General features: G+C 36.2%; 4 protein-coding genes across 6 annotated transcripts in view; 1 reads left to right on the forward strand and 3 right to left on the reverse strand.

The window, feature by feature from the left end:
- Positions 1-745: 745 nt before the first annotated feature.
- slc26a3.2 (solute carrier family 26 member 3, tandem duplicate 2) lies at positions 746-21,476 on the reverse strand. 3 transcript variants are annotated; one of them, XM_066666848.1, is made up of 22 exons: positions 21,349-21,469; positions 17,763-17,854; positions 16,198-16,358; positions 13,788-13,927; positions 13,275-13,385; positions 11,592-11,758; positions 11,000-11,164; positions 9,799-9,951; positions 9,479-9,561; positions 9,227-9,374; positions 8,348-8,461; positions 7,366-7,443; positions 6,740-6,835; positions 6,446-6,552; positions 5,723-5,792; positions 5,322-5,414; positions 4,493-4,588; positions 3,416-3,643; positions 3,188-3,242; positions 2,948-3,081; positions 2,766-2,828; positions 746-2,324 (listed from the first exon to the last, which is right to left on the reverse strand). In XM_066666848.1, exons 3-22 carry the CDS (start codon positions 16,323-16,325, stop codon positions 2,298-2,300), a joined length of 2,256 nt encoding a protein of 751 aa, XP_066522945.1. In that variant the 5' UTR covers positions 16,326-16,358; positions 17,763-17,854; positions 21,349-21,469; the 3' UTR covers positions 746-2,297. The 3 variants fall into 3 exon arrangements, with proteins under 3 accessions (XP_066522945.1, XP_066522947.1, XP_066522946.1); XM_066666850.1 differs by lacking the exon at positions 17,763-17,854 and having other exon boundaries at positions 21,349-21,476; XM_066666849.1 differs by lacking the exon at positions 21,349-21,469 and having other exon boundaries at positions 17,763-20,235.
- A 224-nt stretch (positions 21,477-21,700) lies between these two features.
- Positions 21,701-43,576, reverse strand: LOC136693710 (pendrin-like). The gene is made up of 21 exons (XM_066666846.1): positions 43,415-43,576; positions 37,546-37,724; positions 37,170-37,309; positions 36,981-37,091; positions 36,674-36,876; positions 35,720-35,884; positions 35,420-35,572; positions 33,837-33,919; positions 33,293-33,440; positions 32,407-32,520; positions 31,227-31,304; positions 30,979-31,074; positions 29,588-29,694; positions 27,781-27,850; positions 27,554-27,646; positions 27,317-27,412; positions 26,612-26,872; positions 25,045-25,099; positions 24,573-24,718; positions 24,109-24,192; positions 21,701-24,017 (listed from the first exon to the last, which is right to left on the reverse strand). The coding sequence occupies exons 2-21, from the start codon at positions 37,662-37,664 to the stop codon at positions 23,994-23,996; spliced, it is 2,346 nt and encodes a 781-aa protein (XP_066522943.1). The 5' UTR covers positions 37,665-37,724; positions 43,415-43,576; the 3' UTR covers positions 21,701-23,993.
- Positions 43,577-48,736: 5,160 nt separating this feature from the next.
- On the reverse strand, positions 48,737-63,186 carry LOC136693711 (pendrin-like). Its single transcript, XM_066666847.1, has 21 exons — positions 63,032-63,186; positions 61,509-61,646; positions 61,154-61,293; positions 60,948-61,058; positions 60,171-60,361; positions 58,940-59,104; positions 58,578-58,730; positions 58,365-58,447; positions 58,005-58,152; positions 57,405-57,518; positions 57,245-57,322; positions 56,138-56,233; positions 55,723-55,829; positions 55,411-55,480; positions 55,187-55,279; positions 54,978-55,073; positions 54,503-54,757; positions 53,999-54,053; positions 52,287-52,432; positions 51,701-51,784; positions 48,737-51,496 (listed from the first exon to the last, which is right to left on the reverse strand). Exons 2-21 carry the CDS (start codon positions 61,631-61,633, stop codon positions 51,473-51,475), a joined length of 2,334 nt encoding a protein of 777 aa, XP_066522944.1. The 5' UTR covers positions 61,634-61,646; positions 63,032-63,186; the 3' UTR covers positions 48,737-51,472.
- A 3,633-nt stretch (positions 63,187-66,819) lies between these two features.
- def6c (DEF6 guanine nucleotide exchange factor c) overlaps positions 66,820-72,089 on the forward strand; it is a 10,569-nt gene continuing 5,299 nt past the window's right edge. The window contains exons 1-7 of the mRNA XM_066669272.1: positions 66,820-67,172; positions 68,793-68,933; positions 69,243-69,425; positions 70,031-70,258; positions 70,642-70,788; positions 70,937-71,045; positions 71,199-71,620. Coding sequence (XP_066525369.1) covers positions 67,077-67,172; positions 68,793-68,933; positions 69,243-69,425; positions 70,031-70,258; positions 70,642-70,788; positions 70,937-71,045; positions 71,199-71,620 — 1,326 coding nt within the window. The 5' untranslated portion in view covers positions 66,820-67,076. The remainder of the gene's footprint in view (positions 67,173-68,792; positions 68,934-69,242; positions 69,426-70,030; positions 70,259-70,641; positions 70,789-70,936; positions 71,046-71,198; positions 71,621-72,089) is intronic.

Consider the following 72,089-nt stretch of genomic DNA (forward strand, 5'->3'; position numbering starts at 1 on the left):
GTTAACACTTACTGTAGTAATACTTTGAAACATCAAGGAAATCCAGGGAAATATCAGTAAGTGTAGCACAAGGCAAGAAACCACTGTTGAATGTGTGCAATCTTCAAGCGCTCATAGGGCAATACATGAGAAACTGATCCACATGAACTCCGGAGAACTTCAAAAACCCTTCATCATCTACTGTATTCCATCACTGTATCAAGAAATGCAACCTGAAACACATATATCAATTCTATGCCGAATTGCCAGTGCATTTTTAAATTCTCAATATCTGATTTGTTACACCGTCAGGTTGTAAAAAGCACTGTACAAATAAATTTGAGTTGACTTGACAGTCCCAAAGTTGATACATGGGCTCAAGTTTCAGTTTGTTTTTGTGACTATGACTATTCTATTCATACACATCTATTTCTTTGTGCCAAACACAAAAGGTAATATCTAGACTGTTATCAGTTTTTGATGTCAGGCCTCATTCCCCATGTGATATCACACCGTGGCTTCATCGATACAGTGTGCATGTACTTGACTGTTCTGTCTGCAGTACAGATTTGTCTCCTTTTGTCCATAATGAAGAGGTAACAGCGACCACAGATATTTGACTAAATACATTTTGCATCAGGCAAGAAAGGACAACATTTTCACTTACAAAACTTTTATTTTTATCAACAAATACATCAACAATTTATCCTTAGTTCCCAAATGGTATTTTTTGTCCGTTAAATAAAGGTTGAAGGGAAGTAACAATCCAGAAACTTTGTTTTCATTATATTTCCAAAAATAAAAATAATTATAATATAAACTTTCCCAGAAATGGGGTTTATTTTAAGTTATTCTTTTGTTTTGTCTTGCTTCTCTTTATTAATCATTTTATTTAGTACATTGTTACAGCAGAGAATTAAGCTCTAGTGTAAAATTAAGTAGGGAAATAAGGAAATTGTTTATCTTTAATTATTTATGGAGCTATTTTTTTTAAGTCCAGTTCATAAAAGACACACTAGTAAATGATTTAAGGTAACAGACCTTAAGTTCCCATCAAAAAAGTGATGAGAAAAACAATAAATTAATGCAGGCAAAAAACAAAATACACTGAAGGATCACTAGATTAGGAACACATGCCTTGTATGTACACTCACTGTCTATTTTATCAGCTCTACTGACCTTACAAGAGCACTTTGTCATTCTACATTTACAGATTGTAGTCCATGTGTCCATATTTTATTATCCACCTTTTAACCTGTTCTTCAATGGTCAGAATCCCCACTGGATCACCACAGAGCAGGTATGATTTGGATGATGGATAATTCTCAAAGTGAATTAATGCAGGCAAGTGCTCCTGTATGCTCAGTGGAGATTATAAAATGAGCAATGAGTGCAGACACAAGGTAGGTGATCCCAATCCACTGATTACTCTATATGTAATTTTGTCAAATTCCAGGCCTGAATTGAATTGAATTCCATTGCAAATTTAAAAGTGTATCTACATCTAAACAACCCTTCTAATTAGTAAATTTGGCAATAATTTAAAGTGTGCTCATTTTTTAAAGATTCAGTTGCACATACACAACTTGTGGAATTCCATAGAATATCTTTGGCAAGTAGTAAGGAACACTATGGAGAAGCAATATAAAAGTCTAAAATAACCAAGGCTCGGTGACAAGAGGGATATAAAAACAACAAGTCTGAGACTGTTGAGTAAAGGAACTGTGTTTTATGGAGAGATAAATCTACATTCAACACCTGAGTTAACTAATTGTCGAATATCAGTACCTGAACTCACTAAAGTATGAGGGAAAATTCTCAGAGCAAAGCATTTTTCCCCAGAGTTTCCTTATCAACTGGCAATAGATTTCCTTGTGTAATATGATCAGGCTTTCCATTTCTATGGCAGTGGCAAAAACATGACAACATTTCATAATCACATTTCATGTCCAAAAGGAAACATAATTTCAGATGGGAATGTTGAAGGTTAATTTATTATAAATAGCAATGGTTCACACAAAACACAATGAACAAACTAACACAAAACTACAAAATCTACACAAACAAACAGACACAGAGGTTTACCTATAAAAAAACAAAGCATCCACCTTTTCTTGTTCATTGATCTAGAGACAGAATAAATATGATTAATCTGATTAAACTTTTAACTACTTCTTGACTCTCTTCTTGTATGCAAACTACGCTTCTCAATTCCATTTCATATCATACATTTCAAATGTATAAATTATTAAACCAATAGAAAGAAATAACACGTAAATAATTAAGTAATTAATTTCAGTTGTTGATGTTCTTGTTATTTAAAACCTTGTCTCTGGCCTCTGGTTCTGTAATAAAAAAAGAATATTGTATTTGTCATGTCCCTGAATGATAATGTGGCATTAGGTTACATTTCTAAGCCTCAGAAACATTATTAACAGATTATCTATCCAATCGCTGCCTATATATCTAAGCTATATAATGTTTTTGAGGTAGTAACTGGATAGATTATCCAAATCTAGTGATATAGATTAGGATAAATAATTTATTGCATACTGACACAGTGAGGTATAAGTCAAAATTCAGAAATCACCATTTGTTTACATCATTTCCAATCAAAAGGGCTTGCCTGATTGCTAAATATATAATTTTATGTGATTTTGAAAAAGTATAATCTTAACTTTTCTTTTCCATATGCAAGCTAAAGATTAGCTTTAAACCAGTCTCATGACAATAAATTAAACAAAAGATTGTTGGTCTGACTTTGTGTAAACATTGAGTTCACTCACATGTATATCTCTGCTACGCAAACTGCTATTTCCATTCAGCAGATTGCCATGTTTGTTGTAGACCTATAGAGGCACAGATCAGGAAATACTTCAGTATATAAAGAAAAGAGTACATTTGAATACAGTAGTTTTAATTTTGTTGCATTGCAAACAGTTGAAACAATACAAAAATATCCTTGTACCTTTTCGCACACACTAAGAGGTGGATTCACTTCAAGGATATGGAGCATTGCATCATGGAGTGTCAGAAAGAAGATGGAGGTCCTAATTTCATCATCAAAAAACCTGCAGCTTTTCAGTTTCTCAATGATATATGCTGAAAATGACATCTCAAAGGTTAGCAGGAGACAAAGTTTACACTTTTATCACATTTGTGACCTGATTGTGGCAGGTCAGATGTCATGATAAGAATTTACACTTACGATCACAGGCCACAATGTAGACTGCAACATCAACACGGATGAACTCTTTCAGAGCCTGTAAATGATATTATGCAATATTAACAAAGCTTTTCTTGCATACTGACCATGCAGTTGAAAGGGAAATATTTAAATTAGTCAGCAGTCTAGTATGACGGTGTTATGGTATGATAGATTGCTCTGTTCTGTCCTGTTTTAATTTAACAGCATGCATTAAACCCATAGGCCTACCGTTTTAAGCCCTTTCATCGCTGATATATCGATGAAGGAGACAGCAGAGAAATCCAGCACAAGGCTGTGGATGTCCACTGGAGGAACAGTGATGTTGGCAGGAAGTTCAGATCTCCAGTTCACCTGAATGGGAAGATCTGAGAAATCTACTGGTTGATCCAGGTCTTCCATATTGCCGTCATCTTCTGAGTCCTCAGTATGAAAATAGCTTGTGTCATTTGAAGTTTTCTGTGGATAAAGTAATGGTGAATACTCAATAAAAGGCATTTTCAATCTCTCAAAAAGGGGTTTGTAACAAATTTTTAACCAATTTTAGGGCTATTATCCAAATTGGCTTATAAGTGAATCCTCTTACAGGTGTAGATGAATATTTTATTAATTTGTTGACTGCAACCTCTTACCAGTTCAGGGTCACTGTGGGTATCCAGAATCACTGAATGCAAAGATGGAACACACCCAGGAGGGGGCACCAGTCCATTGCAGGGTGACACACACTGACACATTCACTCACACACTCAGACCTATGGGCACTTTTGAGTCACCAATCCACCTACCAATGTGTGTTTTTGGACCATGGGAGGAAACTGGAACACCCAGAGGAAACTCGGGTGAACAAGGGGAGAACACAGCAAACCCCTTATGGACTGAATGTAACATTAGTAATCTTGCCCAGTATTTCTTACTGGTGTAGTATAGTGTTTATATGCCCTTTGCCACATGAAAAGCAGCTATATAAAGTTAACTGCTAAACAGGAATTGTAATATTTCATGCCATGCCTGAAGTCAAAGCAGGAACATTTTGAATGTAAGGGCCAAAGGACATGAGAATGCCAAATTCATTTCACCATTCTGTGAAATGGAAAATTAATCTCTTTTTGTAAATATCACTTCTGAAGCTCAGTGGAACCCAACACAGAAATGGGAACATGTTTTTAGTAAAACCTTCTGACCTGCCAGTCTATTTAGGCATTGAAATTTAATGTTAAATAAGCATGACCGATAAGAGGAATTTGCCTGAGAGACACAAGGTTCAAGTTCAGAGGGCAATACCCTGCTTTCGCTGTTTGCTAGACTTACTGTGGTGAAAGGCAATTCCCCATTCTTTATGAGTTTCCTAATTTTCCTCAAGGCTTTGTTTCTTTTCCTCAGGATTCTTAAAGGATTGAAACCCACCTGCAAAAAAAAAAGTGTTAATAGCAACTGGCATTTCAGTTGAAAAAGAAGCAACCATCAAGGGCTGTCCATTAACTTTTTCAGCATGTATTGCATATCTGGGAAAGCTGCAAGTGTTGTAGCATAAATCTTAAAACTAATCCCAGCTAATGGAAAAGTTAAGGTTGGTGTTAGGTATGACATTATATACTGTGCATCAGTTAAAGAGAAGAGGCACACATAAACCCAGTCTGACAGGAACAGGCAAAGCTCACTGTTTGTATTATTTTAACTTACACAATGTATTTATATATACACAAAATAATTTATTGTTACAAACATATTGTTAAATGCATTAGTCATTAATTAATTCATTAAATTTTTATCCAGTCCATGGTTATACAATGCCTTTTGTGCTTTTTTTTAAAATCATGCTTTGCACATATTCCCTCTTGCACAATGTTTGAATTTTTTGAGTGTTTTTTATTTTTTGTTTTCCTGGTTTCTTAGTCTGTAGCACTCTGGCAAGTTCAGATCTTGTTGGTTAGTTTTTGTTTCTTGCTGTCATATTATATTACAGTTCTTATGTGTGCACAATTGAATGTCGCTATTCACAATGGATGCTCCTACAGTCTATGGAAAAAATGTAGTATTTCTATATGTTATTAACTTTTGCCTTTAATAAAAAAAAAACCTGAAAGAAGGTATTTTTGAGTGTGTGAGAGTTTTCTTAAGGTGGATAAACATTACTTACAGCATCAATCAGTTTTCCTCTGAAGAAATCAATATTTGCAAAGAAGATTGGTGATGGCATTCTGAATATCTTCACTCCTTCTGGTTCATATAGCTGTATAAAGTTTAGAATAAGAAAATAGAATGCAGTTTCCTTACATAGATAAGAGAACACATATTTCTCAAAAAAATAAATCTATTTGTGTTTATACAATTTTCAGCTTAAATTCATGTATCTATGACATTCATATTAATAATGTCAAAAGTTTATTTACAAGTAATGGAGATTTCAGGCTGTGGAGAACACTGAAATGATATTGAGTATTATAAGGAACTATTTTGTGACTGACACACCTTTTCAGGTTTAAGGGGAGTTTTTGTTGCCTTACAAAACCGAAAACACTTTAATAATTATTAACTCACATTGATGTAGTCTTTGCGGTCTCTGTAAATGTCTGTGCCAGTGAAGTTTGCCAGGACAGAGCAACGTGGGCTGGGGAACAGAGGACATCTCTTTTAAGAACTGAACCAAAATCACATTTACAGGTATGTCAGTATTAAGGGGGGCATATTACACATCGTGTTTTTTATTCTATAACTCCTAAGACCACTTTTTCTCCCCAGTTTAGTCATTGCCAATCCCACCTCTAATTATGACTCTCTAAATGCACAGTGTTTCCGAGGTTTAATGGTGAGGGCTAGCACATGTTCTCCAAGAAGTGAAACCAGCCTCTGCATATTTTCAACCGTTCTTTATAAACTGCAGTGTCACTAAAGATGTCAACATGCTTTAAGGAGAACAGTAACTGTCCTATGTTTTTTTAATTTAGCTAATAGATACCCATGCTATTGTCTTGCTGCATGATAGAGGGAGAAAAAGTCAAGATAGCTGTGCTCTCCTGGACCCACATCCTTGGTCAACTCATAACAGGTGTAAACAGTACCACAAAAGTGTCTGTTTTTAAATTTTATTTTATTTTTTTTCATTTTACAGTCTCTTTAAACCTGAAACCAGCAGAAGTATAATATACTTGCTGAAATGTAATGAGTACTTTGCTAGTTATGTTTAAAAACTTTACATTTACACAGATAAAACTATTCACACTTTCATTCTCATTCTTGGAAATGCATTTTATTTATACTTACAACTGAGTGCGGAAGACAACGACTATAAGCTCAACTCCAAGTCCCACAGCCAGACCCAGATCCAGCCCCAGGAAAATGGAGGCCACACAGGTCAATATCCAGACAAACTGTATGGGGAGAATGGGCAGATATTTCTAACAACATTTCCTTCCAGTACAGTGCTATGAATCATATATTTATTATTCACTGTTAACAGTTCTGTCATTAAGGAAATTGTAAATAGGTAAGTGTTTGATTAGCCACTTTTGTTAGGTGTGTGCTGACATGAGGAAGAAAACATGAAGTGACTCTTACACAGTCAGGTCGATCCTTCCTCCACAGGTATGGTACTTCACACACCTGCATCAGCATCCCCTTCAGATTCACTATTACCACTGCACCTAGCACTGACTGTAAATACAGTACACACTACAGATTTACAATGAGCATATTTTACATAATAATAATAATAATGTACATAATTTACATAATGCTTAATGACGAATGCTATATTTTCTACTTCAAAAAAAAAAACTCTTTTAAACACAGGCTCAGTCTATGCATCTACATCTCAGACTATGCAGAAGTGGCCTAAGTTCATATTTTGGTCTGTGGAAGGAAACTTGGGCACTCAGTTGGAGAACACATTATATTTTATACTTTTTATATAATACAAAAAAGTAAATCTGACAAAAGTCAGACCAATCACTAAGCAGAGCAGATGCTGTCTCTGAGGTTATTGTAAAGTAATGCTATGTACTTTTCTGAATAATGTACATGACTAGAAAGCAAAAACACTTAGTTTGAAAATAATAAGATACAAATTCATTTATATGATGTTATTATACTTGGAAGTAAGTGTAATTAGCCTCGGTAAATACAAACCAATATTTCAGCCAAGTCTCTAAGGCACAGTAAAGTAGTAAATGTTTGAACCTCACCTTCGGCAGAGGCTCTAACAAGAAGCCTATGGCCAAGGTCACCGCCAGGACAATAATGGCAGACAGAGCACCTGCAATCTGGAAAATTACAGCACTTTAATTCAACTCTTTCATCTGGTTACGTTTTTATAGGGTATGATATAAAAAGGGTTCAAGGAGGGATTGTGAAACAAAGAATGTGCAAAATGCACATCATTTAACTTTGTTTGTTAACTTTGTCTTTTTGAAGTAGGCCACCCACTTTTTATAGGCGGTTATTGACACGCATGATTTGTATCACTTGAACACTAGAGGGCAATGATTGTGTGTTTGTAAAACTATTTATTTATTTATTTATTTTTAAACAGGGCACTCAATGGGCATTTTATGCCACAGAACATCCATCTTAGTTCCCAAAGAACCTAGTTGTACAAATGAATACTCTTTTAAAGATGTAAACTTTCACATACTTTAGTGTTCTTTATAAACTGAGTTCTTCTTTAAATTATGTTTTGGTTGTTAAAAATGCAAAATGTTATTCATACTGTCATAACTATAAGTTAAATGTTACTTTGGGTAGTTAGAGTATCAAAGTAGTTAGAGTAAGGCAGGGGTTCAAATTTTTTGGGTTTAACAGTCAGTCAATTGTGAATGTATTGACAACCCAAATTTTTTACCTTACTGTTTATTTTTGTATTTCAGATTAACGTTTAGGACTATTTCAACACTGATACATTTTATTGCACAATAATGAATTGTGTTACAATGAATTAAAACTTTGAAAAATGTAATTTCCTTCACAACCCCAAAGGGCAATATAGAGATTTCATGTGAGCATCCTAAATGTAGTTTGAGAACATCTGTTCATGTAAAGAGCAGGATCTTTATTTATATACGGTACTTTCTTTTTAAAATAATAATGCAGTGTTCTTTAATAATGTACTCACATTCACAGAACGTAGCAGTATGTGAAGTTATATTTATTCTTTATGAAGGATTTTACCTGTGTTTTCCCCCCTGTGCTCTCTTGTACTGCGCTCCTGGACAGAGCTGTGCTGGCTGCCAGTGATTTGAAGGCTCCACCAAAAATGTTACTTGCCCCAAAAGCTATGAGCTCCTGTGGAGACATATTTATGCAATAACATTTATTTCTATGGAGATGGAAAATTATAATTTTATCTGCAGATTTTCTGCAGATTTTCATAAAATGTATTGTAAAGTATTTACATATGGTCATTTTGGCAATACAATAATGTGAAAACAGATTTAGCTGTATCCTAAGTGGAGTACTGGTCTCCATTTTTCAAAACATAATGGAAAAAGAAAATACTAAACTAATGGAGGTAGCCAGGGATTTCCAGGTGTAAGTTCCACTATGCAGGTGTACTTATACATAAACAATAGAAACAAATGAGAATCAAGTTTTAATTATGCTATGTAACTGCTATGGGGATGGGATTTTAAACACAAGTGACAAGATAAGATGATGTTTTGATGTTTCGTTTCAATCATCTGTACTATTTCTACATGACCTATACTCTGTAGGGCCCTGGCAAGGAATGTTTGCTCCTAGAGCTCTGATTTAGACTGTCTGCAGTAGCAACACTCTTAGTCACTTCATTATGCCAAATGCTGTCACATAAGGGTTGTGACATTTCAACAATGTTGCACTCATAATCGAATATTTGCAGCTTAGTTTCCATCAAATGCCTTCATTTAATAAACAAAGATAAATAGACCCTATCTGATGTATGAGAACCTTTATTTACACCAACTGTATTACAATAAATATTTGTTTTTCACTACATATAAACTGTAATAAATATGTCAGACAGAGAGCTTCATTTTGGAAGGAAACTCTTCATGAGGCAGACGAGCTCACCTGGTTTCCATCAATAACATAGTCATGTTTGACAGCATAGACTTTGGCAACTGCGAATGCAACAGCAAAGCCCACTATTGCAATAGGAAAAGCATCCATGGCTGTCTCCTGAAAGATCTGAAGATTGGGAGCGACTGGAGCCTCAAATCTAATGAAAAGGGAAGATATGGTTATTTTATTCATCTTTAGTCATTGCATATACAGTATACTGATGACATGAGGGTGTCATACTTTTAGGATCGTCTGACTTACGTATTTGGTATTTTTCCTACAACGTCCACATTGTGATTCTCCTTAAAATTGAATGCGTAGGAAACTCCACATGCTATGATTGTCTGTGAGACAAATATTAAGGCAGAGAGTCATCCAGTGGGTTTTGTTAGGCATAAAGGTGTATTAGACAGCAGTGATGAAGTGAAATAATTTTCCAAGTGAAAATAATAAACCTCCTATCATTCATTAAGCAGGTGTTCTATCACTGATTTATTCAGAATGCAGAATCCATCGATTATAAATCAGCAGCAGACAATTACAGAGGTTTGGATGTGTAACACTTCACCACCCACACTCACCATGATCACTTCTATGGGGATGGGAACTGGAAGCTTAGATCTGAATCTCTCATTGAGCTCCTTCACAATGAACACCACCACCATCACCACAATAGCGGTGACAAGGTCATGAAGGTTTGTCGAGGAGATCTGGGAAAAGACCCTCTGTAGAATCTAAAAGTTAAAACAATGAAGAATGTGGTGTTACAATATTAGCACTGCCATTTTGACGCAAACATCATCTGATTTTGCTGCTTTAGTGCTGAACCAAGATAAGATAACTGCAATTTGTCATGACCTCCATTGTGTTTATACGAGATAGTGAGAGATAAAAAAGAAACGAGCTCAGATACAAGGAAGATCCTAAATCTACAATTAAATTTATGGCATTTGGCAGACATATTTATATAGAGACTTATCCGTTTTAATCATGTTACAGAGGTAGTGCACCACTGGCGTGTTACTCGATGACTTCTATTAGTTTTGTGTGATATTTCTGCTCAAGCTGGAAATGGAATCCTATTACAAAGTAGACACACAAAAGAACACTAAGAAGGGCTAGGAAGCAAAATAGTTCAGCAACACTGTAATCATAAAACTAGAAGGCAGTGTCAGAGATGCTATATATCACTTTGGTTAAGACTGAGGATTTAAATTCTGAGATATGATGCATTCTGCGGCACGGTGGCGCAACAGGTAGTGTCGCAGTCACACAGCTCCTGGGACCTGGAGGTTGTGGGTTCGATTCCCACTCCGGTTGAATGTCTGTGAGGAGTGTGGTGTGTTGTCCGCGTGGGTTTCCTCCGGGTGCTCCGATTTCCTCCCACAGTCCAAAAACACACATTGGTAGGTGGATTGGCGACTCAAAAAGTGTCCGAATGTGTGTGTGTGTCTGCGTTGCCCTGTGAAGGACTGGTGCCCCCTCCAGGGTGTATTCCCGCCTTGCGCCCAATGATTCCAGGTAGGCTCTGGACCCACCGCGACCCTGAATTGGATAAGCGGTTACAGATAATGAATGAATGAATGATATGATGCATTCCTTGTAAATATCTGCTTATTTAAATCATATAAATATATTATTTACGGATATTTATAGCTGTAATTGTTTTAAACCTGCAAAATTTGAGAATACTTTTATTCAATTAGCTTCAACCAAACTACTTTTATATAAAAAAATAGTAATTTCAAACTTTTAGTGGAAGTGTAGCTAAATTAAACTTACATTAATAATGGCGAATGGGCCAGTAAAGCCTGGGACCTGAAGCCCCAACACAAATTTGAGCTGTGAGACCAGGATGTGGACTGCAGCGGCGGTGGTGAATCCAGACACTAAAGTATCAGACAGGTAAATAGCTATGAAGCCTACCTGCAGCAGCCCCATAGCCAGCTAAGAGAGACAACAGAGTTAACACAGTAAGTTGAGCAAAATGTAATATAAACAGAAAATTGTGGTATCACTGAATGTAAATTTAGGACATTTTATCTAAACACACTGAGTCCATTACATACAATGCAAATTTTATCCTGAAAATTTATTTATTTATTTAATAAATAATGTGGATCATTTCAGCTTTTTTTTAAAAAAATGCACCAAATAATGCCATTTTCTTTAGCTAACATCACTGAAAACAAACAAAAATGCCTAAAAATAATCTGAAAAATTTTATAGCATTTTTACTCATAATCTAATAAAAACATTATTGTGAATAGATTTTTCCCCTTTTATTCATTTATTTATTTATTTATTTATTTATTTATTATTATCATATATATTTTTCAGTGTATTGTTTGTTCAGTTTATGTAATGTGCACACCTGGAAAATGCCCACAAGGAAGGTCAGAGAGGCAGACACTATGGCTCTTTGCTCACCAATAGTCAGCCCCTCGAAGCCTGTGATGTTTACCGGCGGAATGAGACCTTCATCAGGGACCAGTCGGGTCACTACTGATCCTACCATCAGACTCAGAACAGGGAAAGCTCCTGGAGTAGATTCAAGCAGAAGACAGCAGCAATAAACCCTTTACAATCCACTGTATTACTAATTAGTACTACTATGCAACTAATATGTAATATGTATTTATGAGAAATTATACTACATGATACTAAAGTTATCAGCATTTATTCTCTTATTTTTATAACCACATCCTTATGACCACCTCCCTGTTTCTATAGTCACTTTCTATCAGACACAGCAATGTCTCTACGGTTGTTAAACTGTGTCCACTCACTGTCCACTCTGTTAAACACACCTACCTTATTGGTCCAATGTGTAAATTTAAAATCTGGGACAGTAGCTCATCTGTTGCTGCACAGTTTGTGTTGATGATCCTCTGTGTTAATTGTCTTCATCAGTGGTCACAGGATGCTTTTGGCTCAAAAATTTTGGTAGGTGAACTATTTTTAGTCCAGTGACATTGAGGGGTTTTAAAACTCCAGCAGCACTGCTGTGTCTGATCCCTTTGTACCACAACAACACACTACAACCAGGTCAATATCACTGCGGTGCTGAGAATGATCCACTTTTGATGCTTTATGTTGGTCTTGTTGGGGTCCTGCCCACAGAAGAACAGGATGAAAGGGAGCAAACAACAGAGCAACAGATGGACTAGTGTCCGTCTGCAAAACTACACAAGTGCTGTTTGGTCAGTGGAGCTGAGAAAATAGATTGAGTGTAGAAAACCAGGTGGCCATAATGATATGACTGATTTGTGTATGTCCAAAATGTTTTAAGTAACCTTTCTTAATAGTGAATTCTGCATTAGGGTGAATAAATAAATAAATAAACAAACAAACAAATAAATAAATAAATAAATGCTGAAACCCCCCCCCCCCCCCCCCCCCCACACACACACACACCCAAGGCTTCTGAGAAAAGTTTAGGCTGTATCTACAGTAAAGGCTGACAAACTACCAATTCATATGTTGAATGAGCACGTGCCCACAAACTTTTGTCCACGCAAGTAACTAAGCTTTGGAATGTTAAACGATTCCTTTTAAAAATGTATTTATTGATTTGTTTGTTCATTCATTAATTCATGCATTAATTTATTCACTTAATGTATTAGACTCAACTATGAATTGAGTAACAAAAAATCTCTCCATGTACAGTAATGTCAGAACAATCGTTTTTGCCTGCTGAGTTTATCTAGAGTTGTCATTGAATGGCCCTTGGCTCAGCCTGAATTTGAATCATTGGGTGTACCTTTTGTTTTGCAAGCAGTCTTTTTATTGCTTGCTAATTATTATGTTGTTGTTGTATTAGGCAAATCTTATCTGTAGGTTGTATAATTACTGCCACAACAGCAACTCTGAGATATCAGTCTACAACATCAAAGTGGCCATATTGTATATGTGTATACATCCAGGCCATTAAATGTCACTATAGTGGTTGTGTAATAATATGAGGGACAGTTATTGGAGAGAATAACTTATTCACATGGATATTTAGAAATCCTCTTTAGCACATTGATATTGTGAAAAGGAGCTTGTAACTCACCCACAGATATGTGTCGAGATGTGCCCAGGAAAAAGTAAATGATCACAGGGAAAAATGCTGCATATAATCCATACCAGGCAGGGAGAGATGCTAGCAAACTGTACGCTAACCCTGCCACAACAAACAACAAAGCATGTCAAATTCTTTGTCTTAAAATATCTTAACATGACTTTCACAGAAATCTGATCAAAATAACCTCCTTCTGGCTGGTTGTTGAGTCTACAAAATCTTGACACTTTAATCTAATCTGAGTAGCAATTAAGTGCAGCCCATAAAGATGCAGGCCTACTATCAGATTTCACTTTGAAATGTAATATTTATTGATATAAATGTAAACTTTTTAAGTCGTAATAAAGTGTTCAACATTTTGTTAAGTTTCTGTGGAATTCATGTTGAATCCACTTCCACTTTAAACGTACTGATTTCTTTATATATATATATATATATATATATATATATATATAAAACACCAGTCAGTTTAATGTTTTGTGAATTTTAGATTTTTTGTTTTACCTTGTAGTATTGCCACTAGTCCAGTGCTGATTCCAGACACGATATCACCTAACAGCCATTCTTTAATTCTGTATATTTTCATCCAGCTGATGAAGGGTAGTAGAGACAGGGCTGCATTCTTTACACGTTTAGAATCACTCCTGTATCACACACACAAAAATATACAGAAATACACTGAATATCAAAACTGCAGTCAGTATTCTTATAATCAACCTGTAAAACTGACTGTTCCTATTACACATTTAAATTTATTGTCAAGATAAAACACAATTTATTTAAAGAAGCCACCAGTCTTTTTCAACAATTATTCATCTTCTTGTTAAGCAACAGGCTATATACAGATGCATAGCAGCCTAGATCCAGTATCAGATGTTCAGAATAGTTCATTCATCTTTGTGTAAGAGCTTCTTCTTGATCATGGCCTGTAATCTGGATATTGATTTTGTTCTTAATCTACTTAAAATGGCCTCCTCTATGTGGGGGACACACAGCAGAGAAAGCAATAAATGTGCAGGGCAGGGTGCCTCAAAACCAGGGCTGTGAAAAACTAATGCATCTAATCTAATGCATCAAGTTGAGCTACCCTCATCAGCTAACAAGACACTGCAAATTACCCTTGCTAGCTAATCCACCTAGGTGAGCTAACCCTGCTGTCTAACACATCAAGGAGAGTTAGCCCTTAGTAATGCCTGAAGATGAGCTAACTCCTCTACTACGTTCCATGCTGTGTTGAGCCAGCTAGCAGTGGAAAATGTCCAAGAGCAGTGGAGCATGATCTGTTTAATGGGAACAAATTGTCCACCATCCCTCCAGGCATGGTGGCATTTTCTTCGTTCTGCCAACATGCATGACAGAAATGATGTGGTACAATGTATAACAATGGTTTCTCCACACCTTACTCCTGTACTGGCTACACAAAGCTGTAAGTTTGTGGTTTGGAGGTTTTAGGTTGTTCTGGTCCTCTGAATGTGGTATTATCAGTAGCTTATCACTTGAACACAATCAGGAGAGTGTTGTTTTTTACCAACACTCATCTCTCCCTCTTTGGCAAGATGGAGATTTTAACTGCCTATAGAATATTTTTGCAACCACCCTACTGTGTGCTTACTGTGTGCAGAGCTAGAATATGGAAAAATTACCAGGTGAATACAGGGTCCCTGCTTTCCAGGGTGCTCACTCCCCAAAATATACTAAATATACTTGTACTGAAAAAAAAAACAGTTTAATATGTACACATTCAGAAAGTACCTAAGGTTTGGCTACAGGCAAGAGGCTTATGAATGGAGTGAGAGTTGGATGTTCTATTATCTCTCCAGCTTTAAACATCGATATGAATTGCACCCAGAATTATTTTGTTCCCAGCCAGGAAATAGTCCACTTAGGGCTAAAGATAAACTGTTCTCTGCTAAACTCTAGGATATGAATTCTGAACTTAAAAAAATATCATTATTGTACCACAGAAAATGCTCTGTTTGATTCAGGACCTGTCTGTATCTTCTGGGCTTAACAGTTTGCTCTTTGTCAGTAGTTTATTTTGCCAGTTAAGGTTGGCCATGTGCTTGTGCCTTTTGTACCGCACTTGTCCTATCAGTGTGAGGCAGCAAATAAATAAATCACTTTTTATTGCCGGCAGTGTGTCTAGTCATCCAGCCTACCTGCCAAACATAAAATGTGAAGTGGGTGCACTCTCCCCCTGTTGCCCAAGCCGACACGTGAACTTGTCCTTTGTTGATCAGTCAGATCTTGAGAGATACAGCAGAATTGCTGTAAATGTGTTCACCTCAAGTGCAAACACAAACCACATACTGATCTTCTCACTAATGGACAGTGACGCATTGAGGGGTCTGTTAGTTGGCACATTGCCAGGCATGGTACCACTGTTGTACCTATGTTCAGCCACACAGGATGCTCAGGTAATAAGTAAGCATATTTCATTGTACTGGAACTGTATTTTAATATTAGTAAGTATATTTCAAACAAATTATTGTTTTTTTGTACTAAATATAAGTGTATATAATGTAATAAATACAAGTACATTTATACAGTAGTACCTCAGTGTAATTAATATAAATAAACTACATTGCACTAATATTTAAATTAATCTTTGTTGTATTCAGATTAAGTATGCCACCCCAAAAATATACCAAAATGTTTTATTAGTGCATTACTTAATAGTGATCTTTGAATGCTTTAAATATAACTTAAATGTATTTGCATGTATTTTGTATATACATAAACTACACACTTAAAAATGTAAAAATAATCTTTAAATGTCCTTTAGTAAATGAAAAGGTACTATACAGAATCCTGAACACCTAAATGACACTTTCATATTACTGAGATCACTGGAAATGGGGTGTAGCTAGTTCTATAAAGAACCACCTTCTTTACTAAAGAACCCTTGACTTACATGAAAAATTGTATGACATGATCCAGTGTAGATTTGTGTCTTCGATGCACTTTCTCATGCACTTCTAAGAAACCGTCCTCTGAATACAGTGGTCTGCTGACTATATACTTGTCTGCCGAAGTTGCCATTATTGGGTCTTGTCTTTTAAATCCTTTGCAGACCTGTATTGGAAAAGTACATATATTACTGGACAGCCATAGAACACAACTGCTTATAAAGTCTGTACTTTTGAACTGTACAGAGCTGTCATAATTTTTTATTCAGAATGATAATTAATCAGCAATTAAAAAATCACAATTGTTAACCAAGACTTTCAAAATGCAAAATAGTATCTGTACACCCTTCAAAAAAAAACAATCTTTGGAAAATGATATGTTTATAATAAAACCCTGAAAACCTAAAAATAAGTTTGTGTAATATATAGCCTTCCATATTTTCCATTCGATCTACTTATTAAATTTGTGTAGTTGTGATCATCATAGTCCTGTTCTGATTTTTTTGTCTATAGGCTTCATCCAAACATCAGTTTAACATAAATATATTGGCTAAGGTGCTGTAAGCTGAAAAGGTGGATATCTATATAAGCATATGTTGTTTTTGTGTGTGTGTGTGTGTGTGTGTGTGATATTGCAAAATTGCCCACTCTTGTAGCTTAGCTTCCATATATGAACATGTAAGTATTTTAAGTTTTAACAATTTTAGGTAGGTTTTCAATTTAAGATTTATATAATAATTATATTTAGTATATACACTATTAGTTTATTGACACCTGTTTCTCCAGACTTTTCTCTGCATTAAGTGTATCAACAAGGAGGTCATTTGCGGGAATAACAGCTTCTCCTCTTTTGGAAAAGTTTACACTAGTTTGTGAAACTTTTCTGTGTGCATTTGATGGCATTCACTCACAAGAGTAATAGAGAGGGCAGGGACTGATATTGGATGATTATTTCTGGATCTCCAACGACATTCTAAAGAGTCCCAAAAGACACTGGATGGAGCCCCATCAACAAGATAATAATGTTTAATATTTAACACTTGGCTCTGATGGTGGTTATTGTAGGCTCATGTGTGTCCGGTCCCATTCATCTAGTTTTATGATTTCTATTGAGATACACACAAGCTCCACACTAGGTGCAATTTAAAGTGCTGGAGTTTACCATAATTATGAATCATATCATATTGGCACTGCTAAAGAATTGTGGTAACATAAGCTCTACTTAATGGTACTGATTTAAAATGTGTACAGTAAAGGCCTGCCCATTTAAACCTGGAATCTTTTGAACAGGACAGTTCAATAAACTGGCAGAACAACAAAGGTATGGTCCTGTTCTGGTGCAGTTTAATAACATTATGCACATTCTGCTGTAAATTTAATCTGTCCAGTCTCTCACAAAGAGAGCAGGATTAAACCCAACTGACCACACCAACCAAGTCTCTCATCTACTGTTGAACACTGTAACTGTAATATATACATTGTTCTATAAATGCACACCTTTCTGGTGATTTCTTTTTAATGAAAGTATTTTTTTAATATTTTGATTAATAAATATGCATATATTTCCTACCTGGAATTCAGGAATTCTTGTGAATTGTAGTTATCTATTAGGGTTTCAGATCCCCCGTAATACTGTTGTCTCTTCTTCTTTACGGCTTCATCCTGAGAGGAAGTGCTAAGGTTATATGTGATCTTTAAGAATATTTCCACCCATAAATCTCATAGCAGGCCTGTAATTATTAACAACAGGACCAATACCTGCTTTATGGGCTCCATCTCCTTGACCATTGTTCTTCCAGATAAAACCCCTGATAATGGGCCAAGCATGACTTGCTGACTTAAACACAGCCTTTTATTGAGGCTAATCATGCTCAGAATAATTAAAGCCACCTTGAACATAATATAGTTTAATGTTACCACACTATAGTATGTATTGCAAATTAAGTGTTAGTTATTAGAGATATTAAAGGGATATTTGAATAGTTGTTTCAAAGACATATGTTCAGTTGTCAGGATTTAAACAAATCATCCAGAGTGGTTTAATATGAAATATTGTATTGAATAGAAATGTATTGACTTAAAGTCCTGCACAATATTAACCACAGGAGGATGTCATATGAAAAATGTGACAATACAAATATTAAATGACTATCTCAAATGATCAATGGACCTCTTCATATACATGAGTTTTTATCAACTCTGCAGTGCGTGTATATATCAGAGACAGCGAGGAAGCCTAATGCAGAGACCCTGAGAAAAGTTTCATCATGTGGTGTGAGAAGGAACAATCTACTCCACAATGTCTCTAAGGTCAAGGAGATGGTGGACTTCAGAAGGTAGGGGATCACAACCCGACTAACTGACATCATAGGTCAGAATGTTGAGCTGGTAGACATTTTCAAAATATCCAGGTGTTTTCCTCGACAAAAAATTGACTGGAAGATCAACATAGATGCTGTGTGGAGAAATGGGATGAGCTTTGTTAAAAAAGCACAAGTCCTTTAATGTGTTCAGCAAGATGCTGGCGAAATGAGAACTCAGCTGCTGAGGACATTACTGAGGACCAACTGCACAGTAGCTCCAAAGAAAGAGCCCCACAGGGTCATTAAGGTCACCCAGCGGATAGCCAGCTGTCCTCTCCCTTCACTAGACGAACTGCACAGTTCTTGTTGTCTCAGGAAAGTAAAGAAAATTCTTCAGGATCCATCACACCCAGGACATGAATGCCTTCCTTCTGGCAGATATTTCAGATCCATAAACACTAAAACTAACAGATAAAGGAACAGTTTCTATCCTTCAGCCACCACTATGCTGAATGCTGCTAAGTGGTCAGTTTAACCTAGTGCGCCTTCATGTTTGCAATACAATACACTTTCATGTTTACAATACAGCAAAACTAAGGGACAAGTTCAAAATATGTAAATGTATATACATGAATGAAAAACAGTGTTTTGATGTTACGAACTGTTTTGGTATATGATTTTTTTATTATTATTATTCTTTTTTTTTTAAACACACACACACACACACACATGTATATAGATTTTGGGGTTTTGTGAGGGGTCCTGACCACTGAAGTACTGGGTGAAATGGGACAAACAAAGTATGCAAGGGGGGCTACAGTCTGTTATTGTAGAATTACAAAGTGCTCCTGTATTGTCAGTTGAGTTGAGAGAATGGACAGTGAGTATAGCAAGGAGGTGGTAATAATTTTATGACTGACTGGTGTTACTAGTTGACACAATTGACCAGCACTGGAAAATAGCTCAATTACAGTGGCATAAAATTACCATTAATGGAACGTAGTGAAATGCCTGTAGGTGTTTCTTATTCTTTGTTGTTCTGGTAAATTCTGTAAAGACTTGTTTGGGTCAGTTCTTGATTTTAAATGTGCAGAGGAAAAAAAAAAAGATTTCCTCATTGATTTATCATGTCAAATGTTTGTTAAGTTATACACAATGCAGTGTATTAATAATGTTGTAATATTTGGCCAGTAGTCTTATCTGTTGTCAGTATGAAATTTAACCACATAACTTTATATTAGGATTACTTACGCTAGTAATTTTTATGGCTGGCTGTTTGGTATGTGGTTTGGGTTGTAAATGTAACTTGAGGTATTAAAGGCACTGTAATTACTCTGACCCGTATGAAGCCTGCTTCAGGCTGAAATACTTATTAGGTTTCTTTTTATCTTTCTTATTATTGGAATGAGGTATTCTTTCAATGGAAATTATAGTCCCAGTGTAGATTTATTCCTATTTTGAGCAACAAGCAGTTTTAAAAGGTGTACTGTTAACCAAGAATCACGTTTTTATTTCACAATCAATGGTTTTAATCTCATTTTCCTCAATAAGCTGTCCACACTCTACACTTCATATTCTGTATATATTTATAATAGAGTATTTCAAAATTTTTCTTTATCAAAAGGTTAATTATACTGCCACTTATTATTCAGCTATAAATATAAGTAAACTTTTGCACAGTTACATAATAGCTTAATAAAAATATATGGTGTCGGAAGAGACCTCTGATATCATTCCAGATGTGAACAAATGGACAAATAACAAATGGACAAAAAGAGTTAAGGGTGTAAGAATATATTCAACAAAAATGTGATTAGCACTTGTTCAGAAATTGTTGAGACAATTCTAATTCAGTATGCTACATTACTGAAGGTAAAAAAAAATATTTAATATTGGGCCACTAATATTACAACGTTGTCTAAGATTTTTAAAACATTTTTTTATAGATCCTATGAACCCAAAAGTTGCCTTTAGATTGTGTAAAAAACTACAAAATTAGTGGAATATGACAGAATCTCCTTACATAATCTTAAAAAAGCAATAAGATAAAACAAGATAAAACACAGATAAAATCAAAAGAGAATCAAGAAGCTAGTTAAATCAATACAGTTAACCATGTTGAAGCTTAATGGAAGATACACTGGCCAAATATTTTCAGAATTAATATATTCTTATCAATCCTACAAAGCTCATTTTAACCTTAGGGAATTTTACTGCTCACTACTTTGTTTCATAACAGAAATTTTCATTTGTAAATATGAGTGATTACAATTATGATTTTTGTGTTCATGCAAAATTTTAAATTACACTCATTATTACACACATCTAGTTTACATAACTTACATAACGTCTTTATATGATTCCTCGTATGTTTAATTATTTTACTTTTTACTCAAATTAATGTAATTCCCATGGATTGCCTGGATATTTTCAATATTAGTCAGACTATAACTGCTGCACTATAACATTTATCATTAAACAAGATAATCTGATAAAATCTTGTACACAGTGTGCTTACAGAGCTTAGCAATGTGCTCCATAATTAGAGCAATAATAATCATAATCATACCAAGGCCACAGCCCTCTGGTTAGTTTACACAGACACACCCTCACACTTTCAGTTGTTTATACAGCTTTCATGTGAATCATATATGATTAATAATAAAATTAGACTAAAGATGAATGTTATATATTCAATTACTGATTTGAAAAAATAACTTACTTTTTTCCTTTGAGAAATTATATTTTGGTCCAAGGTTAAATAGTTTTAAGCATATTAAACACTCTACATATATTAAATCATATGTAAATTTTAAGTCATATGGTGCACAAATAACAGAACAAAAAACTTACCTCTAATGCAGGTTCAGGCAGTGAAGTTAGACAGAGTGCATGTAAAAGTTTTGGGAGTATAAGGTAAGTAGGTGGGTGTGTGTACGTGTGTGTGTACGTTTGTGTGTGTGTGTGTGTGTACGTTTGTGTGTGTGTGTGTGTGTGTGTGTGTGTGTGTGTGTGTGAGTGTGTGTGTCTTTGGGTGTGTGTGTGTGTGTGTCTTTGTGTGTGTGAGTGAGAGAGAGAGAGAGAGAGAGAGAGAGAGAGAGAGAGAGAGAGAGAGAGTGTATGTTTACTTGTGTGATTAATGCTTTTAGCTACAGTTACTGAATGTGAAAAGAGGAATGCACAAAGGAGACCTTCAGAGTAACTAACAGAAAAATTTCAACAAAAGGCATGTGTTTTATTAAAACATCATTTGGATAAATGTTTAAACAACCATGTCCCTCCTCTGTGGCTATAACAGATTACACTTGTAATAAAATAAATCAGACCATTTGTTTGTTAAAAAAAATGTCTGGCATTTTTTGTGAACAAATGTAAGGAAAGGTTACAATATAAAATGTTAAAATAATTCAGCTATTTTTATTTTGGAAACTATGCAAAGACAAAGTACATTAAATTAGAAGCTTACTTATTTGTAAGTGAGCCAAACTCTGGTGTTAAGGTTTTCTGGCAGACTTTGGAAACACCAGTGCAAAACAGATAAGACTAGAATGGGTGGTTTAATACACAATGATTCTTTGTAGCTAACATGATAAGATTGAATGACAAACGATACAGATTTAAACCAAACAAGCCCTATTTTAATCCTACTTATGCCACACATTTGATACTATGATTATCAGTGATAGTCTGTTTCTTTCAGTAACATCCTTCATTGTTTTGGTACACTTAGTTCAACGTGTCCTTTTAAGCTTTAAGTTTAAGTTTAAGCTGGGTAAATTGTATAATACTGATTGTTTCAGACATTAACAGGGTGATAAATAGATGAACATACCATAGGAGTGAAATTTGTGTTATATAAAAATCAAAGTCCAAAATTTTGGATTTAAAAACAGTAATGTCTGAGAAACTGAGAAGTAGCTGTCAAACTACTCATAAAATGTACAGATGGTGTTGCTATGGCAATATGAGAAAATGACAAGAAGTATATTCTTAATCTTAATCTTAACCTACTTAATCTTGCTGCACTACAAATACCAAGTTATGTTTGACCATGCATTAGATTGTGTGAAAAACCAGCTGAAGTTGGAGTACCTAAATAGCATGGCAGAAATGTAATTGTGCTAGCTATAGAACTGCAGGGAAACAGCAAATTCTGCATCTATCAAAATAGAAAATAGCAGAGTAGAAGTTTGTTAAGATCCGTTCTTCTATTTTTGGGGATCATTTTAAAATAAACTGCAAGAGGTGTGAGCATTACCAAATCAGTCCAGGTCCTAAACTAACAGAACACAATGAATTCAAACACAGAGTAGAGAATTAGTAACTCCATGTGAATGGCTAGAAAGTAGAAGTGAGCAAACTTTACTGAGGTACATGTAACTGAGTAAATGCAACTAGTCACTACCCACCTCAGCTAAATACACATTAGGCAAAAAGTACTGAACAAAGAACTGATATTCATATGTATTGCAGTCCTTTATAACCCAGGTTGACCATATATTTTCGAGAACATCATTAAAATGTAAAATAAGATTACTTTGAGTGCAATACTGTCATAGATTTATCATGGCATGTGCACATAAACTTCCACAGTCACGTTATATAAAATATTACTTTATGTTATGAACATATAAAATCAATAGAACATGAGCAAATTAATATACACATGTAATGCCAAACTTTTGTGAACATTGGCTCATCTAACATTTCATCTGAAATAAAAGTAGGTTATAATAAAATATAATAAAACTGAGTTTATTCCCCAGTTGCAGAATTGCCATTTTCCATTCTCTTTACATGATTAAATTTAGGTGCTGGAAAATTTAGTGATCCTAAAAAGTTATTGGATGCTGCTACATCACTCATGAGTATGCAGTTTCAATGCTTCACTCTTCTAGCTGGCACTTGAATCTGAGTCCCATTTTATTCCATGTGTTTTATGGAGATTGTACATACTGTGTGCATATAATTAAATGTTTGTTTCCACAATGGGTACACTTATTAAGAACATCTATAAACCTTTGGATTTATTTTATATGCATGCAGGGCAAAGACAAATGCCCTAGTTACTACTCTTTGATTATTCAAGGTTCTCAGCCCTTCTCTCCTTTCTGGGAGGGTATGACAGAGTTTGACACTGAAGGAAACAGACTGTTTACATGCAGATTCTCTGTCTCTTCTAGAGATGGATGTGCCTTGAGTTTTTACTTTGAGATTTTCTTATATTTTGCAGCTCAAAAAGGTTTGTAATGCACAACAAAAAGTGAGAAAAATCAGTGGATAACTGTTAAACTATTGCAGTATGTTAGTGAGTATATATGTTTAATGGTGTTGTATTTTAATTCTATTTTCAATCTCTGAAGAAGGAAATGATACTCCACCCAGAACTAAATATTTTCTCTCCATAGATAATTTATATCCTCTAAGGCATTTTGTTATTATCCAGAAAAGTTTACTTGAAGTCAGTGAGTCCAACAATCAGTGTGATTTGCTCCGGTTCAGTTTGAGAGTCCGTGAATGGCCTTAAAACAATGTTGAAATGCTTTAGTTAATATTTACCATCTGCAACACTGATGTAATTCATTGATATATTACTAATTGCAGAGAACTCACCAAGTGCTGGTTGTCATAGGTCTCTATCCGGTCTTCATTGTCAGTAAAAGGAAGTGGCTGTTTGTTAACCTGCATCTGTGAAATCTAGATATATGTAACAGTACTGAGTGAGGAAATCACTTTCAAGTACTACACACTAACTCTTGCTAGTATTTAGCTTAAAAGAATTATCCTAGATGTCTGATCATTGTGTTATGAGAAAAAAAACTACTTATGAGATTATCTTAATTGAATATAGAAGCTGAGGAGCTTGCAAAATGAGCTTAAATGAAGCCGGTCTTGTAACCCCAGTTAAAAGGTTTTTGCTGTAATATCATATTCCCTATTTTACTCCATGCCAACATTAAATGAATGATAGGAATATATCATTTATATTATAAATGCATACTGTGAACCTTGACTCATATCATGTGTTGCAAGGCTGGATTCAAGTCAATAAGTTAATTATTTTAATTTCAACCTGCCTTATCTACCATGGTGTCAGATACGTTCCCATTAGAAGATTCCAGCTTGATGAAGAGAATTGCATCATGGACTGTAAGGAAGAGCAAGTCTCTGGTCACTACGTCATCAAAGAAACACAGGGCTTCCATCCTCTTCACAGTTTCATCTGGAACAACAGTAGATGTTCAGATATTTAGAACATTTCAGGATAGGTGGCACACTTAGAGTCAAAGTCAAAGACATTCTGTTATAATGATGACAATGTAAAATATGTTATACTGTTTAGAGTTTAGTATATTTCTGACTTTTTGTTATATTGTTAAATATGTGTCAGTAATGGAAAACAATGATGCACTATTCAAACATAACACTAACAGAAATTCAGAACTGTTTAGAAATACTGTAAACTGACTGTATTACAACAATGTAGTAAGAAATCCAAAGGGAATGTTTCCTCCTTAACTATAGTAGAAGCGCTGACATGAAACATACCGTCACAGCCTGCAATCAAGACACTGACTCCGATGCGTATAAATTCCTTTATGACCTGTGAAGGACAAAGGCATGACAAATCACTGACTAATACGAAACTATGAGAAGGCTATCAGTAAACACACAATGTTCTTAATAAATGTAACATTTGTAATCTGAAAAAGACTACACTAAACCAGTTACACAGTGTAGCATTGTCTGTCACTCAAAAAAAAGCCTTTGTACTGATACATATAAAATTGTATTTACTTGGCCATGTGGTAGGGGTGCCAAGGTAGGGAGGGGTTGGTAGATGTAAACAATCACCCCCACTCTTTTTACTTTTCTATATTAGAGTTCTGTGTTATTGCTAACAATGAAAATAAATAAATAACTGATAAAAAAATTTACTTGATCGATTAACAAAGTTAATATCGATGTTGTTTACTTGCAGAATGTGACAATAATTAAAATTGAAATCACCATGTTAATTTTAGAATACCTTTATTCTGGAATAGTCTGAAACAAATATAATTATCTTCTCCTATAACATTTGGAGATATTCATTCATTCATTCATTATCTGTAACCGCTTATCCAGTTCAGGGTCATGGTGGGTCCAGAGCCTACCTGGAATCATTGGGCGCAAGGCGAAGAGTACACCCTGGAGGGGGCATCAGTCCTTCACAGGGCAACACAGACATACAGATACACATTCACACCTACAGACACTTTAGAGTCACCAATCCACCTACCAATGTGTGTTTTTGGACTGTGGGAGGAAACCAGAGCAACCGGAGGAAACCCACACGGACACGGGGAGAACACACCAACTCCTCACAGACAGTCACCCGGAGCAGGAATCTAACCCACAACCTCCAGGCCCCTGGAGCTGTGTGACTGCGACACTACCTGCTGCACCACCGTGCCACACATTTGGAGATATGATTTTTTAAAATAACAATAACATAGCTGTAACAAATGACTAATGCAAGGATGAGACTTCATAATATTTTTGTTTTTCATGCTGATCACTACGTCACATTAGCGCTATATAATTTATGCCATGTCTTGGTTGGGAGACTGGCAACATTACATGTTCGCATTCTCCTCGCAGTTTCATCTGGGACAGCAGTAATCATCATTCACATCCTAGCGTGAGTTCAGAGGTCATTGGGGAGGTGTGTCAAGAAACTGTCAATCCCTCCTCTTTACATATATGTTTACATATGTGCACCAGACAGCGAGCTATCCTCCTACTGGTAGTTGTCTAGGAACATACTGTAGGACATGTCAGACTAGGCAAAAAGATTAAAAAAAAAACTCACTTGCTAGACTTTTTGTCAGGGTGTCACGGGGAGTCCCAGTTCCCAGTTTATGTCAAACTACACAACCATTCCTCGTCTCAGACGCTTATATTTATGGTTCCTATATTGAAGTTATCAGATACTGCAAATTTAGGTTATTGGGCTACATTCGTATAGAGTGATCCTGGCATAACAAAGCTAGTGGGTTATATTAGGTTATATATTATGAGCAATTGGCTTTCTATTCAACTGGCCCAGAACTGAGTCAGAATTGAGACCTACCAGTCTGAGAGATTTTGCTGACATCACATCCAAGAAGGAGACAGCAGAAAAATCCAATACCAAGCTGTGGATGTTGACTTTAGGAACTGTCACACTGACAGGCAGAGATGATGTCCAGTCCACCTGCACCTCCACTTCAATGTCCTGTCGAGACCTACTCTCCACATCCTGCTGAGCTTCATCTTCCACTTGCTCAGGGTCACGCTCACTCTCAAAGGCCTCATTGTCTACACCCAGAGGGGCTACTGGCACCAAACCATTCTGCAGCAGACATCAGTCACTTATATCGTAAGGTAAGGTTACACAAGATTTAACTTCTTATCAAATGAAAAACACAGTATACTTTATACACCTTATCATATATTACATTGCTATAAATAAACAAGGGCAAACTTTGTGTGACACCAGGCACAAATTCAGCTGCTTGCTTTTCCATACTGCTATGGTTCACTTAAATTTTCTAAGTAAAAGAAAAAACTATTTATTTTTCATTTTCTACACTGCATGAAATAAAAATGTCAGAACAAACTCAAAACAATACCCAAAAATATCAGGTGTCACATCTGTAACAATTTACCTAATTGTCAACGAGAGTTTGTGCATTAATTATTCAATTAAGCAGATATTTTTTTATTTAGTGTAGGTTAGTGGAGTTCCCAAATAGAAAACGTACTATCCATATCTCTGTATGTAAATGCTATGTACCTCAGTGATCTTTAGCCTCCCCTTTTTTATTAGTTTGTGAATCTTTTTTAGTGCTTTATTCCTTTTCTTGAACACCCGTACAGCATCAAATCCAACCTGTTTGGTGTAATTGCATGATAACAAATAAAAGAAACATAACAGTCAAATGTAAAAACTTGCAAATCAGCATTTGAAAATAGATGTCTCTATGAAACAAACAAAACTAGTTAAAATATTATTAGCACAAAATCAACTCACAGTATCTCTTAACTGCTCTTTGAAGTAATCAATGTTGGCAAAATAGATAGGAGAGTTACATTTGAAAATCTTTATTCCAGGGATCTCATTTATCTGAAAGGGAAACGGTAATTTGTAAAGGTTAAAATAGGTTGTAAAAACAGTGTATGATTTGTAACAATAACAATTCACTTAATTAATTAAAATTAAAAATGAATTAAAATAAATGAATGTACAAAGTTGCTTACATTTTTGTAATCTTTTATATTCCTGTAAATATCTGTGCCAGGTATATTTCCAATTGTTGAACAGGAAGGACTAGATGAAATAAAAAGCAATTAGTAATAACGTAAATAAAGAAAGTAAATAAAGCATTCCATCTTCAGTTACCTCTAAGGGACATCAAAAGTTTTTAATTTTCTGTGTTGATACCTTCCGAATAACAACTGCAAAATTGCTATTGCAAATCTGATAGCAGCAGTCGATTTCTGTGTAAAGTCTGGTCTTCTTTGATATGCTGCATGACCAACTTTCCATTGCATACAATTTCAGACACTCCTAAATTGGACCATACCATTTTGCATCACACCTGCCTGCCTTTGATCACATTCTCATTAAGGTTGCCATTGTGCAGCCGGAAAAGGCACTGTGTGTTAATGTAAATTATTAAGTATCTGAATTAAATTGTGTGAATGGCATATAAATGAATGCCAACATAAGTTCCTAGTTTTTGCCTGAATTTGCAGTTTAGCTACCTGATGTTAGTCTGCCCTTTCATTTCCTGTGTTGGCTTGGCAATTTATTAGCAATATAAAATGTCACATATTATCTACTAATACTGTGCTCAGTGATGAGCAGTAAGACAATGTAGAGATGCATTTTGACACCAGTATAGAGTTTATCATTTCAGTTTATTAGTCTTTGGTGTGACTGTGACTGTGATGACACAGTTAGTCTTGTCTTTTATAATAAGCACAGCTCTTTGTTTCCACTCAGGAACTCAGGGATTTATCTGGTTGTTTAGTGTATAGAACTATATTAACTGATGTGTGCTGAAGGCTGAATAATTTAATAATTGACATTAGTTCAAATGTCTGATTACTTTCTTGAGCTTAGATTAGATTTCATTCACAGTGTCCAAAACACAAAGTCAAAATGGATCATAAGACTTCACCGAAGAACGCACCTGTGTTGTACGGCTTTACTTTTATGTCCTGGGGAAAAAGTTGACACCCCTAATTTTCACTAACTAACTCACACTGTGGTTTACATTAAACATATTTACAACACCCATTTCCAGATAAGTTAGGACACTGACAAAAAATGCAATAAAACTTAAAATCTGTTTTCATTCTCTTGATTTGTTTTCACTGAAAAAGCACAAAGAATTGCAGTTTTTTCACTGAACAACTGAATTTTATTTCGTAAATATAAACAAATTTATTAAATGCCTGTGTTTTTACACAAAATGGATGTATTTTCTATACTAACAATGAAAGGGACCTTCTAGATTGTTATCAGCAATTGATGCCAAAGCCAAAATCTCTCATAGTATGAAGAGGTGCAAGAAGCAAGAAGGAAAAAAAATTCATTTGCAAAACTTTAACGATTAGTATCCTCATTTGCCAAATGATTAAAAAGGGCAGTTAAAAGGAAGGATGTTGTAATACAGTGGTAAACATGCCTCTTTCCTGACTTTTTTGGAGTGTGTTGCAGGCATCAAATAATAAATGTGTTTATATTTGCAAAATACAACCAAGTTGTTAAGTGAAAATATTGGAAATCTTTTCTTTGTAATTTTGTCAGTTAAATAAAGCTTTAAGAGAACAAGTCACAGACACTATTTGCATACTATAAAATGTCCCAGCACTTCTGGAAATGGGGTTTATATGCATGTTTTCATGAAGTTCAAAAATACATAAAAAATGCATATATGATTATAAATGCATTTATGAAACATAACATAACAGTGCATAACATTACAGTGATGACTGGGATGTTAGCTCTTCCCCTGCATTAATTTAAAGTAAAAAGTATCCAGAAAAAGTTACTTACAACTGTGACCTTACCACAACAGTTCCCAATTCAAAAACTACGCCTGTCAGCAAACCCACGTCCAGCCCCAAAACTATGCAGGAAATGCATGTAAACACCCAAATGAACTGTGTGAAAGAGAAATGAAAGATTTTGTGTATTCATTTTACATTTTTCCTTCCACTTATTTTTTTACAGTATGAAATTCTTTGCAGTATGAGTAGTAACATAAACTTACTTAAACTACAGACCACTAAACTGGGTTGAAAGTAAAATAAAAACTTTAGTAGGAATATTGTAGTGCAATGTTCTAAATATATAATAAATTGGGACATCTGTAAAATGCAATTTAAACAAGAATGTGTGATTCTCTGAAACATTTATTAAACTGACAATAGCACATAGAATATATTTCCAATATTTTCATGGAACAACTTGATTGATCATAAATATGAACAACTTTAAAAATGTATGCCTGCAAAATACACTTCAAAAGAGTTGGGACAGAGGCATGTTTACTGCTGTGTTACATCACCTTCCCCTTTAATAACACTGTTTAATTATCTGGGAACTGAGGATACTGAATGATTTGCCCATTCTACCCTTAATGGCAGCATTTATCAGTCTAAAAACCCAATATTTGCAACACATATACATCCACTGTCTTTTGGACCAAATAATCTTGGACCCAGAAAACTCATTAGAGTCTCCTTATTAAATTTATGTGTGATTTTCTCCTGGGTAATAATGTTTTAGTTGCATTTCCTGATGCAGTGGTACACTCTATAAAGTGATCAAAGTTTTCTGAAGTAGTCCCAAGCCCACATGTTTACGTGGCTATATTTCTCACTGTAGCCTGACAATTTCTTAACTGAGGATATGCAGCTCATGTTCATTCAACACTGGTGTCCAGTCTTACCCTATATGTACTAGTATGTCTCAAGATTTTCTGAATCATTTCACAATTATTAAGTACTGTAGATGATAAAATTCTTTACAATCTTGCACTGAAAATATTTCAGCTTGAACTGCTTGAAAAATATCTCTTGATGTTTAGTGTCAAGTGATGAGCAACATCCTATTTTTGATTTCAAAAACTGAGCATTTGGTGAACGCTCCTTTTATAAATTTTATGTTTACCTGCTTTAAGTGTAATGTTTCAAAACTTTTCAGAAATTTTCACTTATTTTACCCATGTCCCAACTTAGACTTTTTTAATAGAGTGTGTGATTCAATCAAAAAAATTCAAAAGTTTTTATTGCATTTTACATTTATTACATGTCTCAACTTTCCTGAAAAAGGGTATTGTACATTATATATTATTTATTGACACTTATGATACTTTAAGCAATTTTCATAATGTTCTGTCTCTGTGTTCTGTGCCATGTGTTTGCCATATCTGTAACACTCACACAGTCTGTCCTGCTCTGCCTCCATAGTATAGGCACGTCACAGACTTGCATGAACATGCCTTTCAGGTTGGAAATTACAATGCCAGCCAGCACTGACTAAAAGGCAGAAATTATTTAGGTTAACTTTATATTTAATATATGTTTTAGACAAGACCAAATAGATATTGTATATAGTTTCTGTTTTCAATGGCTTTTCATCTTCATACATGCATTCATACATCTGCCTTTCTCTATTCCCTAATACATACCTTTTGTAGGGGCTGGAGTAGAGGTCCAACAGCCACAATCACAATCAGTACCATCAGAGCTGATATTAACCCTGCCACCTACACAGAAGTTTAAGCAAATATTATGCAATCCATGTGTACTCTCTGAATCCATTTTCCGTTTTCATGTGGAACTGCAGCCCATACTCACTGGTACCACTATATATTTTGTGTGTTAATGTGTCTCTGATCTCCACATTCTTTTAGTGGGTTGTGTGTGTATTTCCAAAATAAAAATAATGCATTTTGACGTGTAAGTTTGCAAATTTGTCTTGAGCGGAATGTGTGGTCTGGAGCAAGTCAAACTGTGCAAGGCCAATCTGATGTAATACAATTAAAGAATTAGGCATTAACATTTGCACTGTAGGACACAGCTTCAGGGTTGTATGTTTGAACCGAGTCACTGTCTGTGAGGAGTTTGGCACATTCTCTCTATGTCTGGGTGGATTTCCTATGGGTGCTCCTATTTCCTCCCACAGTCCAAAAATAAATAAATAAATACAAACACTGGCTGATAGGGGGATTGCCTGTCCAAATGTGTTGATAGATGTGAATGTGTGAATGAATGTATTTATGTGTGATGCCCTGTGATGTACTGGTGCCCTGAACATGATGAAGAATTAATTATGTTCCATAATAAAAACAGTAACAGTTAAAAAAATATGCTTATAGTCTAACAAAAGAAAAGAAAAAAGAAATGAATGTTATGTGATGTGCATACTATGCAGCATTAGCCCAAGCAGTTCCTTGACGTAAAAAGTACTGCAACCATTAAGAATTTCAAGACAAATGGATAACTGAAAAAGGATAATACTGATTGTAGCTTTTCAAACACTTATTGGCACTACTAATTTATGAGTAGCCTCAAACTCCTCTTTGTTCTGGTAAACCCAGGAAACAGAGTGGAAGTTAGAGCTCTGGAAAAAGAATGAATGCCTATTTCGCACAAGTCTGAAAATTAGATTATAGTCTAGATTTCTATTTGTCTTATTTTTGTGTAACAGTATATACAAACAGGCAGGATTTTTTTGCCTTGGTGTTTTGTAGGATTTTGGAATCATGCATGCATTGTCAAAGAACATGATCCCCTATATCAAAACTCATCTGACCCCTGTACTGTCCTATATTGCTATATACTGTATGTGTGTATGGGTATTTGTACCTGAGTCTTCCCTCCGGTGCTCTCTTGTATTGCTGTGCGTGAAAGTGCAGTGGTGGCCACAAAGCCTGAGAAACAGCCACAGAATATGTTGCTTATGCCAAAGGCGACAAGCTCCTGTCAGGAAGGAAGGGAGAATCTAGTTTAACAGAACAGTTTCGACTGGAGAAACAGTTTCAGATTTGAGAGTGTATTCAGCTACATAGTTCTACATTCCACAGTGATGGGAGTCACTGTTTTCCACCAGCTTCTTTATCTTTGTTCTGATGGGCAAAGGTGACCTTTGTAAGGTCGGTCAATGTGTTCCCTCCCTTACGTCACAGAATTTTTTTACTGTGAGAGAGCTCTTATCTGACTAGCTCTTAATTTCAGGAAATTACCTTTACACAGACAGTTAAGCTTACACTTAAACACACAATTAAGCTTGAACCACACAAGAATAATCTCAGTTGGCAAACTATCCATGAATAAACTAATAAATTATATGTTCAAATATTTGTAGACACCTGCTCATCCAACATTTCTTGTGGACGAACAGGGAGTTAGGAAGAGACCCTCTTTTGCAGCAGCAATTTGAGGGAAGTCATGTGTAGTCATTTGGGAAGGCTTTACCCTAGAGGGTTGAACACTGTTCTTAGGTACCAGTAAAGATACTGATTTGAGATGATTAGTTCTGGATCACATAAACCCTGCCAACCCAACTCAAATGTACTGGATGGTGCATCTTTATTGTTTCACAGCCTGCTGAGGACTATATACCCCAATTATACAAGTTGCGTGTCAGCAAAGTGTGCTAAATTAATTAAATAGAAGAAATATCCAGATACTTTTAGACATATAGCGTATTATGTAAAATTATCTTGAGGTTGCCACATTAAGGTTTGTATACCTGATTACCATCGATTTTGTAGTCATGCTTCGCTGCATAGACTTTAGCCACTGATACCGAAACAGCATATCCCACCACAGCTGTGGAGAAACTGGAACCTACAATATTCCCAAAAAGCTCTATCTTTGGAAACTGGGCTGGTACAAATCTGTTGAATAGAAAAATGTGCAAATATTCACACAAACAAGAACAATCTCATAAGGTCTATATTTTCACCTCAACCACTTGTTTTGATGAAATGGGCTTAAATAAATTTCCTCTTCCCTATAAACTTCAGGACCTCTGCAGCGCCAGCTTTGATATTAGAATTTGGCTTAGCAAACTGTGTTTTACATTACTGTTTCTTGTTTATATTGGACAACTATTGAAAACTATTTATCCATGTCATTGTCCCAGAGATTACATTTCACTGTCCCACTGATTTCTAATGGCGTCTGCTGAATATGTTTGTAAAAAATTATAATAATAATTTGTTAATAAAAAGATCCTGAGTGTCCACATAGTCCTGAAAAGGAAATAGGAAATGCCACGGAAGTGCACTCACCCCCTTGGGATGCTATGAACAATACTGGCGCCATAGCGGGAATTCAGGTCCACTGCATAGGAGATCCCTGTAGCAACCACTGTCTATGAGAGACAAGGTCTTATATATTTTTCAAATAAAAAGTCCTCATATTTTATTAGGTATTCTTATATTCTCATATCACTGTGCTATGAGCAATGACAATAAAGACTAACCTATTCACTTCAGAACCCTATTGCTTAATTAAAAGAGCCTAAAGGTGCTGCATACTGTGCTGTATTCAAACCAGTACATTAAATTAGCGAGTGTTTCATTAGTTCTCTGGCCTGTTTTTCTACTGGAAAAAAAATTGATGTTCATACTCAGCCCTTGCTCTGTAAATGGGAAACAAACAATATGACTTCATTGAGAAACAAAACACCATTCCAGCCAATCATCAACAGGGCGTTTGTGTTCCTGCACAAGACGGGGGAGTGGGAAGGCAGGGGAGACTGTGTATCTGGTACATTCTATGCTGTACAGTAGATTAGGAGCACCTATCTTGTATCTACACTCATTGTCCATTTAATCGGCTCCACTGAATATACAGGAGCACTTTGTAGTTCTACACTTACAAACTCTAGTCCACCTGTTTCTAATCCTCTAATGCTTCATCGGTTAACACAGGACGATGCCCACAGAACACTGTTGGCTGGAAATTTTTGGTTGGTGGACTAGTCTTAGTCCAGCAGTGACAGTAGGGTCTTTATAATCTCTAGTGGCACTGCTGTTTCTGACACACTCATAACAGCACAACACACACTAACACACCACCACCACCACATCAGTGTCACTGCAGTGCTGAGAATGATCCACCACCCAAATCATACCTGTTCTATCGTGCCCCTCTGGGGGACCTGGCAAATTAAGAGCATCATGAAATGGATGGACTACAGCCTGTAAAGAACTACAAAGTGCTCCTGTATGGTAAGTGGAGCTGTTTAAAATGAACACGAGTTTGGATAAAAGGTAGGTGTTCTGAATCGCCATTTAGCGTATAATGTCTGGTCTGCAAGCCCAGTGTCTGTTTTTTTTTTTTTTTTGGCAATGAATTTGGGAGGTAGAGCAACTGAAAGAAGTGGTGTGTTTGTTATGCTGTTTAAATAAAATGTCAACAGTTCATTCATTATCTGTAACCGCTTATCTAATTTAGGGTCACGGTGCGTCCAGAGCCTACCTGGAATCATTGGGCGCAAGGCGAAGAGTACACCCTGGAGGGGGCGCCAGTCCTTCACAGGGCAACACAGACATACACACACATTCACTCACACCTACGGACAATTTTGAGTCGCCAATCCACCTACTAACGTGTGTTATTGGACTGTGGGAGGAAACCAGAGCACCCGGAGGAAACCCACGCAGACACGGGGAGAACACACAAACTCCTCACAGACAGTCACCCAGAGCGGGAATCGAACCCACAACCTCCAGGTCCCTGGAGCTGTGTGACTGCGACACTACCTGCTGCGCCACCATGCCACCCATATCAACAGTTGTTCTCCAAAATTACATTCAGCACCATTAATGATGAATCAGTAAAGTCAAAGGTAAAAACAAATACGTACCACAATGACTTCAATAGGAATTGGAACTGGAATCTTATGGTGAAATTTGGCATTAATTTCTTTCACTGTCATCACAGTGACTATGGTTATTAAACCAGCAACCAGGTCAGCCATATTTGTTTGTGCAATATTCTGAAACACATCTCTAAGAACCTGAAATCACAGATGCAAATTAATGTCATAAGACAATGTAGACAATGCATGTAGACACTGCTTTGAAAACTTCGGCAAAGCTGGTCTAAAAGAAAGAAGAGACTAAACAAGGTAGCAAGTGTTCCTCAAGTGCAAAGTAATACTCACATAGGCAATAGAGAAGAAGCCATTGTGGCTGTGAGTGGGGACAGACAGAACCATTTTGAGTTGAGAAATGAGCACATGGAAAGCAGCTGCTGTGGTGAATCCTCCTACCAGTGGGTCAGACAGGTACCGCACCAGGAATCCCACATGGAGCACCCCCATACCCAACTAAAAACACATAACACTAAATTGATACAACCTATATGTGCTTGATTCAAGTTACACCTCTTATTTGTCCACATTCATGTACCACTTTAGGTTTATTTTATATAGCTGTGTCGCTACACCTGCTTTCTTTAAAATGTGCTATATCCACTGGTCAGCTAGGACATTAAAACGAACACCTAGATTCTCCATTCAGTGTCTATTTTATCAGCTCCATTTACTATAGAGGTGCACTTTGTACTTCTACAATTACAGACTGTAGTCCATCTGCTGCTCTGCAAACTTTGTCTGCCTTTCACCCTGTTCTTCAATGAGTCAGAATCCCCATAGGACCTCAAAAGGGCAGGTATTGTTTAGGTGGTGGATCATTCTCAGCACTGCAGGCACTAAATTGGTGGTGGTGTGTTAGTGTGTGCCACTGATGGACTGAGAATAGCCCCCCGACCAAAAAATATCCAATCAATATTGGCATACAGGCTACAGTGTGTAACTGTAGACCTATAAAATGTGCAAATATGGTAAGCTGAGATAATAAAATAGAAAATAAGCATAGTAAATAGGTTATTTTAATGTTATGGCTGATCAGTTAAAAGAAGTTTATTTGATTTGTCTTAACATTTGAACATGTTCTTGTTTAGTCAGTAGCAATGCTAAGGACATTCCTGTTAATGTAGCTCAATAAATATTTTCACTTAGAATAAATAAAATTTTAACCTAGTTTTGACTGTTTCCATTGAATCATTCTGTTTGTGTGTTGGTACATATGAACTTTGCTTGCAAAATAAACCTTACCTGAAACAATCCAATCAATACAGTCATAGTTGAAGCTATTACAATTCTTTGAGCTTCCATTGCATTAATATCCACCTCCATTGCCTCTGATTCAAGCCCAGTCCCATTCACAATGCTACCATTCCCTGGATGCATGAATTGCTCATCAGGCGCAAGAGTCAAAACCACAGATCCCACCATCAGACAGGTGACTGGGAACGGACCTGTCCAGGATCAGACACACATGCATCCATTAGGGTCTCACACCAACATAAACATTTGAAAGTTGAACAAACCTTTAAATGTTCTGAAGTACCCAATGACCTACCCACAGATATATGCCTTGAGGTTCCAAGTAAGAAGTAAGTGAGAATTGGGAAAAAAGCAGCATAGAGTCCATACACTGGACCAACAGATACCAGCAGTGCATAAGCCAAGCCTGTAGGGGAAAAACAATAAATATTCCATAGCTCACAACAAATATTATATTGCTTGCCATAGTACTACAAATGTTTACCTTGTAAACAGCACACCAGTCCCGTGCTGACTCCAGAAATGACATCGCTGGGAAGCCACAACTTGATTGGATACTGGAGCAGCCAGTCCAAGATTGGTAAAAGTCCTTTAAGAACTTGTTTGTTCCGACTACTAGAGCATCTGTAACAATCATTCATCAGCATGCAATTACAAAGAGTATGTTAGTATGCACAGAGCTGTGGAAATATCTAAAAATGTTTCCAGTTCAAGTTTTAGAGTCCTTATAAGTTATGTGTATCTGATTCAGCTCATAAGACTAGGATGCAGGAACTAGCTTAGAAGATCACACACAGCAGATGCTTCTGATGGACATTCTAAACCAAGTCCTAAAAGCTGATTTAAAAATGTTAACTCACTTGGAGGAAGCAATGAGCTTCTCTCTGAAGCTCCTCATCTCTGGGATTTGGTTCTCATTATCCTCGTCAAAAGCATTTTTAGAGTATATAGGTCGAGACACACAGTAACACCCAACCATGATGCACTGTAACCTGCTTCCAAAGACAGACGAACAAGAGCAAAGAGAAACTAGGCAAGCCTAGTTTTGCCAGACTGCCATTAGCCATATAGCTATTGTCACAGAAGTGTTGGTATTTCGAAAACAGGAAAGCCTAAAATACATACACTTGACATTGTAAGGTCTGGAGAAGCTTTGGTGCTTCATATCAATGTCTTTTTTTACAATAATAACAAATAATAACAAACTATAAAAATAGTTTATCTTGTCAGTTGTTGAAAGCCTGTTATTTTCTGTTCATACGAAGCTACAAAACTGAAGCACTGTTTTGAGATGACATTAAAGCAACTCAGTTACCAGAAAGCAACAAGATAACATTTTAACATTTAAGATTTGAACATTTCTGAACCAAGCAGCTAAACCATTTTATTAACCAAGTAATCTATATCTGATAAAGGAACAGGGCGTCGCTGGGAACTAGATATTTATTACTGACTTACATTTCTATAAGGGTCTGACTGATAAAACAGTGCTGTAACAAATTCACAGCCTTGTTTTTTTTTTTTTTGTTTTTGTTTTTTTTTTGAGTAACAGCTCGCTCTGGTGTTCTGGCTTTAATAATCCAGAGATTATATCTGTTCTCGTGTAAAGTTAAACAAAAGCCTGTGCAGGTGTAATTTACTCGTCATAAAGTAACGGTGAGATGTGTCCATGTATTTGTGTCTTTATAAGGGCAGAAAAGATGACTTTCTATTTGTTAAATATATAGTAGAAAACAAAAGGCTGAGACACAGATACATTCTCCAAACATAAATAAGAGACTATGATAAATATTACCTCAACAACGTTCAACACATTTCTGCTCAAGGCTCCAGTAAAACACTGAGCTGCTCACCGTGGTGAATGGTGAACTTACAGCGCTGAAGCAGTGCGAGTGTGTCCCAATTCAGCTCTCAACTCTCTGACCCCTTGAACACTTCAACCCTCGCGCCTCCTGCTCACCTTTCAACAACATCATCAAAGTGAACATTTTAATGAAGGATTTAGGGCTTATAGCAAGAAATGGGGCGGGGGAAAGCCTGCAGACAGCAACATTTTGGCCATTTAGAAATCCCTTCTTTAGGTCACCAAACGGTTCCAAATTTAGTTCACGAACTGGAGTGTGAAATATGGCTGAACTAACAGACGGTGTAGTGGGGTAGTAGCGCCACCTTAAGTTCTCTCTGTGAAATACGGCTGAATAAACAGTTCTAGTTGCGCATGCGTGTTTCGACATTAGGTATCTGTCAGTCAGTCAGTCAGTCAGGCAGTATTTCTAATATCAGCTTCAAAATCCCATAAGCTTCATCCCAGCTAACAAAATAGATCTGGGCCAATTCTGGCTCAGGCTCGACACTGTCGGCTGGCTGCCATCTCTGTGTGAATGCGGCACCCTGTATCTGGCCCAATTCCGGCTGCGCATTGGCACTGACAGCTGGTGAGGTGATTGCCATTGCAGTTAGCACTCTACACTGTTCAGAGAATTTTATTAAATACTTTGATGTAAAGAATGTTAAATAAACAGAATCATTATTTTGAATTGTTAAAGGCCATACCGTTATAGGTAAGCTCTGTTAATATTGCAATATTTTAGAAAACCGATATAACGAGACACGAAATGATTATGATAAATAGGGTTAATAAGGAGACCGTGCAGTGCTGAAGGGAGGAAATTCTTATTTAAGTTTTTGTAGACAACTGGACTGGACAGCTTTAAAATTAATGAACTCTAAATGAGAAACCGGAAGGTGGCAGAAGTGAAACGCTATAAAAACACAGAAGAAGAAGACGGTGAAGATTCGCGCTCTTTTCTGTGAACGCTGTACGCAAGCAGCTCTCACCAGCCTCAGAGAACAGCTTCATCCTATAAGTATTTCAGCATTTTTAACATTTTTGTGAGTTTTTAGCTAAGTCACATAGAACCGCTTCCCTCAGTATAAGAAATAAAAAAAATAAACACATTAAGAAGACATAAAGTAGTTAAGTAGATTAAAATACATTCTCAATCTCAGTGCTGGTTTGTGGTGTAATGTAATCATTTAAATATAATTCCACATACAATAATTCTTTGTTAGGGCGTAGCACTGATTTTGGGCTTGTGATTAATGGGTTGAAGGAGGTTATATTGAAAAAGATAGATGCCTATTTGTTGAGAGAAAAAAGAAACAAAAGCATGTGAAGTAGTTTTTTTTTCTTGGAGCTGTGAAGTAAAATAAAAATTTCAAAATTTAAACTGAATATGAACTAATTCATTTTCTTTATATAGTTATGTAAAGATGGATTGCAGCAAAAAAAAGCTAGTGGGGCAGAGAGAAATGCAGATCAGAGGTTAATTTAAGTTATTTAGATGAGATCTTTAGCATCAGTTGTAGCATATAACCTGATAATCTTGCCACATTTGAAGTTCTGTAGTTAATGAATTTGCATGTATATGCAGTTTACAGTTTTTCATTAAAGATTTCTAAAGAAAAGAAAATATTAAAGTGAACAGAAAATTCAACCAGGAGTACAACTGAGGTGAGTACACTTTAGCGTTCTTTCACTACACTGCACATCCTGAAGATCCCTGTTGTCCAGGCTGCCAGAGATGAGGATACAGCTGATATTTCCATCATTGTTGAGGGCAGTGAAGTATTGACACAACATTGCAGAGGCTTGCAAACTGTAGATGGAACTGATGTATGCCATAAATCTAAGCCTAAGTATCAAATGTGTACTTCCACACATTTGAGGAAACTCAAACTGTTGTAAAGTACCCTTCTGCCATCTTCTTTTTATTTATTTTTTTATTTTTTACTTTTCCAAACCTACTGGTGAAATGTTTATTTTTGTATTTTAAGTGTTTTATTATTTGGCCTGATGGCCTTAGTGTTGTACATAAATTAAATATGTTTAAAGAAATGTCTGAAAGTAAATAGCAGTTCTTAGGGTGTGAAAACCTTTTGGGTTTTTTTCTTTGAAAAACTGCATTTGAATGTTAATTGGATTTAGGAAATCATAACATTGACAATTTCAAATTTATTTTCTATTCATTGATTTTATGCTTTTTGTATACATTGCAATTGCTGTATGTTTTTCATTTTTTCAAGGTTGTATGAAAAGCACAGTTACTGATCTCAATACATCGAATTGGGCGTTAAAAACTATGTCATAAATACACTGTCATAAATGTTGTCACTGTGGTGGTACCCTCAAGGGAACATATTTTTACATTTAATTAGGCAACATAATTGCGCGGCACGGTGGTGCAGCAGGTAGTGTCGCAGTCACCCAGCTCCAGGGACATGGAGATTGTGGGTTCAAGTCCAGGTGACTGTCTGTGAGGAGTTTGGTGTGTTCTCTCTGTGTCCATGTGGGTTTCCTCCCAGAGTCACATGTTGGTAGGTGGATTGGCAACTCAAAAGTGAGTGTGTGTGTGTTGCCCTGGGAAGGACTGGCGCCCCCTCCAGGGTGTATTCTCGCCTTGCGCCTAATGATTCTAGGTAGGCTCGGGACCCTGAACTGGATAAGTGCTTACAGATAATGAATTGTATTATAATTGTAGATTTTTAAATCGTATTTATTTCATACACCCTGTTTTATCTCCAGGACTTTTATTATGTATATGACACATTTCTATAATGAAAGATTGCAAACATGTATCTCTCCTTCTGAAGAAGAGAATCCAATGTACCTTTAAGGGACAGAACTGGACTTTTAAACAGTTGTAATTCTTGTGACCAATATTGTACCTTTTTTTTCTAAGAGTGTAAGTTGTTATTTAATGAATCAGTAATTTCTCCATGAACCTGATTCTATCCTTTTCTGAGGGAAGGGAGAGTGGTGGGGTTGTATAGAAATAAACTATTACAACTGATAATGAACCAGATCTGGGCAGTTCGGTACTTATGGTGTGCTTCTGGCTCAAACTCGGTCGTGGTCCGGTTATCGCGATTTAGTTATGGCTTGCAGGACTAGGACTTGAGACAATGCCGACTCCGCGTGCCGGCATCGGACCGAGTGTTTTTGTTTCGGCATGCGTGATTTGGCAGGAACAACCGATACAGTTTTGCTAGCTGGGATTAGGCATTGACACACCATAAATGCATACAAAGGGCTGTAGCCTTACTTGGCTATATTAATTTGCATGTAAGTAAATAAGTAAACTAGCAAATATGAACTAGAAGAAGCACCTTGGACAGATTAACCATGTCATGAATATAGCCTTCCTGGTAACAAATATACTTCATGTTATACAAAGGTCAGTAGATCAGGATGTAAGAATACTAGTGTCAGGGGTAGTTAGAGAAAATTTCCGGGTCAGGAGCAAAAGGTCAGGAACAATGTCCAACTTGTATAGGATCACTGACATATCTTGTATATTGAAGCTTTATATTTAAATCTAAATTTGAATTAACAATATTAAAAAAACACCACATGTTGGTAAGTGGATTGGCGACTCAAAAGTGCCCGTAGGTGTTAGTGTGTGTGTTGCCCTGTGAAGGACTGGCACCCCCTCCAGGGTGTGTTCCTGCCTTGCGTCCAGTGATTCCAGGTAGGCTCTGGACCCACCACGACCCTGGACTGGATAAGTGGTTACAAACAATGAATGAATGAATAACATAATTCTAGTGAGGGCAGCATGGTGGCGCAGCAGGTAGTGCAACTGTCACACGGCTTCAGGGGTTTGTGTCCTTCTCTGAGTGACTGTCTGTGAGAAGTTTGGTGTGTTTTGGTGCCTTTAATTATTATTCAAAACGGCAAGTCTATCTTCATGTGTTTTCTCAGTTTTACAAGTTTATAATGGTAAAATTAATGTGGTGAAAAAAGCTTACTTTACTTTGTAGATTAGATTTCTCAGAGTTCTGATTTTTATCACTACTGCAGTGAACACTTCTGACTATAAGTTTATACAGAAATAGGAATTTCTCTTCAAACCACCCTGAATAACTTAATTTTGCAGAACCTTTAAAAATACAGAATTCCCAGTTAGTACTTTTAATAATACATGTTACTTATGATTTATGTTTGTGAACAGGGTGGTGTAAAACCACATAGACTAGTTGGAATAGGATATAATCCTGTATCAATCAAGAATATACACAACCTGTGTGCATTAAATCGTTCAAATTTATGTGCTTATTTAACCTTCGCCTATTCATTATTAAGATGCTGTTTAATAGGCAAATGAAAGAGCAACACCAAGAGGTCCAGCTTGTCTGGATATTGTCCCATGTCATCAAACAGCTCCCAAAGACAACTCAGTGCCCTCAGCCCACCACTCCCATCCTTTTATATGCTATCGCAAAAAAAGCCCTGTTCCTTTCCTAGTCAAAAGGCAACCACTCTCACAGGTCTCTATTGAGCAAGCTGCACCTATTGATATAAGAAACCTCTCTGAGCTTAGGAAAGTAAAGAAGGGGTAGAATACAGAGCACTGAGTGAATAAGGGGGTTTGTATCCAGAGTAAAGCGAGTAGCCTCCCTATCATTAGAGAAATGTTCACAAGTCACTGGATCAGAACCTTAAGAACGACATACACAATTGATCTCATTGTCTCCTAGAGTGAAATGTACATCTCAGAAACTTGCCTCTCAATCTGTTACTTCGGTAGGAAACTTATTTGCTTTCGTTTTTTTTCTTAAATTTCACATAAAATCCAGTGAATCCAGTACAGCGTCAAGTAATGCAATAAGTTGAAGTTCATTCATCCAAGTGTCAATGTATTTTGAAATGAATGGAGCTTAACTTACCTGTCCATCCCAGTTTCAGCATCTGGTATCAGGTTGAAAATGGAAGTAAAAGAAACCACCCATGACTTAGCATTGACTCATTCTCTTGTGTGCATAATGCTGTTAAAGTTTGTGAATTAGTAGGCCCATTCTCTCTGCTGTAATTTCCTGCCCTATCTGCCTGTCCTTCTCAGAGTGGGTCCTGCATCCCTGTCTTTGCCCTTTATAAGCCAAGTCGGGTTGTGGGAGGTGTAGCACGGTTGTGGAAATCAAGGAAGCTGGAAGGGATGACATCAGGAGCCCACAGTGTACACCCAGCCAACGGTTGCTGTCACTTCATCACATGAGAAAGTATTTGTCCCTTTTTATTGTGTGTTTGTTTGTGAAGAAGGATGAATGTGTGAATGTGTCTGTATAGGTGGGTCACAGGAACAAAGCCTTATCTGCAGTATGTAGTCCATGGCTTTTGTGTGTGTGTATCTGAAAGATTGACAGGCAGAACAAATGTCTGTGAGGATGGTGGGAAAAGGGGGTTCAGGCTGTTTGTGTACAGACCTGTGGAGGTATAAGTGACCACAGTTAGTATATACACTGAACTAAGCTGGTGTTCAAATATCTACCACTACAATATCTGCCTAATAAATATTAATGATTAAGGACAAATACTTTCAGAAATGTAATGACATAACACCTGTGAAAACCTCTATAAAACTCCAAAATCTTACCAGCCACTATAAATTTCCATGTAGTTTTTTTGTTTTTCTGCAGAGTTTAATTACAACCCCCAACAAATACTTATTCTAGAACCTGCCTCCGTGCTGAAACCTCTTTTCAACCCACTAGGTTTCACTGAGGCTCTCTTTAAGCATGGTTTCAAATTAGGTCGGCTACTAACAAATGTGTGCCTTGCTTTGTGTGTATTTGACTGGCAGAGTTAAGAGTGGGAAATCTGTGTATGTATAAAAGACTAACAGAACTTTTTAGTTATTTATCATTGGACTAAAAACAGGTTCTCAGCATTAAAGTAAATAGCTATGCAACCCTCTATTTGCTGTTTTTCCTGCTTGGAGTGTAACATAAGCTTATCATGCTGCTGTGTCCACAGGGAGCTGTGCTATCAGACTCACTCCTACCTAGAATTCCTGTTCCCAGACCCTCAGATTTTCACTTACAACATTGTTATACATCTATTGTCTAATAGATCTTGAACTTTCAGTACTTTCTGTGATTTTTCAGCTTGCACATGCACACACTTGATTATATCTTTTCAGTTAGGACTCAGCTAATACAAGTAAGTATAAAATGCATGTCCATAAATAAATAAATAATTTAAATTCTCAAAAACTACAGCATAAATTTTAAAGTCGAAACACTATTCCTGCCAGAACCTAGATTACATTTCAAATTCAAAATGACGTTTTGAAAGGCAGGTAAGCCTAGTTCATTGTCTGCATCTGCTTATCTGGTTCAGGGCCACAGTGGGTCTGGAGCCTACCTGGAATAACTGCGCACAAGCAGAGACACACACTGAAGAGGGCACCAGGCCTTCACAGGGTGACACACACTCACACATACACTCACACCTATGGACATTTTTGAGTCAGCAATCCTACGTGTGTTTTGGACCATGGGAGGAAACCAGAGCACCCAGAGGAAACCCTGACACAGACACGAGGAGAACACACCAAACTCCTCACACATAGTCACCAGCTGTACGGCCTGAAGCCACAACCTCCAGGTCCCCGGAGCTGTGTTACAGCGACACCATGCCACCCCTGGAATAACAGGCAAAGTGTGTCTATAAAGTTTCTTTTAAGAGGAGTTCATGAGCATTTTGTATTTATTTTCCAGATTGTATATAAATCAAACATCAGCACTGACATAGTTCGGCAGGCTGTGTTGTTCATATTTTTTGTGAATGCTGAACTGAACAACTCAGTTTACAAACGTAATCATCATCTTCTTATTTGCCACATAATCCATTTCAGGGTTGTGGTGGCAACAGGGCAAACAAAGAAGCCCAGGCATCTCTGTCCCCTGCAACTTCCACCAGTTCCTCCTGGAGGATCCCTAGGATTTCCCAGGCCAGCCAGGAGATATAATCCCTCCAGCATGTCCTGGGTCAATGGGGCCTCGTTCCAGTTGGACATGCTTGGTATACCTCCAGTGGGAGGCATTCAAGAGCCTCATCAGGTTCCCAAACCACCTTAACTGACTCCTCTCAACATCAAGGATTCTACTCCAAGCTCCTCCCTAATCACTGAGCTCCTCACCCGATCACAGAGTGTATGCCCAGCAACCCATCTGAGACATGACCATAGGTGAGAGTGGGTATGTAGATTGACTGGTAAATCGAGAGCTTTGCTCTCTCTTCACCATGATGCTCCGGTACAGTGACTGCGTTACTGCAGACCCTGCACATAACCTATGGTCAACCTCATGATCCCTTTTCCCATCACTCGTGAACGAGATCCAGAGATACTTGAACTCCTTCACTTGGGGTAGGTTTTCCCCCTGCCTGAAGGGAGCATGACACCTGTTTTTGGTAGATAACCATGGCCTCTGACTTGGAGGTACCACCCTGTCCATGAATACATGGAACAGGAGTGGAGAAAAGGCACAGCCCTGACAGAGTCCAATGCCCACATTGAACAAGCTTGACTTACCACCAAGGATGCGAACACAACTCAAACTTTGAAAGTACAAGGATTGCATGGCTTTAGAGTACGAAGCACCCACACAGAATCTTGCAGGTAACATGGTCATATGCCTTCTACAAATCCACAAAGCATGTGTAGAGAGGAGTAGCAACCATGCCCCCTCAATCATCTATTTCAAAAAAGTAAAGAGTTGGTTGATAATTCCACGGCCCAGACAAATTCCGCATTGTTCCTCCAAAATAATGAACGTTTACTGCGTGCCTGATAACATAATCAAAACACTGCCAAACATGGCTAGTGCTAGCGGTAGCAACACACATGCAGAGGTCGGTATTGAGCATTTAAATCCATTTTTTGAGCACTTATGTGTTGACTCATAGGAAAAAGCAAATTTTTTTTGCAGATTGTGCCTGTTTGAAAAAAAGTCTGACGTGAGGCAATGGTGTCACAGCAATGGAAGTATAATAAAACCATGTTGTGGTATTGAACTGCTGCATAAGTTAATGCTGTCTAAATGAAATGTTCATACACAGTATACTTTGTCACTGTCAGTATAATAATACATTGTTAAAAGTGTTAAAACATATTCTCAGTCTCAGCATTGGTATGTGCATGATATATTTATTTTGGGAGCAGCAATGATTTTGGGCTGGTGATAGATGGGTAGAAAGTGGTTCTATTGAAAAAGAATCAAAAAGAGTCTATTTTTTTGAGGAGGAAAAAAAACAATGAACATGAACTTAGGTCATTTTTAAAAAATTTAACTATGAACGTGACCTAGTTCATTTAAATTAGTATGAACTGAACTTTGAACTAATTCATTTTAAATGTGATTTGGACAAAACTATTTGTAGGCAGCAAAACATATTCAGCACTTGAAGAACACTTTTTTAGTCTTGTTCACATTTTTCTTTCAGCTTCCACATTTTTGTATTATTTTTTTCCAAATCAGAGTCAATGTGTTACAACCTTAAAATCATGTATTCCAAATTAATTACACTGAAGAACCTGATGATAAAAGGTGAGCTAACTGGAAATTTTTAGACAAAATATACTTTTATTAATTTATTATTTTATATGTTTAAAATCTCCTTTCAGTTCAAATCAAATTTTCTACCATGTTAACATGTCCATGTGCTGCTTTTATACGCTAGAGGACATATTGCATGAATTGAGCAGTCAGTGCCATGAATGAGCCTTTCCACTCAGAACTGTAAATTTCTACAACACTCAATGGGCTAAAGCGGGCAAATTCTAATAGGCAAGTTGTCATATGTCATAAATCTATGTATCTATGAAGGTGGGGCTTTAGAACAGCAGGTGAAATTGATGTGGGGACTAACTGCATATTTATTGATCCACGCTGAATTAATGCAATGGTGGAGAGATACCTTTAAGCCTATAAGCATTTTATTAACTAGAAAATAGCTTCTTAATGTGTCAACAGGTCCAGATTTTAGGGGTGTTATCAATGACAAAGGGTACTTTAAATACGTTTGCTGTAGCAAAATTTCAACACAGTTTTGCTTCCCTCTAGTGGGACAGTTGATTATACTACAATAATACCAGTGTACCCAGATTTATATATGTGCACAAGTGGGTAAAGATGGAAATAAATTACACAACATGCACCTGTAAATATAAGATGTTGTGAAAATGTAAAAAAAAAGAAAAGAAAAAAAAGCAACATGCACCAAAAAGTAAAAAGAAGTGGTAAATGTGTATTTTAGTCTTTAAGAGAGGCAGAGTCTTTCAGAAGTAAAGATGGTAAGAGGTTCACCTATGGAGTGAGATCACTGTGTGTTATGCAAAACATTTAAATCGAGCAAGTTGGACACAACAACCACACAGAATCAAGAAAACCAAGCGAAAACAGCGACAGTGAGAGAAGAAAAACGAGCACTTAATTGGTCAGTCTGCATGGGAATTTCTTTTTTAATTCATCCGAGAACTTACATTTACGTTTCGGCATAGCTGCTCAAGATGAGGGTAGGTACCTGAGCTTTGCCTGATGTAAACAAGGACTACTGACGTGCAGACTGACCAATTAAATGTTTACAGAGAAGGTTATCGACCAATAACGGTAGCTCTACAGTCAGATCGTCCAATCAGAAGATTTTAGGCTCATTCACCACGCCCCCTTCTCACTCAAGCGAACCAATCGGAGTAGGGGAAGGCGGGACTAGGTTGTGTACGAAACGCTTCTCGAAATTCTATGCAAGCTCACAATCTGCATGGATTACAACAGCGTGGCTCCTTAGGAAAAGTGTCTTGGAGGCAAAATAGTCCAGACATGTCACCCGTTAAAAAAATTGGTGCAAGAGTAAATAAAAAGCACTATAACGGAGACATTGAGCAGATAAAATCCTATAACAATAAATTATAAGAAAATAAAACACTTTAAAAACTACAGTAACTGGTCTTCTTGGTTCCCATAAACTTAGAGTGTTAGTAAAAGAAAGGGTGAAGTAACCCAGTGATAAACACACCCCCATCCAAACTTTTGAAGCATGTTGCTGGCATTACATAAAAAAAATGTTGGTTTTTTTTCCCATAAACTGTATCAATTCCAAGATTTAAAACATTGTATTTTATTGTTATTTAGTAATTTCTGGAAACGAGATTTGTAGTCATATCCTCTGAAATTATTTAGATGTTTAAAGGAGTTGAAATGATGGACAATTGCTGACAAACACTAGAAAGTAGTTAATTTGTTCTTGTTCCTCAAACAACAGAGTAAACATTGACCATAAGGAAGTCCTTGTTTCCATTTGATGTTATCTTGATCTTGCAGGAACTGGGTCATTACCTAGAGAGCACACTAAAATGAACTTAGCTGCACTTGTTTAGACTGTAAAAATGTTACTTTTTTTCATATGCAGTGATTGTTTCAGTGTGATATAGCACATGCAGTTTTGTTCAATGAAATTAATATATTGATGGTAAGTGAAACCAATAGACATATTAATATGACACTACCACAGCACTGTTCAAATAGAATGGTGATATTAGTACTATATGTTGGTAGTATTTCTATTACTATTGACAAGGTATTAGTAGGCCTGTAGTGATTAATGCATAATAGTCTCTAGGTCCTGACCGCTATTAGGAGACAGCTGTGGCCTTAAAATTAGAGAGACATGTTTGAGACAAGGAGGTTGCAGTTTTAATTTCCAGGACTAGCATTAACAATTAATCCAGTGCTGAAGTGCCCTTGAGCAAGGTACCCAACACCAATACGTTTCTGGTTGTCTAGTTCCAACCACAGTCTGCAATAAATGCTCAAGCTCATTAATATTTCAGAAGTACATTTTACACTGTATCTGATGCATTACAGTTAGGTCCAGGGATGTCACACATTAGTCGCAAGTTTGAACACACCCCGCAGGAATATAGATTTCCAGAAACAGCTGATTGGATTAAAAAAAATATCCCGGAGTCAATCATTACAGGTAAGAACCAATGAAATTTAAATGAATAATCAACATGAATAACTACCAAAAACTCCATCTGTCCTGTCTGATGAAAAACATGTTTCTCTAAAAATAGTAACTTTACAGGACAAAGAAAGAAACCTTCTTAACTTTCAATGGAAGTCAATGTAAAAAGTTTGTACTACGGGTAATTTTGGAGCATTTTTATGGGTCCATTCATCATATAAATTTGATGGGGGGACAGCTGCTATATGGAAATGTAATAAACTAAAAATCAACAAACATGAGCTTTAAACATGGGTCTGATGAAAGTATATTTTGTCTAATAAATTTTCAGTTAGCCAGTCTGTTATCATCAGTTTCTTTAGTGTAATTAATTTGTGACATATGACATTTTAAGGCTGTAACACATTGACTGTGATTTAAAAAAAAATAACACAAATATGTGGAAGCTGAAAGAAAAGACTGAAAATAATTGTTCTTCAAGTGCTGAATATGTTTTGCTACCTACAGCACTATGTCACTGCTGATGTTTGGTTTATATCCAATTCTGAAAATGCTCATGAACTCCTCTTTAAAGGAACTTTATAGACACTCTAGAACTGCCTTGACTTGCCTGCTCATTGAGTTTTGAGTTTTGACTTTTTGCCTGTTATTCCAGGGGTGGCACGATGGCACAGCAGGTAGTGTCGCTGTTGTGGGTTTGAGTTCTGCTGCCGGCCTGTGAGGACTCTAGTGTGTTCTCAACATGTCTGCATGGGTTTCTGGGTTTCCTCTGAGTGCTCCAGTTTCCTCCCACAGTCCACAAACACACGTTGGTAAGTGGATTGGCTCAACATTATCCCTAGGTTTAATTGTGTGAATGTGTCCCCCTGTGAAGGACTGGCGCCCCCTCCATGGTGTGTTCCTGCCTTGCACCCAATGATACAGGGAAGGCTCTGAACCCACCTCAACCCTGAACTGGATAAGTGGTTACAGACAATGAATGACTCTTCCTATACATCACCCTTTTATTTCAGTGTACATTACCCTTTTTGACAGTGTACAGTGTACAAAAAGTTTTTATTATGGAATGTTTCCAGTAAAATAATTGAAGTGGATATCAGACGTTTTATAAATAAATTAAATAAGTCTAGAAGCCTAATATGCTACTGTCCAGTAATCTGACTCAGCTGCTATTGCACGATTACATGTTGCTCAAACTCATTCACAACCAAAATTAATTTATTACAGACTATGCCTCTACTAATTCATTTTCAATTTGGCTTGAGTTAGATGTGCATTTTATTGAAATCTGGCATTAAAAAACCCTTATTCTGTAGTTATCTTTATATTTTGTTGATACTATTTTATATGTAACTTTGTATCTTTTTATAATCCTTTGGATTTATCTGTAATTATGTATTTTGGGAAGTAGTTGGTATAGATATAAATCAAAATCTTTGCTTAAAATCTTTTTTACATAAAGTATATTTTTAAAAGTAATATTATTTAAAAAAAATTTAAATTAATGAAGCAGCCAGAATATATTTGCAATATACAGTAGGGAATGATAATAACTAAAAAAGCAGATACAACTTAATATAGCATAGAATAATTAAAAGATAAGTACAAGAGAAACAGCAGCCAGTAAATAGTGGTATAATTGTAGCAGTAGAAATAATATATATTTTTTTGTTTTATTAAATCTACTTTTTGCTGGCCTGAAATCTGGTTTAGCTGTGATATTTTGAATATTGTGCCAATATATATATATATTTAATGATTTGACATACGTTGCATATCTAGTGTATCATTAAATGTACTGCCAGGTGAAAATAAATTTCTTGATTTGTTTGTAGATTATAAAATTGAAGATGTTAACCAGTTAACCAAAGCTCCATCAAACTATATGTAATTTTTTTATAAAAATATTTGGTAAATCATGAGTATGAAAAATCTTCTCGCCATTTTTAAGAAGTCCAAAAAATGGAAGCGAATCTTGATTAGCCTGAGAGTCCATGGATAGCCTAAAAAATAAGCAGAATCGTTGTGTTTAAACGTGTTTTAGTTAAATGTAATTACTAGCATAACAGAACTAATAAAATTTAAACTCTTTTTCTTGTCATATTCACATAATTGTCTTCATATATAAAGACTATTCTATAAATGGTACATATGGTACCGTATTCGATTAGTTCAATTAACAGTGCAGAATGAATCCAGGAACTCACCAAGCGCTGGTTGTCATAGGTCTCCAATGAATCTTCATCATCTGAGAAAGGTAGTGGTAATTTGTCATCTTGCATCTGTGAAATCTGGACATTGGAAGAGGATTTGGATGAGAGTCAAGCATACAGTATAAGCTCTAGTAATGTTGTATGATATCTATGAGTCTTCAACTTCTTAAGTCCCACAAGCCTCATGTTGTTGTTTATGTGGTGAAGAACTAGATACTTCACAAGACTCACAAGAAGCTAGTCCTGGGGGTATAATTTTGAGGGGGAGAAAACCACTGACAAATTTGGACATTTATCATTTCTTGTCCAAAAACATAACGAGAAAGTGTGTCTAAAGTGTTTGATGTTTAAATGTGTATATATTTGCTCAAATGGAAAAATTTAAAATAGAAATGCCAGCCCTAATTTGATAGGAAAACATGAATAAGTAAAGCTACTTCACAGAAATGTATGCAAGATTCTTATTATGGCATTGGCCCGCACCTACCATGATGCATTTGTTTCTGGAAACATTTCTCATGAATGTAATTAAGCAGGCTTCTATGAAAGATGGCCATAAGTGCAATAATGTCTCAAATACCTTCTCTGCCATTAGATCATCTGTACTCTCACTGCCTGTTTCCATTTTGATGAAGAGAATGGCATCATGAACCGTGAGGAAAAGCATGCCTCTATTCACCATCTCATCAAAGAAACCCATGGATTCCATTTTCAAAATGATCTCATCTGCAGCAGAAAGAGATTCTTAAGTACTCAAAAACATGAAGGCAAACAATATTCTCATTTACTGCTCAAAATATGCACTCAATTTAAAAGTGTAGCTATGAGTCAGGAAGAATGTATTCCTCTTTTTATTCGTTCTCTTTCTTTCTTTTTCTTTTTCTTTTTTTTTTTTTACAAAAATCATACCTTTTTTAAATATAAATGTAGGCAATACATATATAGGTTACGCCCACACAACCAAATAATATTGAGACATTGTGTAATATGTAAATAAATATAAATAATCGTTCAAATAATTTAAACCTTATATATAATTTAAAATTATACAAAGACTACCTATAGTTTATTTTTTTCATTATTTTTGAAAAAGAAAAAAAAGCCCATTTTGAAATTGATGCCAGCATCAAGTTCCATAAACGTTGGCTCAGGGGCATGTTTACTGCTGCATTGCATCACCTCTTCTTTTAACATATCAGACGTTTTATAAATAAATTAAATAAGTCTAGAAGCCTAATATGCTACTGTCCAGTAATCTGACTCAGCTGCTATTGCACGATTACATGTTGCTCAAACTCATTCACAACCAAAATTAATTTATTACAGACTATGCCTCTACTAATTCATTTTCAATTTGGCTTGAGTTAGATGTGCATTTTATTGAAATCTGGCATTAAAAAACCCTTATTCTGTAGTTATCTTTATATTTTGTAGATACTATTTTATATGTAACTTTGTATCTTTTTATAATCCTTTGGATTTATCTGTAATTATGTATTTTGGGAAGTAGTTGGTATAGATATAAATCAAAATCTTTGCTTAAAATCTTTTTTACATAAGGTATATTTTTAAAAGTAATATTATTTGATATTATCTATGAGTCTTCAACTTCTTAAGTCCCACAAGCCTCATGTTGTTGTTTATGTGGTGAAGAACTAGATACTTCACAAGACTCACAAGAAGCTAGTCCTGGGGGTATAATTTTGAGGGGGAGAAAACCACTGACAAATTTGGACATTTATCATTTCTTGTCCAAAAACATAACGAGAAAGTGTGTCTAAAGTGTTTGATGTTTAAATGTGTATATATTTGCTCAAATGGAAAAATTTAAAATAGAAATGCCAGCCCTAATTTGATAGGAAAACATGAATAAGTAAAGCTACTTCACAGAAATGTATGCAAGATTCTTATTATGGCATTGGCCCGCACCTACCATGATGCATTTGTTTCTGGAAACATTTCTCATGAATGTAATTAAGCAGGCTTCTATGAAAGATGGCCATAAGTGCAATAATGTCTCAAATACCTTCTCTGCCATTAGATCATCTGTACTCTCACTGCCTGTTTCCATTTTGATGAAGAGAATGGCATCATGAAACCTTCTTTTAACAACATTCTGTAATGGTTTGGGAACTGAGGATATTAAGTGCTGTAGTTTTGAAAGTGAAATATTATCCCATTCTTGCTTGTTATAGAATTTCAGTTGCTCTACTCCATTATACTGTTTTCATTTCATTATGTGTCAAATGTTTTCAATGGGTGATAGGTCTGAACTAGTTTAGCCATACATACCATCACAACCTGCAATATAGACGCTGACTCCAATGCGTAAAAATTCCTTTATGATCTGTGATGAACAAAGACACAAGAGGAATCACTAAAATTCCTGAAGTCACTGAAAACACTGATTGAAAATAAAGCCTGCAGAACATGTTCTAATGCCAACCCAAAAGAGGCATGTTTTTGGCATATCTATCATATGCAGTCTACAGCATTGTAAAGATGTTATAGCAGGATACACTTGCCATGGATCCTGAGGAGTGCAAAATAATGATTAATTAAATTGATTTTATTTGCACCCTCAGTATTTTTTCTGTTGTGTTATAATCTCAACTCTCAATTTCTAACATTAATTCAAATATGGTTTTATAGTTATGCTGACATAATTCTTCCCTCTATATGAGAAAAAGGCATTGAAGTTATTTCTTACTTTAATATTTCTTAAATTAACAGGCATCTTAATTCATTCTCTATTTTCTGTGTTTTGCTAAAGAAAAAGCTAAAATGAAGACCCACCAATTTCAGACTTTTAGCAGCCATTACATCCAGGAAGGAGACGGCAGAGAAGTCAAACACCAAGCTGTGGATGTTAACTTTAGGAACAGTAATTTTGACAGGTAGATCAGCAGTCCAGTCCACCTGTGCCTCTACTTCCGTTACTGAATGAACCTCATTCTTCACTTCTTGCTGAGATTCCATTTGCCCAGGGTCCCGCTCGCTTTCAAAGGCCATATTATCCACACCCAGAGGGGCCACTGACACCAACCCATTCTGCAAATTGTGATAGGTAAGAAGCTGTTAGGAGGTCTTATATTAAGCAACGTAGGTTGGTGTATGCAGAGATAAGTAGATCATATTTATCATTCATGTTGAAACATTCATGTTTGATCATTAGATGAAAAATTATTAGTTTCTTTAAGCTTTAACTGATGTAAATGAAAAATAAATCTGCTACTATGGTATTCATGGTGAACTGTGACTTTTTCTTTACCTCCGTAACTTTCAGTTTCCCTTTTTTAATCAGATTGTAAATCTTCTTTAGTGCTTTGTTTCTTTTCTTAAACACGCGCACTGAATCAAATCCCACCTAATGAAGGACAATTAAATGTCACAAATGCAAATGAACATATGCTGAAAGTTGAATGAGTGTTTGAATGTGCTGAAAAATACATGAAAAATATTGGAACAACAACAACTCACTGCATGTTTTATCTGGTCTTTGAGGTACTCAATGTTGGCAAAATATATGGGTGCATTGCATTTGAAAATCTTCGTTCCAGGTAATTCAGTAATCTGGGAGAGAATGTGTTTTTATTCACAGAAGAGTAAATATCATTTTTTTGTACTGAGTAAAGAAGAAAAGAGTTAATGGGAATTAAAAGTTTGATTACAAACACAGAAAATATTTTTGATATTTTTCTTACATTTTTGTAGTCTTTCAGGTTCTTATAAATGTCTGTGCTTGGTATATTTCCAAGAGTTGAGCAGGAGGGGCTTGAGAAAATAATTAAACAGAAGTTATTAAACAACAAAATTCCTGAATATATTATTAGTAATGGTTAATTAATTATTATTAATGGTTGTGAATACAAACAACTAATTTTGCTGTTATATAGACAATCTTTTGTGGCAGTTACAAAAATTACTTGTTTACAAAAAAAGTAATTGTCATTAATACTTTGCACATTAACTTTTCTATTATGTAATACTATTCTTAATGTGCAAAAGCTACTTACAATTGTGTCCTTATAACCACAGTACCCAGCTGAAATATTACACCAGTCAGGAGACCCACGTCCAGCCCTAGGACGATGCAGGCGATACATGTAAACACCCAAATTAGCTGTTGGTTTTTACAAGAGCCAGTTAGTGTCTGCAAATTTTGTCCTGTATTCAGACTGTACACAAAGGTTATTTCAATCTCATCAGACTTTATCACTATGTTAAATATGCATTTGGGATCTTGCCAGCTTTACAAAAAAAAGTTCTTTAAAGTATTTGTAAAAAATGCACATATTTATACTGGATGGGTCTTTAACATTTGTATATATTTAGACTTGGTTTAGAGCAAGTTAACCTGTCATGGTTAAGTCATTATCACAAATTTGCCACTTTATGTATGTTCTTAACACCCAGTGGAAATTGACTTACACAGTCTGTCCTGTTCTTCCTCCACAGTATAGGAATATCATGCACTTGCATGAACATGCCTTTAAGATTGGAAACAACAATGGCACCAAGGACTGACTGAAATTCCAAGTGGAAAAACAGAAAAGTTAGTGTATAATTTCATGATGAATCTGGTTAAATGCATTTTAAAAATAATTTTTATAGATAAGAGAACACATAGCATGACATATAGATTTTGAATTTTGTTATCCCCCCCTAATTCATCAAAGTTCCTGAGTAGATTTTAAGTCTAACAAATCAAATCATATCAAATGTATTTGTATAGCCCTTTTTTACAACTGATGCTGTCACAAAGTAACTTCACAGAATTCCAGTAAAGGTTTTAACATGAACTTTAAAAATGTAAAGAATGTAAAAATCCAAGCCAGGAGCGACAGTGGCAAGGAAAAACTCCCTCAAAGCTGAGGAAGAAACCTTGGGAGGAACCAAGGCTCACAAGTGGAGACCTATCCTCCTCTGGTCAACCTACTGGTAATATTATTTAGGAGTCCATAAACAAATTGTATAATCTAATGCATTTAGGATGTTTTATGAGCATTCATTTATTTAGGCAGGCATGCATGCATAAATAAATGAATGCTCATAAAACATTCTAAATGCATTAGATTATACAATTTGTTTGTATGTTATTATTATACAATGTATGTACGTATGTATGTACGTACGTACAGACGGACGGACCAGTTTGCTAGTATGGACCAGTTTGCTAGTATGGACCAGTTTGCTAGTATGGACCATGTCCATGAAGCCTAAAACAGGGAAGTGAACTCAGATATTTTTGGAAAGGACTTCAGGGTAGCTTATGAATGGGGTGATACATTGTTCACCTGAGAACAGTTAACAAAAGAGCCTTTCCCTATTTCTGCTTCATGATCCTGGTTCACCTATGTCCCCAGAACCCTATAGAATCCATGTCAACACGTTATAGTCTGAATGTAGCATTAGGAATTTCTATATATTTTTATTTGTATTACTATTCTCAAAATGTACTAATGAGTTTGTCCTCTGTATTTCAACATTTGCAGAGTGACTCATTCAAAGAAGTATTGTGTAACCTCTCGAACATACCTTCTGTAGAGGCTGGAGTAGAGGTCCAAGAGCCAAAATTACTATCAGCACCAACAGAGCTGATATTAACCCCGCCACCTGCAGCAGATGCATCGGTGAATACAACACATTTCAGCATTTATTATATGATGATATTTGACATATAATTATCTGTATATACCTGAGTCTTCCCCCCTGTGCTCTCCTGAATTGCTGTGCGTGAAAGTGCAGTGGTGGCCACAAAGCCTGAGAAAGAACCACAGAAAATGTTGGAGATGCCAAAGGCCATCAGCTCCTGTTGGAAAAAAATATGAAGCTTATTAAAATCAAAAGAACTGTTTCAGAATTTACAGTGCATTCCACTGATCTGATCTACATTCCACAGTGATGGGAGTTTTCAGAAAGGTGATGGTGACCTATGTAAGGTTGGTCAATGTGCTCTCTCCCTTAAGTCACAGATAAAATTCACAGTTGTACAGAGAAATATGTGATGTGTTTGATTATGTTTGTGGTTTTTTTATGTTAGATGTCCTGACATATTTTTAAAACACTCTTCCTTTTACCAAAATGGAAAATGGGAAAATGGAAATTCTTGTACAAATTTGATGACAAAACATAAACATGTGATGTTACTTCATGGAAATTAATGCTAGATTCTTATCATCGCACTGGCCCGCACCTACCATGATGCATGTGTGTCTAGGAAACATTACTCATGAATGCAGTTCAAACAGATGTTTAAGAATAATGTGCACATTCACTCCAGACTATGCACACTTACCTGATTGCCGTCTACCACCAGCTCATGTTTTGCTGCATAAACTTTAGCTACTGATATAGCTATGGCATAAGATACTACTGCTGTTGAAAAACTGGAACCTGCCAATGAGCTAAACAGTGAGGTATCTGAAGGCCGAGGTGGAAGAAACCTGTTAAGCACACAAGCAATGATGCAGGTTATATTTATCCTTTTCTGTTTATGTTGTTTTGGTTAAGCTTAGGGTTGTGTTGAGATCATAAGGAAATGTCATACACTTTCTCTGTTTTGACAAAATTTCAAAGACTTTGTGTTCTTTTTATTAATTAAAATATGTTCACAGGTTAATATATTTCTGTTGCCAGCTGCAAGATGTGCACTTACCCTGTTGGGATTGTGCGAACAATGCCAGCACCATAACGCTCACTGAGATTCAATGCATAAGACACACCTGAATCAATTATTGTCTGTCAGATGGGAAACAGAGCAAGGCTGTCTTTTATTTGGCTTCAAATTTGTAGAGCCCTAATATAATACGTGTTAGGACTGTTTGTATTCATGTGCCTTTAAATGAAATAGAATGAATATGATACATACCACAACCACTTCAATTGGGATAGGCACTGGAAGCTTTTTCTGAAATTTGGTATTGAACTCTTTTACACCCATAACCACAATGATGGTCAGCACTGCAGCAATCAGGTCAACCATGTTGGTTTGCTTAATGTTTTTAAAAACGTCACCAATAGTCTGAAAACAAATCAGGTTAAATCAGTAAAGCACATTTTCAAAATATGATGGAAGCTAAGATGTCAGTACAAGCTAATTTTACTTTTCAGAATTCATGCTTATATAGGATTTTCTGTGATTCTGAATAAAGTCAACAGTCATTTAAGGCACAAAATGTGTTTCAAAGAAATTATGCTCAATAATGCTTTTTGTGAGAACACAAAACTTACATAAAACAGTGACAGGATGCCATTGTAGTTGTTGGTGGGAACATTAAAGATAATTTTGAGCTGGGACACAACAACTTGCAATGCTGCTGCTGTGGTGAAGCCTCCTACCAAAGGTTCTGATAGATACCGTACCAGGTAGCCTATCTGGAGCACGCCTGCACCGAACTGGAACCAATGAAAAACTAAAATTTAACATCATCATAGTGGTATCCCTGAAAAACCCAGTAACAATTTAATAAACAATTATTTTAAACACAGAGATCCATGCTGTAAGTAAAATTATTGACACTCGATTTTTTAGTATTAATTAGCTTGTATGACATGGACAGGATTAATGGCAGCCTTCCTTAATACTTGCTTGCATAACCTTTGTCAACAGCGACAGACTTCATACATTTTGTTAGCCATCTGTGAGCTCCTTGCACCCCTTGAATGTTTGTGGAGTTCCTTTTTGTCAATAACAGGTTTCAGCACTATCCAAAATTTTTATTTATCAATACAATTTTCTCAATACAAATATTTTCAGGAATTTAGGTATATGTGTGAAGAGATTCAGGGTATCCAGTGAAACCTCCTCCCCTCCCTGGTTGTCCCAGTAGCTGGCTCATCATCAGATCCACTGATAAGCTGCTGAATGTTTTCCTCCCACAGTGGTATCCCACTTTGTAACACCAAATATGAAAACAACATTTGTTATGCTATTAAAGGAACAATGACTTTATCAAATTAATTATTTAAACAGTGCTTACACCAGCCTTACTATCAAAGTATTATCTTCTCCATTTACTGTAATTGTAGAAGTAGATGTATTAAGATTATAAAATATGATTTCAAAGAAATAGAATGGTTTGGACAGAGGTTAATCAACTGTTTGTACAAATTGCTTCTGATAACTTTACTGGAATGTCGGTTAGCAATAAAATTCCCTGCCTCTAAGACTGAAATATGCTTAATTCTGATGGTCTGAATATAGTTAATGAAGTTGTGCTTAAGTCTTCTCTTAATTTTTACTAAGTATAGTAGATCAATTAAAAATGTATTTTTTTAATTATTATATTAGGGTTATGAAGTGTAGAAATAAGGAAGCTATTTTAATGTTTTGGCTAATTGGTATGTAATATATTCCCTTTAACAAAAGGGATAAGTACAGAAGACAAACAGACATTCACAGAGGTGACTGCATTTATATTGTAGTCCTGTTATATTAGGACTGCCTAAAAGTTTGACATACCTGAAACAGTCCTATCAGCACAGTCATAGAGAAAGCTATTGTGATTCTCTCTGCATCTCTTGCTGATGTATTCACCACCATTGTTACTGTTCCATTCACACCTGTTGAATTCCCTGGATACATGAACTTATCATCAGGAGCAAGACTTAATACCACAGCTCCCACCATCAGACATGTGACTGGAAAAGGACCTGCAGGGTCAGACAGGATAAAGAAAGGGGGGTCAGTAGTGCTCACAACAGGTGAACTAAGCCTTTATTTACACTGGCTTTCCAGTCTGATGGGCAATAGGTTTTCTTGTTTTGATGGGGCAGAAATGTGTTGGTGTCTCTGTGTTTCAAATGAACTGTCCAGAATTCCTAAATTCAGGTTCGGATTATGCAGAGGGGTGGTGGTATGGTGGCGCAGCAGGTAGTGTCACTGTCACACAGCTCCAGGGTCCTGGAGTTTTGGGTCCGAGCCCCAGTCCAGGTCACTGTCTGTGTGGAGTTTGATATGTTATCCCTGCGTCCATGTGGGTTTCCTCCAGGTGCTCTGGTTTCCTCCCACAATCTAAAAACACACGTTGGTAGATGGATTGGTGACTCAAATGTGTACGTGTGTGAGTAAATGTGTGAATGTGTGTTGCCTAGTGAATGACTGGGCACCCCCTCCAGGGTGTGTTCCTGCCTTGCGTCCAGTGATTCTGGGTAGGCTCCGGACCCACCATGACCCTGAACTGGAAAAGTGGTTACAGACAATCAATAAATGAATGAATTATGCAGAAGAGAATCATACCAACAGAAAGGTGTCTGGAAGTGCCCAGAACGAAATAGGGGAGGATTGGGAAGAATGCAGCATAAAGCCCATACACTGGAGGAACATTAACCAATAGTGAATAAGCCAAGCCTGTGGAGACATAAAAAGGAATGGCATATTTTATTCATAAACACAAGCTCATTTATTTCATAGAGTAGAAATAAACCTCTTGACATAACGCTTACCTTGTAAAGCACACACCATTCCAGTGGTGATTCCAGCAACAATATCACCCGGAAGCCAGTTTTTGAGCTGATAAATTGGGACCCATTCGAGGATTGGGAAAAACTTCTTAATGAGCTTTACAGGCGTCTTTCGAGAGCATCTGCAATGAGCCAATTATGCATACACATTAACTACTGAGGAGTATAGTTGTAAAAAAACAATTATGAAAAGAAAGTTTGTATTATTTAGTTAAATGTTTATTATTTTTACAATGTTTATAAAAACCTATTTTAAATAAGCATGGAAGATACTGTTTTCTGATATTTTTAACAAGTAGGGGACTGATATTTCATGGAGAAATTTAAGCATACTCACGTTACAGAATTGCGAAGCCTCTCTTTAAGAGGCTTCTTTTCTCTGATTTTCTTCTCATTGACATGCTCAAAAGCACGTTCAGAGTAGATGGGCCGGGCAACACAGTATTGGTTATGGCTGTCCATCTTGAACAATCACCTAATGTTAAATGTCAGGTGTTACTTTTTAAATATATACATAGGTATGTCTGTAACAGGTAAAGTATATATATAACCTCCAAACAAACAATATTGATATTGTGTTTAAATGTGTTGGTTTACCCCCTTCTATATTTCAAATTTGAAAAAAGATATGTATTTGAGGTTATCTAGTTTTACCAGTTAATAAATGTTTTATTATGTTAAATAAAATCTATGTTTGATATAATGAATCCATACAATCAAAAAGAATTTCTGGAAACCAACTTTGTTCTTTAAACTAGCTGTACTAATTTTTAGAATGTTTTAAAAAAATTATTTATTTTATTTGTTTATTTCTATACTTTTTTCTTTTTTGCATTTGTCGTAAATTATATATAAATGTATACACCCACCATGGTTATTAAAAAGATGAATCACTTAAATTAAATTAAATAATAATATTAATCTGTGCCTCAACTTTTTGCACAGTACTGTAGTTGCAACAGTTAAGCATAAAAATCCTGAGGATGTTATTGTGAATGTTAGTTAATTCGCAGGCCAATATATTTTGTAGGTGCTAAGAACAGATAAATGTGCCGTAGTAAGATGGACTTATTAAATCAAACCAAAAGAATCTTTCCACCTTTCCCACCCCAGAAAGTTCTGCTCCTTTCTCTAGTTGCTGTGTAGTGAAAAGTAAACCACTCTCCCGGGCCTATATTGAACAAGCTACACTTGATATAAGAAACCCCTCTGAGCAAAGGAAAGCAAAGGAGTGGAGAATACAGAGCATTGCTTTGAATAAGAGGATTTGTATCTAGAGCAAATGTGAGCAGCCTCACCTAAGGACAATGTTACCAAGTCAACAGATCAGAAAGTTTCACATTCCTAAAACAATTTTTGCCCAAATTTGAAGCATTCAATTTAAATACATTATGTGAAAGTTTCAGGTTTATAGGGAGAAGTAGATTTATTGTGTTAAAACACATGAATAAATAATGAAAAAATATGCAATCAATGAATAAAACATGCAATGAATCAAATTAAGTAAACATTTTACAAACAACTAACAATGAAATCTAAAGTAGCTCAAACTGATGATGTCAGTAATGTATATGATCAACATTCTGTGATAGCTGAAGTACATCAAAGTAGACATTGGTTAATAGAAAAAAAACTGTAATAGAAACATAATAGAATAAATAAATAAATAAATAAATAAATAAATAAATAAAAATAAAAATAATAATAATGGCCTACTGGAAATCAAGAGGCTCTAAGCAACTGTTTATGTGGCTTATAAAGTAAACAGCTGTTTATAATGAATTTGTGGATGCCATTATGATTTATAGCAAAACATATTAATGTTTTTAATAATTTTGTCAGAAGAATGTAAAGACTTACCTCTATATGGAACCTCTCACATCAGATTGAAATGGCAGAGAGAAACTGTTGGTCACCCATGAGTTGTTTTAAATTTAATTGCAAATGCTTTAAAATAAAATTACAAAGAGTTGTGGCTCTTTGCTGTTCTTCTTCTTCTTCCTCCACACTCCCTAACTTTCTCACCTTGTGGGATCTGTATCCCTGTCTTTTGCGTTTATTTATAAGCAGAGTGTTTTGTGGGAGGTGTGTTATGACTGTGAGAGTGGAGAGAAATTGAGAGTATGATATGAGGGTGTCTGTTACTCACTGTCATCTTTAATGTGGCGCATACTTTATGTTGTTCAACTCTTTGACATGGTTGCCTGTAAGAGACCAAAGATAATAAAAAAAAACATGTTTAAAACCTTTAAAGGGTTGATGCTACACTGAAATATTTCAGAGCTTGCTTTTTAAGATCAGATTGAAACTAAAATGCCTCTGAAGTTCAGTGTGCATATCTAAAAGGCTTTTTTCCCTAAATAAACAACTTTTTCCTTGCAAATTACACTGCCCTTGGTCTCCCCTCATTCATGATGCTACCACGTTAAGAGGCTTACATCTATGCCTCATTCAGTGTGAAGCCAGCCACGGTTTCTTTTTGAAATAGGGCTAACAGAATGTCATTCAACAGTTGTAAGTATTTGGATGACAATGTTAACTTTTAATTGTGGTTTGTTCACTAACAGGAACCATTTTGGCCTGCATTTTGCTGAATTGCGGATGGGGCTATTAAAAACTGCAAACAATAAGAAAATATTGTAATATTTTTGTTAGCTGTAGGATATGTAATGAAGAATCTTCGTTTTTAAGGGTGACTTAAGATTTTGCTGCAGTTTCCTAGGAGGGCTACTGATGTCATTAGTTAAGCCAGTTTCCTGGTATGTGGGTTTTAGTATTTTAGTCTATTTGTAGAGCTCTCTCTGTTTGTGGGTAAGCCATTCCAGTGAAGAAATGATTACACAAAAAACAGGACTATATTCTGCAATAATACTACATTTTTCCATTATCTGTTACAGAAAACCATAATGAATTGCCAAAATGGAGACATACTGCTGTATTCAGGATGGCATCATCATTTACGAACAATAGATTAATTTTTAAATTACTGAAATAGCTTTATAACAGTAAAATTATATAAATTAATTAATTTATAGATTGTCTTTTTTCAAAAGACATGATCAAATCTTCGGGCAGATGACTTGACAGAGAATGTTTCTAAACAAATATTATATTAAAAAAACAATTTGTAGATTCTTGTCCCAAAATATGTTTCAAATATTAAAAGTTTATGTTTTTTCTTACTATTAAGGATCTTACTACTGGGGATTAATACCAAATATATTTTGTAAGATGTGCATTTCTTCTTAGGTTTTTAGCCAATTATGGCAAAAGGGAAATATATTTGGACTCATATGAACTTAAATATGAGTGGAATGGCAAGCAAGTTGGGCTGTCCAGACCTGAAAGGCTTCTAACCATTAGGGAGGTATGTTTCACCTGCTTCATTCTGCAAAATTGTATCAATAGAATATAGCATAATTTACACTGTATTGACTATCTATAATATGCAATATCTAATTGCATATATATAAAAGCAATGGCCATTATAGTTTATCCTGTACAACTGTCAACACAACACAATGCTATGAGGGCTGTGCAAGTTCCTGGTACCTTTGTTTTGCTATCTACACTGAGAGAACAATGTGTACCGAAAACCATACATACAATAAAATTTTGCTTTTGGAAGCTACCAAGAAAGAAAATGAATTTTCTTTGAAACATAACAAGGCATCACAATAAATGGAACATGCATCGACACATGCGAGGCTATAAGATTAGGTACACCATAATTTCTGAAAAAATAATGATATGTAAAATGTAAAATGCTTATAGTCCAAGTTAAAATATAAAACTATTTGTTGTACAAATATAACTCATTGGAAATTTTCAAAGTGGTGCAAGTGAATAAGTTCTATTTAACACAATAGAATGGGTTTGTTATCTGTAAACTATTCAAATTATATGAATTGGATCGAACAGTTGGGTTTTGGCCCCAGTAATGTTAAAAAACTACACTAAATTTTATGCTACACAATGGTACCAGAACCTAGACAGAGGTTCACAAGGCATTTTAAGTTCTGTGAAGAAGGCCTTTGCTTCAGCACCTTCTGGTTGACTGCACATTGACAGTGCAACTCTAAATTGCTGTTACAAAGAATTGTTGACATCATGACTTCCTATCTTATAGCACCACCTACTGCAGTGTATCCTCATGTATTTCTTCACTGTCAACCATACCATCATGAACAAGCAGCTTGATACTTAAGTTCTTTAAAAGATTATTCACAGGTTGTAAATAACAGAAAAGTGATCCACAAGATTTAGGCTTGCCATAATTGTAGTCACCATTTTGTCAGTCTCAATGTCAACTTATCTAGAAATACAGACCTAGGGTCTCACTGTTCAGTATCTAGAGCTTATGGCACTGCTGATTTTCAGATTTTGATAGGAATAAACATGATGTATTTCCTTGGCCTAACACCGTGTCTTTGGTTTTGTTTGTTTTTCAAAAGAGCTTGAAAGGCACATCTTGAAACCCCAGTCTGTTTTGAAATCTTTGCCTGGGAGGAACCTTGTTGATGCAGTTTCACTACCTTTTACTTTGTTGCTGTGCTCAGTCTTGCCATGGTGTATGATGTGACATGAAACTGTTCTATATCCTCACCTTTGTAGCAGAGTTTGGCTGTTCCTCACCCTTAAGCCTCATACACAACTGTTTCTGCTTATATATTGTCACTGTCCAAACAAAAACATGCTTATTGTTGTTCATGTTTCTCTTACTATATATTTGAACACAGCAGCTGTCCCTCACATTCTCAAAATGGCTGTCTGAGACAAAATAGTGCTTCAGACCTAACTGGAGATGACTGCACTAATACACAAATAGGCTTAGAAGTTTTAAAAAGCCTGAGAGACCTGTTCTTACAAAACAATCAAACATCTGTTTAAAAGTGGATTACTTTAATCCCAGTATGCCATTGTAAGAAATGATAAATGGTCGATGCATAACATCATCATTATCATCTTCTTTGCCACTTAATCCTTTTCAGGGTTACAGTGTGATGCATAACCTAAATTTCTAAGAATTCTATAACAGGGATTCAGCACATACAGGGCACTTTAATTGAGTTTTTTTAGTGTATACAATCATAATAATATGCAACAATAATATTTAGGTACCCTGGTCATTTTAGATAGGAAATCAAATGCCTGAACTTGGGATCTAGATATATCCCCTGGTTTGTGCCACTGATAGTGTAAATAGATAGTGTCTACTGAAACCTTTGAGAAAAACAGACTAGGCCCAGAGGGTTCAAGAAACTTAAAGAAACCTAAAGCAGGACGAGCTGCCAGCAAGTTCACAACTACCACCGTTTCCTCAAACTCTCAGAGGGCGGATTGGACTCTGGCCACAAATAGAAATCAGCCTATCAGCTGCGTATATTAAGTGCTATTGCGCAAATATTATTGAACGTTTACACTGTATGGGGTTTGACCTTAAAAACTGTGAAATAAAGCACCGTATTCCAACCGTGGTTTCATTAATATTACTAAGTATTTCAGAAAGCATTAATACAGATCTTCTTATTATCAGCTTGTTTCAGCAGAGACCTGACTCATGGGGCTGTATCCCAAATGGCTCTTTAAGCCTTATAGTGCACTGCACAGGTCATGAAATATACAACCACGTTTTGATAGACAGTCGTGCAGCTAATGGTTCAAGATAAATTACCTTAGCTTACAAAATGCAATGTTAAGCCGTTATTCATTGACCTACATAGTGCACTATTGGGACGAGGCAGCCATTTGCCACAGCATTCTGTCACTGAAGGTGAGAATTTGAAGAGAAGTTTACAGGAGTGAGAATCACTCCAGAGTAGCCATTGGCTTTCTGTTACAGAGCAACACCCACTAAACAACACACACGCACACACATAGAGTTGTTTCTATTCAGTATGGGAACATGGATCTGAAGTCTGAGTTACTGAAGTCCATCTGGTACGCGTTCACGTCGCTGGAAGCTGAGCACAGCGGCAAAGTGTCCAAATCACAACTAAAGGTAAGGGAACCTTTATTTTGGTCGAATATTTGAGGATGATTAATCGACTAAACGTCAAGCGGTGGCGATTTGGGTTATGTCAGTTCGCTTAAAATGTACGAAAAAATACAGCTACTTTCAATTTATATAACACATATGTAAATAAAACACATTGTGCCAACACTGTTCTTAACATAGCGACAGAAAATGCGTTGCGGAAATATACTTCATTCATGTGGAACCACTGAGAGTACAATGTATCTTTTAGTCTCCACTTTTGAAAGTATGCATTGTATATTTAAAAAAAAAACTAGCCTATCTAGCCAAGCTGGTTAGCACTTGTTGTGAAAGTGTACCCTCAGGGCGTATTTTACATCCTCTGTCATAAACAGCAGTGTGACATAAACATTTCAATACCACCGAAGTTATTAGTGTTTAAGATATCCAACGTGACCATATCCTGCATTTTTGGAAAAGAACTATGTAGAAAATCTTCCAGAATTCTCTTAGTAATCAGTACATTCAGACAGTAATATATAATAATAATTTTTATAAACTAATGAAAGACAAAAAATTAAAATAAATAAATAAAAGAATGAGTAACTGTATTGCTATAAAATGCTTAATTCATGTTGGACTTAATTGATGCTGTAAATTCAAACCAACTGATATCAAAGCGGGACACTATGTAAGCAATAGGAATACAGATTAATACACAAATATATACAAAACTTGGATTATTTTAGAAATATTACACTGCACATTAGATCTGTAATTTTCTTTTTATAGTTGTAATAGTTTATTTTGTAAAGGATATATTGTTTAGTTAAAGAGTTTGGGCTGTTTTAAAGTGTTGACATATTACAGTCTCTTTACTTGTATCTCTGCAAGGCCTCAAGTTAAAACATGTCCCACTTGGCCAATGGGTTAATTTGGCAACAGCAGGTAGGCGTCCAGACTTGCTGTTTGCAAGACAAAATCATACCTGCTTTGGAAAGGAATTCTATACATTCTTAGGAAGATAAACTACAAAGTATAGCTAGAAGGGCCTTACGACTAAACATTTTAAGAAAACTTTTATTGACAACAATATTAAGAGGTTAAATGTGAATGTGTGAAAAATGTTATGTTCTCTGTGTTCTCCAGTGTGATTAAATATAGATATAATCTTTTCTTGAGAAAGTGAAAAAAAGAGCACAAGAAACATGCACAAGAACTGTCAGCAGAGACTAATTTTAAATTATTCCCCAGTACACTACAAAAAAATCATCTTTTAGAATCATCTGATATTTACTCACCTTCCCCCATAATTTTAAACAGCAGAGAGCCGATCAGCTATATTGGCCTTTGTGGTGCAGGCTTGTGCTGCTAAATAAATAAATAAAATACATTTTCGATTAGGAAGTGTGCAGTCAGTGGGTTGTTTTCATTTTTATACATAAATATGAATATACAAAGTTCAGACCATGGTTAAAAAAAAGTCAAGCAAACTTAGTTGTTATATTTACATTGTCTTTAACCAGATAGACAAGTGTGTCTTCTTAGATTTAGCGTTTTATTTTTAACACATCTGTGAAAATGTGGCACTTTGTATTTTGTTCACGAACTCTTTCTATTTCTTTTTTTAAATATGAATCATAGGTGCTCTCCCACAATCTATACACAGCTCTTAACATCCCCCATGATGCATTGGCCTTGGAGGAGCACTTTCAAGACAACGACAATGGGCCAGTGTCCAGTAACGGCTACATGCCATACCTCAACCAGTACATTCTGGCAAAGGTAGTGTTATACAGAATTGTGAACCTGTGTGTGAATATACCAGAAGTGGTGTTATACTATATATATAACAAAATGTGATGCTGTACAGATGTAAATACATAATAAATATTGCATTGTGTTTGTATACGTGCTCTGTTGTATTTTTATCATAAATGTCTGGTTGGGTGCAAAAATGGCTATTCATTTTGGTTGTTGTTGTTTATTCACATTACCTGTTTATGAACAATTTCATAAGTGCATCAACTCATTTTTTATTATTTTGACCTTGATTTACCTATATTTGTCTTTTCTTCAAATTCTGACCTCCAGGCCACTGAGGGTACATTCAACAAGGAGACGTTTGATGACCTGTGCTGGATGATGACTGCTAAGAAGAACTTAAAGCCTAGTGTCTCACAGGGTCTGTGTTCACAGAGAGACTGCTTTAAACTCTTCTGCCTTTTTAATCTACTATCTGAGGACTATTACCCGCTTGTCATCATTCTACCTGAGGTTTGTTTGTGTGGTTGGGTGTGAGAAAGAGAAAGGTTACCAGTGAAGGTCAGAGATAAAACAGTAGCTGGGAGATATCAGCTATTCTGTTCAGTTATGTATAAGAGCAGAATTGATGCTGAATCATTGCTTTTCTAAAAGTGTAGTGTTATACTCAGGGTAACTCAATGCCCAAGACATTCTTTCATTGACATTAGGATACTAAGTTAGCTTTATTTTAGAAAACATAATGTTAATGTAGATAAAGATATAATGCATAAATATGGGACAGTGAGGCCTGAAGTCTGAAGTATGTAATTCAACAGCAGTACTAGAAAAATAGTTGAAGGGAAGCAAAATTTTATGTACAGTCATAAGACTTCCTGATGATTACCCATGAACAATAGATTTTGATCTACCACAATTTCAGTGTGTGTTGCAATTTGCTGGTCTTGTGTTTTTTAGTGTCAATATCTGCACCTAAATAATTTGGCTTACTAATAACAGATGGAAATGCATAAGAATTATGTTCCACATGTCTTTATAGAATCCCACTTTTGCATCTTCTCGAATGTTCAACTTTCATTCATTGATGTCTCATTTATAAATCACCTCATTATCCTTAGCTGGAGTACCTACTGAAGAAGATGTCCACAGCAATGGGCCAGGAGTGGGATGGGAAGCTTCTAGAGTGTCTGCTGACCAAGGAGCCCTATCTGCAGGATGGCCTGTCTGTGTGGACATTCCTGGAGCAGCTGAGTGCTGGACAACTCATGCGGGTGGACAGCAAGGAGGCCTTCAGCCTGGCCTTGGATGAAATTTTTATGGAGATGTATCAAAATGTGCTGAAGAAGGTGAAATATATTTAGATGCATACTACGATTATGGCCACAGTTGGCCAGCAGGCCAGTGAGATTTGTTTTTAAGGGTTTTTTGTTGTTGTTACTGTTGTTTTATTTTTTATTTTAATTTAACACTGTAGTCCTGAACACATTGCTGAGATATGTATGAGCAAGTGCTGCCAATATAGGTTATAGTAATACAAAACAGTTACATTTAGCATAGTGTCTCATTTAGGTAGAAAGATTCCCTTGCCAAATCCTGTTGGCCATAATTTTTTTTTTTTTTTTTGTACTTTTTAAAGATAAATTGCCCCTGCAGTGTAGCTGCAACTTCCAGATATGTGAGACATTTTTTTTCTTACTGTTTTCCCACACTTTTATTATCTCTGTCTCAGGGATACATGCAGAAGAAGGGGCATGTACGTAGGAACTGGCAGGAGCGCTGGTTCATGTTGAAACCTGGAATCATGGTTTACTATGTCAACGAGGATCAGAAAGAAAAGAAAGGAGAGCTGCAGCTGGATGGAAGCTGTACTGTAGAGGTGGGTTGTGTGGGAATCCAGCAAGATCATTTCATGGAAAATCATTTGGGTTTCTTTAAATGCTAATAAAACTGAACCTTACTGTTACCAATATTGCTTAAAAGGCAAATGTATATTAACCACATTACTTGTGTTGTGTAACTGTCAGATTATCCCTGATAAGGAAGGAAAGCGTTGTTTGTTCTGTGTGAAGACTCCAGGCAGGACATATGAGATGAGTGCTTCAGACCTGAAACTGAGGCTAGAGTGGATGCAAGGTAAGAAGGATCTACATTTGTAATTATGAACTGATGTTGCTGTTAACTGAGTAGTTCACAATAGACAAGATCAGTATATTTTCTCTGATAGTTGACCTTTAATTTGTGCTGTGGATTGTATTGGTATGTTGAACTCCTGTGTGTGTTCCTCAGCTATACAGACAGCACTCAGGCTGCAGGCAGAAGGCAAGAGCTCACTGCATCAAGAGCTGAAGCTGCGCAGAAGAGAGTTGCGGAAGTGCAGTGAGAGCAGCAGCCAGAAAGGCACAAGCAGGCAAAACAGCCAGAATGGCAGCCAGAGCGAACAGAGGGTCAGCCAGAGTGAACAGAGCAGCAGCCAGAGTGCACAGAGCGAACAGGGCAGCAGCCAGAGTGCACAGAGCGAACAGAGTGGCAGCCAGAGTGAACAGAGAGGCAGCCTGAGTGCACAGAGTCAACAGAGCAGCAGCCAGGGTGTCCAGAGCCAACAGAGCATCCAGAGTGAGCCACCAGCTGAGACTGAGCAGCCTGGCTCTGATACTCATGAAGAGCTGGAGATCAATGAGCCTGACCTAGAGATCATTAACATCATCCAGGTATGAAGACATCTAATAACTCTTTAAGAAATCAACATGAAATCTCAGTCATATTTAAAATTGCATTAAAAAGAAGATTTCTAAACAAAATGCACACAGAAATATTTCCTACACTTATTTGTTATTATTGCTTATTTTATATTTATAATATAAAATATTATTTGGGAACATTTACTATTCAATAATGGTAAAATAGGTTAAAAAATATATAACAAGGGACGGCACAGTGGTGCAGCAGGTAGTGTTGCAATCACACAGCTCCAGGGACCTGGAGGTTGTGGGTTCGAGTCCCGCTCCAGGTGACTGTCTGTGAGGAGTTTGGTGTGTTCTCCTTGTGTCTGTGTGGTTTTCCTCTGGGTGCTCCGGTTTCTTCCCACGGTCCAAAAACACACACTGGCAGGTGGGTTGGTGACTCAAAAGTGTCCGTAGGTGTGAGTAAGCGTGTATTGCCCTGTAAAGGACTGGCACC

Source organism: Hoplias malabaricus, chromosome 4, assembly GCF_029633855.1.
Source record: "Hoplias malabaricus isolate fHopMal1 chromosome 4, fHopMal1.hap1, whole genome shotgun sequence".
Taxonomy (NCBI): domain Eukaryota; kingdom Metazoa; phylum Chordata; class Actinopteri; order Characiformes; family Erythrinidae; genus Hoplias; species Hoplias malabaricus.

What these genes read in the sequence shown, in the direction of transcription:
- LOC136693710 (XM_066666846.1), bottom strand. Translation starts at nt 37,664, where the DNA reads ATGGTTGGGTGTTACTGTGTGTCTCGACCTATATACTCTAAAAATGCT. An exon ending in ACAAAATCGATGGTAATCAG is followed by an intron (nt 32,521 to 33,292) that starts GTATACAAACCT and finishes CCTTCCTGACAG; the next exon opens with GAGCTTGTCGCCTTTGGCAT. An exon ending in TACTCCAGCCCCTACAAAAG is followed by an intron (nt 31,075 to 31,226) that starts GTATGTATTAGG and finishes TCTGCCTTTTAG; the next exon opens with TCAGTGCTGGCTGGCATTGT.
- slc26a3.2 (XM_066666850.1), bottom strand. Translation starts at nt 16,325, where the DNA reads ATGGCAACTTCGGCAGACAAGTATATAGTCAGCAGACCACTGTATTCA. An exon ending in ATCTCGACACATATCTGTGG is followed by an intron (nt 11,759 to 13,274) that starts GTGAGTTACAAG and finishes AATCTACTCCAG; the next exon opens with GAGCTTTCCCTGTTCTGAGT. An exon ending in TCCCCATAGAAGTGATCATG is followed by an intron (nt 9,562 to 9,798) that starts GTGAGTGTGGGT and finishes TTTGTCTCACAG; the next exon opens with ACAATCATAGCATGTGGAGT.
- LOC136693711 (XM_066666847.1), bottom strand. Translation starts at nt 61,633, where the DNA reads ATGGACAGCCATAACCAATACTGTGTTGCCCGGCCCATCTACTCTGAA. An exon ending in GCACAGGGGGGAAGACTCAG is followed by an intron (nt 57,323 to 57,404) that starts GTATATACAGAT and finishes CATCTGCTGCAG; the next exon opens with GTGGCGGGGTTAATATCAGC. An exon ending in CTGCTAAAAGTCTGAAATTG is followed by an intron (nt 54,054 to 54,502) that starts GTGGGTCTTCAT and finishes TGTTCATCACAG; the next exon opens with ATCATAAAGGAATTTTTACG.